Genomic DNA, 72,089 nt, shown 5'->3' with positions numbered 1-72,089 from the left:
TCGGCCAGTACCTCCGCGCTGTGTCTGCTGTCGCCCAAAGACATCATTTTTAAAACAGCCTGCTGCCGCTTACCACTAGCTGTTCGATAGTGGGACACCTCGTGTGCAACACTGACAGATGTGGATGGAGTGCTCATGCAACTGCGCTGTCGACGAGCTTTCGCTTCTGGAGGAGGGTCGAACGCCTACAGCCAACTGTTTTCTATACCGTGGGCTAGGCAGCACTGTTCCACCGCCTCTGTCCCCTGTGGAGCCTGCATCCACCACATTAACCCAGTGCACAGTGATGGACACGTAATGGCCCTGGCCATGCCTACTGGCCCATGCATCTGTTGTGAGGTGCACCTTTCCACTCACTGATTGTTTTAGTGCATGGACAATGCGGTCTTTCACATGCCAGTGGAGGGCAGGGATGGCTTTTCGAGAAAAGAAGTGCCGACTGGGTAGGTCATAGCGTGGGACAGCGTAGGTCATGAGCTCTTTGAAAGCTTCGCTTTCAACCAAATGGAAGGGCATCATCTCTAATGAGATCAATTTGGCAATGTAGGCATTCAAAGCCAGTGTACGCGGATGAGAGGATGAGTACTTTCTTGTCCTACTGAGAGTGTCTGGTAGGGTGAGCTGGACTTAAGAGCTGCATATGGGGGAACTAGCGTTGGACCGGACGGACTGAGAAGGGGTTAGTGATGATGAGGGTGTTGATGGCCTAGATTCAGTGTTTCCTCGCAAAAATATTGTGATTCCCTGACTGCTTTGGCCTAGCGACGACACCTCCACATTTCTTGATGGTGGTGGGCTTAGCAGTGGCCTTACAGTGGGGGAAGCGATGGAGCCTCATCAATAGGATTTTGTTCAAAAAAGTGCCACACTGCACTCTTCCTACTATGGTACAAATTTTCAGGGCTTGCACGCTGTGCTAATTTGACCGTCTGGCCAAGCTGTCTTGCAACTCTTTTAGTTTTCTTGTCAAGTTTTTTGACAGCTACGGGCCTGCCGGATAACCGCTGCTGTGATGATGATGCCTGCTGCGGATCCTTCTCCTGTTCTGACCTATTTTCACCGGCACCCTCTTCCCCCAATGGATGCCAATCCGGGTCAACTGGGTCATCCATGACCTCGTCTTCAATGTCATCTGCACCTTCCTCTGTACCTTCCTCTGTGTCACCGTGTAAGGTGGTATAGTATGCGGGAAGGGGCACCTGAGTTTCATCATGGTCTGATTCGGGCTCAGTAGACTGTGAGGGCAATGTAGTGCTGTGGGTGAATGTACCAGCAGAATCAGCTAGCAGTGGCTGTGCATCAGTGCACTCCATGTCAGATTCATCTTGGACTGGGGAATTCAGGATTTGACTTGATAACCCAGGCATGGTATGTGAAAAGAGCTCCATGGAGTAATCTGAAGTGTGTGCTGCGGCATCCTTCACTTTTGGTGTGGGTGAAGGACACAAGGAAAGGTGTTGTTCCTGACCAGAAGCCTGCACTGATGACTCTGTGCTTGCAGTTTTTGTAACTTCAGAAGAGGAGGCGATAGAGCTGGAGGCTGTTTCGGCAATGTAAGCCAAAACCTGTTCCTGATGCTCCGGCTTTAAAAGCGGTTTACCTACTCCCAGAAAAGGGAACCTTAAATGCCTTCTTGTGCTAGACGATGATGCAGGCTCAACACCTCCTGCCTTAATTGCTATTGTGCTTTTGCCAGAACCAGCCGATGCACCACCACCACCACCATTAGTACTAGCTGCGCCCCCCCGCCCATGTCCGTGGCCTCTTCCACCATACTTCCTCATGTTTGAGAAAATGTACCAAAAATACCAGCAGAGAAATGGTACTGTATGAGGAGCGTACAGCTGTGTAAGGTGTTTGTAAAAAGTGAAATCTCCATATATATTTTGTGAGTCACAGACGCTCACCCAGTATGTATTTCACCGTAATCCAACAAGCAGATATACGGTACTGTATCAGAAGTGGACAGCTGTATACGTTGTTGGGGAAACTGTCAATCTCCGTATATGTATTTACGGAGTGTCACACACACACGCTGACTCTGTGTAGATGTGACCGTAATAAGTACAGCAGATATATAATACTGTTTGAGAATCGGAAAGGTCAATACGGTGTATGGAGAAATGGAAATGTCCGTATATGTATTTACGGAGTGTCACACACACACGCTGACTCTGCGTAGATGTGACAATAATAAGAACACCAGATATCCGATACTGTTTGAGAATTGGACAGCTCAATATGGTGTATGGAGAAATGGAAATGTCCGTATATGTATTTACGGAGTGTCACACACACTCGCTGACTCTGCGTAGATGTGACAATAATAAGAACACCAGATATCCGATACTGTTTGAGAATCGGACAGCTCAATACGGTGTATGGAGAAATGGAAATGTCCGTATATGTATTTACGGAGTGTCACACACACTCGCTGACTCTGTGTAGATGTGACCGTAATAAGAATAGCAGATATACAATACTGTTTGAGAATCGGACAGCTCAATACGGTGTATGGAGAAATGGAAATGTCCATATATGTATTTACGGAGTGTCACACACACGCTGACTCTGTGTAGATGTGACTGTAATAAGAACACCAGATATCCGATACTGTTTGAGAATCGGACACCTCTATACGGTGTATGTATGGAAAACCGTTAATCTCCTTGTATTTTTTTACGGAGTCACACACATATAGCATGTATTTGTCCGTGATACCAGCCGGTACACGGTAGTGTGTGAGGAACGTACACCTCTATACGGTGTGTGAAAAAATTTACACTCAGTAACTAATGTGCAGAAAAAAAAGAATAAAAGGATTTTTGCTTTTAAAACAGCAGTTTGCACAGCAGTGTATAACAGCAATGCAGCTATCAGGGAGCCTTATAAGGCAGCCTAATCACCAACAGAGCTGCTGCACAAAAAAGTGTGAAAAAATGAACGATTGGTAACTGTGCAGAAAAAAGGAATAAAAATATTTTTGCTTTTAAAAAAGCACTCTGCTCAGCAGTGTGCAAACAGCAATGCAGCTATCAGGGAGCCTTATAAGGCAGCCTAATCACCAACAGAGCTGCTGCACACAAATATATCCTCCCCTGTCACTGCACACTATACTGTTGTGTTGCACAGTGAAAATCGCTATCAGCAGAAGCACTTTTTTTTCCTGCCTAAACACTCTCCCTATTGAGAACGAGCAGCAGCAACATCTCCCTATGCTAAGGTCGGCAGAAGTAAGATGGCGGTCGGCAGTCACGGCCTTTTATAGCCACTGTGACGCCACACAAAGCCAGACAATCACTTGAATGCCCTTCTCTAAGATGGTGAGGTCTGCTGCCTATGTAATCGCGTTGCCCACAGTGTGCGTCCTTGATGATTGGCTGAGAAAAGGCGCTGGAAGCATTGTGGGAAACGCGACTTTGGCGCTCAAGTCGGCGACCTCATGGCCGACCTCACGCTATGGTAGGGTTTCGATCGGCGAAACCCGACTTTAGCCAAAGTCGGCGAATTCTGAATTTGGCTGACTCGTTTTGCTCAACTCTAACTAAAATGTTTCTATACTAATGCACAAAGCATGGGCAACAAACAAGGAGAATTGGAACTACTAACACAGGAAAAGAAATATGATGTCATTGGAATCACTGAAACTTGGTGGGAAAATACACATGATTGGAATACAAGGCTAGAAGGATACAACTTATTTGCAAGAAACAGACTTGATAAACGAGGAGGAGGTGTTGCATTGTATGTTAGGCTAGTTTCACACTTGCTTTTTTTTGCAGCGCGTTTTTCCCGCAAAAAAACGCATTGAAAAAACGCATACAAAAGCATACAACTGCTGCGTTTTTTTCAAGCATTTTTATGAGCATGCATGAAAAAAACGCAGCGTTTTTAAGCGTTTGTATGCGTTTTTAGTGCGTTTTTACCGCGTTTGCGTTTTTTTCCAACATTGGATGTCCCCTCACACTAACCCAAACCATGACTTTACTAACCCTAACCATGACCCTAACCCTAACCCTGACCCTAACCCTAACCCTAACCCTGACCCTAACCCTTAACCAAATCATACTTAACCCTAACCCAAACCCTAAACCCTAACTAACCCTAACCCTGACCCTAACCCTAACCCTTAACCAAACCATACTTAACCCTAATCCTGACCCTAACCCTGACCCTAACCCTTAACAAAACCATACTTAACCCTAACCCTGACCCTAACCCTAACCCTAACCCTGACCCTAACCCTAACCCTGACCCTAACCCTAACCCTAACCCTGACCCTGACCCTGACCCTAACCCTAACCCTAACCCTGACCCTAACCCTTAACCAAACCATACTTAACCCTAACCCTGACCCTAACCCTAACCCTGACCCTAACCCTAACCCTAACCCTGACCCTAACCCTTAACCAAACCATACTTAACCCTAATCCTGACCCTAACCCTGACCCTAACCCTTAACAAAACCATACTTAACCCTAACCCTGACCCTAACCCTAACCCTAACCCTAACCCTGACCCTAACCCTAACCCTGACCCTAACCCTTAACCAAACCATACTTAACCCTAATCCTGACCCTAACCCTGACCCTAACCCTTAACCAAACCATACTTAACCCTAACCCTGACCCAAACCCCAACCCTAACCCTGACCCTGACCCTAACCCTAACCCTAAACCCCCTTAACTAACCCTAACTCTAACCCAAACCCCTAAATTCCATGGTTAAAAAAAAAAAACGCATATGCAAAAAAACGCATACATGAGCATGCCAGTGCGCACATATGCGCATCCATAGGCTATAATGGCCATTTTTAGCGCAAAACGTGCGCATATGTGCGCATGCGCTTTTTTGCAGGGCCAAAAAATGCAACATGCTGCGTCTGGAAAATACCAACGCACACCCCAAAAAAACGCAGCGCATGAAAATCGCATACATGCGCTTACAAGCGCGCAGGTATGCGCACCCATGTTAAATATAGGGGAAAAAACGCATGCGCACATATGCGTTTTTTTCCAGCGCTAAAAAACGCAAATGTGAAACCAGCCTTAGAAACGTTTATATCTGCACAGAGATTGAAGCTTCAGAGACTGGGAGTTCTGTGGAAACTGTTTGGGTAAGAACACAAGGACAGAACATTGAAAAGGACACCAATGTAGGCATATACTACAGGCCGCCTGTGCAAGCTGAAGATATGGATGAACTCTTTATGCATCAAATGGCCAAATTCTCCAAAAAATATGACATAGTTGTCATGGGAGATTTCAACTATCCAGACATTTGTTGGGAATCTCTCTCAGGCAAAACTAACAGGTCAAGGAAATTCTTATCCTCTCTTGCTGACAACTTTATCTTCCAAAAGGTAGGGGAGAAAACAAGGGGAACTGCTACCTTGGATCTAATCTTTACAAACAAGGAGGAAATGGTTGAGGAGGTAAAAGTGGCTAGGACCCTAGGAGGTAGCGACCATGCTATTTTAGAATTTTGGATAACTAGAGGAGGAAGACCTGTGAAGACTCAAACGTCATGGTTAGATTTCAGAAAGGCAGATTTTAAGGGACTCAGAAAGAGAACTGGAGGGATCCAATGGCTGGATATCCTTAAAGACAAAAAGGTACAGGAAGGATGGGAAATCTTGAAAAATGAAATTCTCAAAGTACAATTGTTAACAATTCCGAAAAGAGGGAAGAATAGGAAGCATTTAAGGAAACCAGGATGGATGAACACAGAACTTATGCACATGCTAAAAAGGAAGAAAGAAATGTTTATAAAATGGAAAGAGGGAGGCATATCTAAAGAAGAATATAATGCTGTCTGCAGAACCTGCAGGGCACAAATCAGATTAGCTAAAGCTGACAATGAATTGAGGCTTGCAAGAGACGTCAAAAGCAATAATAAAGGATTTTGGGGATATGTCAAAAGTAAAAGAAAAATTAAAGATACTATAGGATTTTTACAGGATGAAAATGATGAAATGGTAAGTCAGGATGTTGAGAAGGCCGAACTTTTAAATTCCTATTTTGCATCTGTTTTCTCTCAGAAAGGAAATGTAACATCAACTGTTCTTCACTGTCCTATTAAGGGAATAGAAGAATCCACGATATCTACAAACAGAAAGATAGTGAGGAAACACTTAGCTAACCTAAATGAATTCAAGTCTCCAGGTCCAGATGATTTACTCCCGAGAGTACTGAAGGAGATAGCAGAAGAAATTTTTGAACCACTCTCCATAATCTTTGAAAATTCTTGGAGAACAGGAGAAGTCCCAGAAGACTGGAGAAGAGCAAATGTTGTTGCTATCTTCAAAAAGCAGAAGGTGGACACAGGCAACTATAGACCGGTGAGTCTGACCTATACCAGGTAAGATCTTTGAACAAATTATTAAACAACATGTATGTAAGTACCTAGATAACAATGAAGTGATTAAACGGAGTCAGCATGGGTTTGAAACTAATAAGTCATGTCAGACTAACTTAATTTCCTTCTATGACAGAATCACTGATTGGGGGGATCAGGGAAATGCTGTAGATATAGTATATCTTGACTTCAGCAAAGCATTTGACAAAGTATCTCACACAATCCTTATTGAAAAAATGACTAAGTATGGAATGGACAAGGAAACTGTTAGGTGGATTCATAACTGGCTTAATGATTGGACCCAAAGAGTGGTCGTAAATGGCTGCACATCCAGTTGGAAGAATGTGTCAAGTGGGGTACAACAGGGCTCTGTCCTGGGCCCCGTATTGTTCAACAACTTAATCAATGATTTAGACGAAGGAATTGAGGGTAAACTTATTAAATTTGCTGATGACACAAAGCTAGGAGGGATAGCTAATACTAGAGACCTCATCTGGAATACTGTGCCCAGTTTTGGGCGCCACATTTTAAAAAAGACATCAACAAACTGGAGCAAGTTCAGAAAAGAGCGATCAGAATGGTGACCGGTCTGCAAACCCTGTCTTATGAGGAAAGGTTGCAGGATTTGGGAATCTTTAGCTTGCAAAAGAGAACACTGAGAGGAGACTTAATAGCTGTCTACAAATATCTCAAGGGCTGTCACATTGTAGAAGGATCATCTTTATTCTCATTTGCACAAGGAAAGACTAGAAGCAATGGGATGAAACTGAATGGGAGGAGACACAGATTAGATATTAGAAAAAACTTTTTGACAGTTAGTGTGATCAATGAGTGGAACAGACTGCCACGAGAGGTGGTGAGTTCTCCTTCAATAGAAGTCTTCAAACAGAGGCTGGACAGACATCTCTCTGGGATGATTTAGCGAATCCTGCTTTGAGCAGGGGGTTGGACCAGATGGCCCAGGAGGTCCCTTCCAACTCTACCATTCTATGATTCTATGAAAAAAATAAAAAAATACTAAAAGTTCAAATCACCCCCTTTCGCCCCAATCAAAACAAAACGTCTGTTATATTACCTAAAACGACATAAGCATTAAGAAAGGTGGCTGGATTACAGTTCTCATCCATACACTATATACTAGTTCTACCTCCATACACTATATACTGCATGATCTGGGAGACATTTCCTGTGATCTATAAAATGAAAAAAAGCGATAAAACTTTTTGCAGGCTTAAATTTCTGACCCACACAGTATTACATGCATTGTGGTACATTTCTGAGGCATATAACACTACAAAAAGTGTTGAAACATTTTTCTGGATTGAATTTGATTGTCATCCATACACTTCTGTTATGTTACGGTGGTATTACACTTCCAAAAACCACTTTGATCGCTGCAGGTGACCAATTTTTTTCTTTTGTTAAAAATAAACCATGGTTTTGACAGATACAAAATTTGTAAGTCGTGCAGTATGGGACTGGGAAGTGCTGATGATAGTGCACACAGATGTCTAGGATGTGGGGCAGACAAGCGACTATGTCTGTTGATGGAGAAGAGAACACGACCATTCACGACCCATAGGTTCCTGTCAGACTTTGTAGAGAGGCATGGTACACTACTTCTGATGCCAGAACAGTGAGAACAGGTGGATGGTTGGCTAGCAGATGTTTCCACCAGGCTTGGTGTAATAATACTATCGATATGACATAAGGTTCCCTGAGCATTATACTACAGATGAGACTTCTGCCTGTCACACAGCTGCGACCCCCCCCTTCCACACACACATCTCACACAAACTGCAGCTCTGTGCCTGCATCTGTAACAGGACACCAGACACTTCCTGTGCCAATATTCCCCTCTCCCCAGCTAAGGAATGTTAATTAGCTAAGTAGAAAGATTGTCATTTGTTCTCTACCATGCGGCAAATTCAAGTATGGGAGATATCAGCGAAGCCATAATTCAGACCTCGCTCGCAACAGAAAAATGAAACAGACACTTCTGCGACGTGCTCCAATCCAGCTTTACTACGGTGGTTCTTGCTAAGGTCTAGCCCCGACAGAATCCGAGAAATGGATTTCTCCTAAATGGTGTGACATAATTGCTGCATGTTTGGTTTTGAATTATGCCCTTCGACAGGCTAAGAAAATGATACCATGTGTGTGTTTATATGAGGTACAAACTGCGAGATATAGTTATAAGTTTTCAGAACCAGATTCTAACCCTTAGAGCAGAGGGAAAAACCATACCAGACGGCCCCTTTTGTGATGTCACTAGCCCAAAGCTATAAGGTATTCCCTCCCTAAAATTGTTCATTCCTGCTGGAGACTCGGTGCTGCTAGGATCCCAGATGCAGGGAAACATCTGGCCCCGCCTCCCCACATGGTTAGTCTAAGGCGATCTAAGCAAATGTAAGTGTTAATCTCTGTTTTGTTAATCCCGTTTATTTTATATTTGCATTGTACATATCTAATGTCTCAACTTTGTAAAGTCTTTTTTTCTTTGTAATCACTGCCTGCCTTTGGGAATAAATCATAACTTTATTAGTCTGTCTCCATGCTCTAAGAACGAATTTACGCGCCTTTAAGATAATTACGCTACTGAATTGGGTTGGCTTCGAACCCCTCTATTAAGTTTATAACTTAATCAGAGAAATCTGGAGCTGGTGGCAGCGAAGTGTGGTCTGGGTCCTGGGCACTGCTGAGAGTGACGGATTTTATAAGATAAACTGGGGTGGCTGTGACCAGAGCATTTTATAATTCCCTCACTGGAGCGTGCCGGGTGGCCAGTCCTCATTGAAGCAGCCGGCCGGCGACCCCGTATCCCAGGTGTAGTTCCATGACTGACCTAAGGGTAAGGGGGCCACCGGAGACCTGCGAGTTCCAAAGTGGAACTGAAAAGTTTCGTGAAGTACTGTGGGCAGTGGTGGGATAACCAAAATAAACCCCCCCTGCAGTAAATTGTCAGGGCAAGACTAGCTTGCTGTTTTTTTTATCATATGGTGCCAGCGGTGGGATAACTAAGATAAGCCCCCCCTGTGCCTGTGATAGCCGTGTGTTGGCAGTACGTCGCGTTCCTCCGTCCGTGACATACCGGTGTCAGCGGCGGGATCGTGACATATTGGTGGCAGAGTGGAGGGATAATCATAGAGCATTAATGATCTGGTTTGAGCAATCATTCCTCTCACTAAAAACCTGCATGGTTCCTGCAGGAATCCTGCGTCATAGGTTTTGGAGAACAGACTCAGTGTTTACTAGTCCTGAAACAACTGTGTGTACTTGCAAGTATCCCCTCCCTTCTCTTTGTTTTTCTATCCTATCCTTTATTTGGCAACCATGGCTACGATGGGAGCAGAGTGGTATAAGCAGCATAAGAAGGACGCTCTTATTGCCCTTTGCGTGATGTGGCGGACTGTAATAATAAGTATGATATTGCTTCACTGGAACATTCCAGAATCTTCCATTACACTACTGATGAGATTTTCCTGTCGCAGCTGCGACTCCCCTCCTCTTTCCCCCACAGCCCTTCCACATACACACCAGTGTCTCTTTGCTTGCAGCTCTGTGAAATCTGAGTCTCCAGTGAGGATTCTTCTCCCTTTCCCCCCAGCCAGGAAAAGGTCTCTTTTGTTTCATGCCATGCGGCTGGATATTGGAATAGGTCTTAGAGGCGCCATAGTGTGACGGTAGTCAGTACTACAAGTATGAATCTGGCATATGGTAACGTACTCCGAGCCGGCTTCACTAGGGTGGTCCTTGCTAAGTTTTAGCCCCAGTAGAAACTGAGAACTGGGTTACTCCTAAACGGTGTGACACAACCACTGCGTGTTGGTTTTTAATTATTGTATTCGACAAACTAAAAAGAATGATACCATGTAGGTGTTTATACAGGGTACCCTCTACGAGATAGAGTTATTATAAGTCTTGTAGTTAGATTATGATACCAAGAGTAGGGGGCTGACCCTCTCCAGACTGCTGCTTTTCTGATGCCACAAATCCAAACCAGTAAGGTACTCACCCCCTGAAATTAGTCATTCAAGCTAAGAGATCTGATGCCAAGAGATCCCCTGATGCAGGGGGACGTGTGGCCCCGCCTCCCCACATGGTAGCCTACAGATCATCTAAGCAACTGTAAGTTTAATTTCTGCTCTTAATCCCTTTTATTTTATGTTTGCATTGTACATACCTACTGTCTCAACTTTGTAACAACTTTTATCTGTGTAATCACTGACCTCCTTTTGGGGAATAAATTATAACTTTATTAGTCTGTCTTCATGCTATAAAAATGAACACGTGCCTTTAAGATAATTGCTACTAATTTGGGGGTTTGCTACGGACCCTATTAATTAACTCATTGATTAAGTGAATCGCAGCTGGTGGTAGTGAAATGTGATTTGGGCCCTGGGTATTGCTGGCTGTGACGGAAAGGGATTTTATAAGCTAATTGGGTGGCTGCGGCCAGACCATTTATAATTCACTCTCTGCAGCGTGCCGGGTGGCAAGACCTCATTGAAGCAGCCTGCCGATGACCAATTATCCCAGGTGTAGTTCCCTGACTGACCTGAGGGTAAAGGGGGCGCTGGAGAGCTGCAAGTTCTAAAGTGGAACTGAAAAGCTACGTGGAAGATTGTTAGCAGTGGTGGGACATCTAAAATAACCCCCCCTGCGATAAACTGGAAGGGCAAGACTAGCTTGCTGTTTTTTTGTCACATGGTACTGGCGGTGGGATAACTAAGCCCCCCTGCGCCTGTGATAGCCGTGTGTCGGCAGTGCATCACATCTCTCCGTCCGTGACATACCGGGCCGCTGACACGGATCGACACCACAAACAAAAACAAAGCCCAACTGATCGCGGCTCTGGTGCAACGGGAAAACGCCCAGAGCCCAGCGGACGCAGAAGCTGGCCGAAGTGACAATGGGGATGCAGCAGAGGCTCCACTCCTGAGCGCTGGCCCCACATACTATCTGGACAGATTGGACCCCTACCTGCAAGCGGCCTTGGACAAACTCCCCGCTGAAGTCAGTGATGGGAGGTTGAGGCTGATCCAACTATAATGGCAGGAGGCTCAAGCCAAGCTGGAGGCCCAGAGAGCAAAAAGAGAGGCTGAGAGAGCAGAGCACCAAGCCCAGCGAGAGGCCCAGCAGCGGGAGGCCCAAGCTTAGCGAGACTACGAACTTGAGGTGCCTCGGCAGGGGGGAGTACTCCCCACAACCCTGAACAGTGAGCCCCACAGTCCTAAACCCCGGCCAGAGCTTTTTCCCGTGATGGAAAAGGATGGGGACTTGGACATGTTTCTGCGGGCCTTTGAGAAAGCCTGCAGACAGTACCGGCTGCCTAGAGGACAATGGGCAAGGTACTTGACCCCAGGGCTAAAGGGCAAAGCCCTGGAGGCGTTTGCTTCTCTCCTGCAAGCGCACGATGATGACTATGATGCCATAAAACAGGCTCTGATTGCCAAATACTGGCTAACACCTGAGGTATACCGAAAGAAGTTCCGGAACCTCCAACGTGGCCCACACGATAGTTATAGCGATGTGGTGCAAGGACTCAGGATCCACTTTGGCTGAGTTCCATGGACTGTCAGTTGATACCTTTGACCTGCTGAAGGACCTGATAATCAAAGACCAGTTCCTGCATTTTTGCCCAGCTGAGGTCCGACAGTTCATCCTGGACCGAGAACCAACGAATGCGGACAAAGCCACGCAGATCACCGACAATTATGAGGCCAACCGGAAGCCAGAGACACGGAGGCCAGTCACCGCCAGCTGGAGTGGGGGTAAGCCTGCAACCAACCCCAGTGCCCCTGCCAGCCGTCCCTCCGGAGGCTCTGCCCCTGTTGCCAACACCAGGCCTACTACTGACAGTAGCCAGTGTTACAACTGCAGTCGGACTGGTCATATCAGGGCCACCTGTCCGGAAAGGAAGAACCCCCCCCCCAGCCAAGGCCTCTGGGCCCAACGCCTCTGTTCTTTTGGTGGGAGGTGTGGTTGGGAGGATTGATGACAACATTCAGCACGTCCCGGTGGGGGCCCATTTTGCTACAGGCCTCAAGGACACTGGGGCTGAACGAACCCTCATCCATCCTGGACTGACGGCCCCTGAAGAGTTCATTGAGGGGAAAACCCTGTCACCGGGATTGGAGGCACCCGCTGTCCCTTGCCTTTAGCCCAGGTTTTTCTTGATTGGGGTGCTGGGAGCGGGGTGAGGGAAGTGGAAGTGTCCGAAAACCTGCCCACTGATGTTTTATTGAGGACTGATTTGGGGAGGATGGTTGCCTACTACGTCCCTGACACCCCTCCCCAATCTGATAATAAGGGTAACTTTAACCCTGATGATGATGATGATGGGAAACTGAATGTGTTACCTGCTTATTCCTTGATGAGTAATGATGCAACTAATAACCATTCTTTCCCCACGAATGATGCTGATGGTGATGTAAATGTACCAAAGAAATCTGATAACCATTCTTGTCCTAGGAATGATGCTGATGATGATGATGTATCTCTGCCGACTGAACCTGTTAACCATTTCTCTGAAACAGTAGATGTGTCCACAGGTACCAAAGTCCTCAGCGCCGTTGCTCTGCAGAGTGAGACGGCTGAGGGACCCCTAACAGAGCAAGCATCGGTGCTTAAGGAAATGGGGAGGTGCATGGGAACCGTGAGGAAGGTGATGCCATGCAACTGACTAGTGCCACCGAGGAAGGTAACTGGTCCATAAGTAGCACTGCTCCTGAAGTGTTGGGGGTGGATGGGGAGGTAGAGCCCATAGCAGCGCCAGCTGGTGTATGTGTAGAAATAGCCGGGGAGACAGCATACGTAGCCGCTGTCACACGCAGTCAGAGTGCCCGGATCGCAGGTAGCGCCCTGCCTTCTGGACCCTCTTCTGCTACAAGAGAGACTGAACCAGAGGTGAATCCAGAGCAGGTTCCAGAGTGTCCCAGTGAGGAAGGGACCCTGACGTTACTTCTGGCTGCCTCCAGCCAGGAGTTCCAGGCCGCTCTGCACTCAGATGCGAGCCTGGAGAAATTGAGACACCTCGTCGAGACGCCCACCTCCGGGACTGATAAGGAGAGGGTGGTCTGGGAATGAGGAAGGTTGTACCGGGAGACAGTACCCAGAGAATCCCAAAAGGAGTGGTTGAGGGAAAGACAGCTGGTCGTCCCATATCAGTTCAGAACTGAGTTGTTGCGAATTGCCCATGAGATTCCACTCGCTGGACACTTGGGGGTCAGCAAAACTAAGGCACGGCTGTCTCAACACTTCTATTGGCCCAAGATTGGGACAGATGTAACAAACTACTGCCGCTCCTGTACCACCAGTCAAAGAGTGGGTAAGGCGGGGCCTGCTCTTATGGCTCCCCTTATCCCTTTGCCAGTGATAGAGGAGCCTTTCCAGAGAATCGCGGTGGACATTGTGGGCCCGCTGGCCGTCCCCAGCAGCTCTGGAAAGCAATACATCCTCACCGTGGTAGACTACGCTACCCAGTACCCAGAGGCAGTAGCTCTGTCTTCAACCAGGGCAGATAAGGTGGCTGATGCACTGGTGACCATCTTTTCAAGGGTAGGATTTCCCAGGGAGATGCTTAACGATCAAGGGACCCAATTCATGTCTCACCTAATGGAGGCTCTCTGTGAGAAAATGCAGGTGAGGCACCTGGTATCGAGTGCGTATCACCCACAGACCAATGGTTTGTGTGAATGCTTCAACAGTACCCTCAAACAGATGCTCCGCATGCTGGTTGAGACCCAAGGGCGCGATTGGGAGCGGTACCTCCCACACCTGCTAGTCGCTTACAGAGAAGTTCCGCAGGCCTCGACGGGGTTCTCCCCCTTCGAGCTCCTGTATGGCAGGCGAGTCCGGGGATCCATTGGGTTGATAAGAGAATCCTGAGATGAGCCAAACCCCTCTGAAGTGTCCATCGTGGATTATGTCATGCGCTTCCTTGACAAGATGCAGACCTTGACGCAGTTGGTGCATGACAACATGACTCAGGCTCAGGCTGACCAGAAGCACTGGTATGACCAGAACGCCCGGGAGCGGACCTACCAGGTGGGTGAAAAGGTGTGGGTGCTGGTCCCCGTACCAATGGATAAGCTTCAGGCAGCCTGGGAAGGTCCATACATCGTCCACCAACAGCTCAACCTGGTCACTTACGTGGTCATGCATGACCATGCTCAGGGTAGGTGCAAGGCCTTTCACGTCAATATGCTGAAGTCTCACCACAAACATGAAGCCTGCGTCCTACCGGTCTGCAATCTGCCCGAGGATGGGGAGGAAGATCCCCTGCTGGACAAGCTGGCCCAAGCCAAGGCCAATGGTTCCATTGAGGACATGGAGGTAAGTGCCTCACTATCCAAATCCCAGCGGTCACAGTTGTTGACCATCCTGGAACTCTTCCGGGCCGTGTTCTCCAACCGACAAGGAAGGACTGAGTTAGCGGTTCATGAGGTGGACACCGGGAATCACGCCCCACGACGGCGAACACCTTATCGGATCTCTGAGGAGGTGCAACAGGTCATGCGCCAAGAGATAAATGAGATGTTACAGCTGGGGGGGAGATTTGACGGTCAAAAAGCGTGTGGGCCACGCCTGTAGCTCTTGTGCATAAAAAGGATCGGACCACCCGGTTCTGCGTGGACTACAGGGGGCTCAATGCCATCACAACCTCTGATGCACACCCGATGCCGCACATGTAGGATCTGCTTGAGCGGTTGGCAAATGCAAAATGCATATCCATCATGGATTTGAGTCTGGGATACTGGCAGATTCCCCTGAGCCCTCAGGCACAGGAGAGGTCCACCTTTATCACCCCCTTTGGACTGTACGAGTCCACAGTCATGCCCTTCGGCATGAAAAATGCCCCTGCCACTTTCCAGCAGATGTAAACCACCTGCTCCGGGGACTGGAGGAGTACGCGGTGGCATACCTGGATGACATTGGCGTCTTCAGTTCCACCTGGGAGGAATACCTTCAGCATCTCCAGGAGGTGCTCAAACGTCTTCACCAGGCAGGCCTGACCATCAAGCCGGAAAAGTGCCAAATGGGCATGAGCAAGGTCCACTACCAGGTGATGTCCTTCGAGGACGAGCCCACTGATGTGCGCATGGATGCGTGCCGACAGGCCCGGCCTCCTTAGCGCATTCTAACAGGGGGAGGTGTAATGATACTGTCAATAGGACAAAAGGTTCCCTGAGCATTACACTACAGATGAGACTTCTGCCTGTCACATAGCTGCGACCCCCCCTTCCTCACACACAGCTCACACACACTGCAGCTCTGTGCCTGCATCTGTAACAGGACACCAAACTCTTCCTGTGCCAATATTCCCCTCTCCCCAGCTAAGGAATGTTAATTAGCTAAGTAGAAAGAATGATGTACTTTGTTCTCTACCATGCTGTGAATTCAAGTATGGGAGATATTAGCGAAGCCATAGCTCGGCCTCGTTCGCAACAGAAAAATGAAATGGACATTTCTGCGACGTGCTCCAATCTGGCTTCACTTCACTTCTGGTTTTTGGTAAGGTCTAGCCCCGACAGAATCCAAGAAATGGATTTCTCCTAAACGGTGTGACAAAATTACTGCATGTTTGGTTTTGACAGGCTAAAGAAAATGATACCATGTGCGTGTTTATACGAGGTATCCGCTGAGAAATATAGTAATTATTAGTTTTCTTAACCAGATTCTAACCCCTAGAGCAGGGGGAGGACCATACCAGACGGCCCCTTTTGTGATGTCACTAGCCCAAAGCTATAAGGTATTCCCTCCCTAAAATTGTTCATTCTTGCTGGAGACTCCGTGCTGCTAGGATCCCAGATGCAGGGAGATGTATGGCCTAGCCTCCTCACATGGTTAGCCTAAGTCCATCTATGCAAATGTAAGTGTTAATCTGTTTTGTTAATCCCATTTATATTTGCATTGTACATATCTAATGTCTCAACTTTGTAAAATCTTTTTCTTTGTAATCATTGCCCGCCTTTGGGAATAAATGATAACTTTATTAGTCTGTCTTCATGCTCTAAGAACGAATTTACGTGCCTTTAAGATATTTACGCTACTGAATTGGGTTTGCTTCGAACCCCTCTATTAAGTTTATAACTTAATCAGAGAAATCTGGAGCTGGTGGCGGCGAAGTGTGGTCTGGGTCCTGGGCACTGCTGAGAGTGACGGACGGGATTTTATAAGCTAAATTGGGGTGGCTGCGGCCAGAGCATTTTATAATTCCCTCACTGCAGCGTGCCGGCGACCACTTATCCCAGGTGTAGTTCCCTGACTGACCTGAGGGTAAGGGAGGCGCCAGAGAGCTGCAAGTTCCAAAGTGGAACTGAAAAGTTTCATGAAGTATTGTGGGCAGTGATGGGACAACCAAAATAAACCCCCCCTGTGGTAAATTGTCAGGGCAAGAATAGCTTGCTGTTTTTTGATCACATAGTGCCAGCGGTGGAATAACTAAGATAAGCCCCCTGTGATAGCCTTGTGTTGGCAGTACGTCGCGTCCCTTCGTCCGTGACATATCGGTGTCAGCGGCGGGATCGTGACACTTGGCAGCACCACCCAGTCTTCCACACAGTTCAGTCTCACCAGCCTACAGTCTGGATCACTCAATCCTCACCCTTATCCTGCTTCCTGGTAACATGTTGAGTCCCAAGATGATCCAACACTAGAACACTCTGCGGAGCTCTTTACAATCAACATTTTTTGATTGTGGCCTCTCAAACTGCCTGCTCCACTATAGAAAGGAAGACATGGTGTTTAATGATGTACAAAACTTAAAGCAGCCATGGCCACAAGAAGATGACAGTGGGGAATGGCAAATTTCGGCTAAGAAGAAAAATGATTGTGAGACATAGTTGCTGCTAAGTTTTGTTGTTAAGTCACAAAGTCAGGAGGACCAGAATACAGGGGTGGAAGACGAGGAGGTTGAGGACGAAGCAGCTTACAGAGCGAGGACAGCAGCATTAAAGGGGAGGGATCACTAAAACAGACAGTAAGAGGCAGTGGGGTGACCAGAGAGACAAGGTGAGCAACTGTTCCGCAGAGCACTGACACTTCTGAATATCTCAATCAAAGAGGTGTTCCCTAGTCTGAGACTTTTTTAAGGAGAGTTCTGAGACAAACAAAATGGCCATTTGCAACCAGTACCATGGCAAGATCCGCAGGGGACTGACCAGTAAGAACCTAATCATCACTGGTATGATCAGGCATATGTCATCTACAGTTGTGGCCAAAAGTATTGACACCCCTGCAATTCTGTCAGATAATACTCAGTTTCTTCCTGAAAATGATTGCAAACACAAATTCTTTGGTATTATTATCTTCATTTAATTTGTCCTAAATGAAAAAACACAAAAAGAATTGTCCTAAAGCCAAATTGGATATAATTCCACACCAAACATAAAAAAGAGGGTGGACAAAAGTATTGGCACTGTTCGAAAAATCATGTGATGCGTCTCTAATATGTGCAATTAACAGCACCTGTAACTTACCTGTGGCACCTAACAGGTGTTGGCAATAACTAAATCACACTTGCAGCCAGCTGACATGGATTAAAGTTGACTCAACCTCTGTCCTGTGTCCTTGTGTGTACCAAATTGAGCATGGAGAAAAGAAAGAAGACCAAACAACTGTCTGAGGACTTGAGAAACAAAATTGTGAGGAAGCATGAGCAATCTCAAGGCTACAAGTCCATCTCCAAAGACCTGAATGTTCCTGTGTCTACCATGCGCAGTGTCATCAAGAAGTTTAAAGCCCATGGCACTGTGGCTAACTTCCCTAGATGTGGACGGAAAAGAAAAATTGACAAGAGATTTCAACGAAAGATTGTGCGGATGTTGTTTAAAGAACCTCGACTAACATCCAAACAAGTTCAAGCTGCCCTGCAGTCCGAGGGTACAAGTGTCAACCCGTACTATCCGTCGGCATCTGAATGAAAAGGGACTGTATGGTAGGAGACCCAGGAAGACCCCACTTCTTCTGTTCTCTGGTCAGATGAGACAAAAGTAGAGCTTTTTGGGCAAAGGCATCAACATAGAGTTTACAGGAGAAAAAGAGGCATTCAAAGAAAAGAACACGGTCCCTACAGTCAAACATGGCGGATATTCCCTGATGTTTTGGGGTTGCTTTGCTGCCTCTGGCACTGGACTGCTTGACCGTGTGCATGGCATTATGAAGTCAGAAGACTACCAACAAATTTTGCAGCATAATGTAGGGCCCAGTGTGAGAAAGCTGGGTCTCCCTCAGAGGTCATGGGTCTTCCAGCAGGACAATGACCCAAAACACACTTCAAAAAGCACTAGAAAATGGTTTGAGAGAAAGCACTGGAGACTTCTAAGGTGGCCAGCAATGAGTCCAGACCTGAATCCCATAGAACACCTGTGGAGAGATCTAAAAATGGCAGTTTGGAGAAAGGCACCCTTCAAATATAAGGGACCTGGAGCAGTTTGCCAAAGAAGAATGGTCTAAAATTCCAGCAGAGCATTGTAAGAAACTCATTCATGGTTACCAGAAGCGGTTGGTCGCAGTTATTTTAGCTAAAGGTTGTGCAACCAAGTATTAGGCTGAGGGTGCCAATACTTTTTGTCTGGCCCATTTTTGGAGCTTTGTGTGAAATGATCAATGTTTTGCTTTTTGCTTCATTCCCTTTTGTGTTTTTACATTTAAGACAAATTAAATGAAGATAATAATACCAAAGAATTTGTGTTTGCAATCATTTTCAGGAAGAAACTGAGTATTATCTGACAGAATTGTAGGGGTGTCAATATTTTTTGCCACAACTGTAAGCACCCGACTCGGTGGGCCGAACGAATGAGTCCACGTTTGGTGCCATCGGGTGACACCACTGCCTCTTTCCCTGTGCTAAGTGCTTCCCAATCCCCTCTTGAAAACGCTGCCTCTCAGTCACCAAACGGCAAAACAACACAATGCCGATGGGAGAGGGAGACCCTGACAATAGGGAATCAGGGAAGGTCACCTCCTGAGCTCCAACCAGAGCCTTTCCCTGATCTTACCTAACACCCTATGCAGGTCCTTCCCCTTGCCGACGTCAGGATACCTCATTCCTATTTGTCACCTAGATATGCCCTGGCTAGTGAACTGGCCGGCAAGGAGCACTAGCCTCACCTCTGCAGATAACACACAAGGGGGATATGACAGACACCAAAGGAACTTGGTAACAAAATACAACTTAGGTTTTTCTCTGCTGCAAAGCACTGCACAGTAGGATTGACTCCAGATACCACGTTTAAAGCTGAACTACCACTGCACCCAGGAAGCTCCTGTCTCCAGCTTGGTCGATGCAGAATGAACTAACACCGACAGTCAGCTGATGCAGCAGGTGACCTTTTAAAGGATGTGGGAGTGGTCACCACCCACATCAGCTAAACCTGCAACAATGCAGTTACACCAGCGGGGGAAAAACTGACATTAACCCCCGATGGCCTGAAAGGAAAAAAGTTTTAAACTGAGAGGAATCAGAGCTGCCACAAATCCAAACCTGGATCGTGACAGTACCCCCATTTCAATGAGGGACCTCTGGATCCTCAACACCGGACCTCACCAGAAAGCGACATATGGTGAGGACGCCTCGATTCACCAGAATTCACCTCTGCAGTCACCTGACCCTCAAGTTTCCGACAAACGCAGCACGATGGAGATGACAATAATGTAGGCTACGGAGGCGCCACAAATCTCCAGAGCACCGACCTGTGGAATGGGTTGAGGACGGGCATTACTGGGGGAAACTCCAGTTGGTAAGTCCCTGGGCTAAGAATGGCCGACACCCGATACGGCCCGATTACTCTAGATCCCAGTACCATACTTCCACTTTATTTTTTTGGTGGACCTGAATGTTTATTTCCACACATGCATCTGCCACAAGACGGTGAACTCTTTACAGAACCAACAGAGGCGTCCCCCTGTGTCACCAAACTCACATCCCCACTATGTACAGAGGGAACCACCACCCTCCCCTGACCCCTCCTCCTAAGAGGACTCTGACACACAGGGTCAGCTTGTTGTGAGGGTAGAGGCTTGTCCCTACTCCCTGGCAGCACATCTGCTGCCCCACCGGAGAAGATGGAGATGGATGTAGAAAGATGGCAGAGACAGTAGCCCCCGGGCAGCAGCCCTCACACGATCCCAGCTGACTACTTCTCTGGACTGTCAATCAATGACCGGATTGTGTTTTTTCAACCAAGGGAGTCCTAAAACGATGGGAGTTGGCATTTCCCCAAAGACGAAGCATGACAGGGACTCCTCATGACGAGTCCCTACATGCAGGTGTATAACATCCATGACTAGCGTCACCATCCCCTGGCCGAGTGGGACAGAGTCAATGGCCTTTACGCTTAGGGGTTTTGCTAGCATCCTACACCTCAAGCCATGGGTCTGGACAACGTGAGCATCCACCAGATTGACACTTGCTCCACTGTCCACAAGCACAGGTATACCCTCAGTTAAGCCACCAACCACCACTTCAGCAGGCAAGGTACACTGAGGGGAAAAAAATGGAGGAAAAATACACTCCCTGGTGGCTTCCCTCCACACGACCAGGGGGACGTGGCTTCTAAGCTGGTACTGTAATTTTGGCGCAAGCACCATTTGACTTTTTCAAACTAAAATTGGCTGGAATTGAGGTCAGACGCCATGTCGTGTCTGACGAGCCCCTGATGTGCCTAAACAGTGGAAACCCCCCCACAAGTGACCCCATTTTGGAAACTAGACCCCCTAAGTAACTTATCTAGATGTGTGGTGGTCACTTTGAACCCCCAATTGCTTCACAAAAGTTTATAACGCCCGGGCGTGAAAATAAAAAATCCTATTTTTTCCACAAACATGATCATAGTCCCCAATTATTTATTTTCCGAAGGGTAACAGGAGAAATTGGACCCTAAAAGTTGTTGTCCAATTTGTCCTGAGTACAGATACCCCATATGTGGGAGGAAACCACTGTTTGGGCGCACGGAAGGGATTGGAAGGGAAGGAGCACCGTTTGACTTTTTAAAACTAAAATTGAGATTGAACGCCAAGTTGCATTTGGCGAGCCCGATGAGTCTAAACAGGGGGAACCCCCCACAAGTGACTTCATTTTGGAAACTAGACCCCCTAGGGAACGTATCTAGATGTGTGGTGAGCACTTTGAACCCCTAAGTGCTTCACAGAAGTTTATAACGTAGAGCCGTAAAAATTAAAAATCATATTTTTTTCACAAAAATGATCTTTTCACCTCCAATTTTTTATTTTCCCAAGGGTAACAGGAGAAATTGGACTCCAAAAGTTGTTGCCCAATTTGTCCTGAGTACGCTGGTACCCCACATGTGGGGGGGAGCCACTATTATGGCACACGGTAGGGCTCGGAAGGGAAGGAGCGCCGTTTGACTTTTTCAAACTAAAATTGGCTGGAATTGAGATTGGACGCCATGTCGCGTTTGGAGTGCCCCTGATGTGCCTAAACAGTGGAAACCCACCAAAAGTGACCCCATTTTGGAAACTAGACCCCCTAAGGAACTTATCTAGGTTTGGTGAGCACTTTGAACCCCCAAGTGTTTTGTTAAAGTTTATAATGCCTGGGCATGAAAAAATAATTCCACAAAAATGATTTTTTAGTCCCCAATTTTTTATTTTTCCAAGGGTAACAGGAGAAATTGGACCCCAAAAGTTGTTGTCCAGTTTGTCCTGAGTACGCTGGTACCCCATATGTGGGAGAAAACTACTGTTTGGGTGCATGGCAGGGCTCGGAAGGGAAGTGTTAGGGTTGGTGGAATGAACCAAATAAAATATAATAAGGTGCGTTCGAAACCCGGAGTCCACCGTGCAGAGATGGTATACTGCTGCTTGGTAATAGCGAACACTGGCGGGGTAACCGCTGACCCGGTGTGTACAGGAGCGTACTCTGTTACTGCACAGAGCTGCAGAACACAAGGGCCAGAGCCTGTTACCCTCACAGGGCTTGGCAAGGTGAACACTACTTAGGAGACACAGGACTCTGCCCGAAGGACACAGGGTTAGAGTCCCTCTAGTGTTCGACACTGCAACTGCGATGCCTGAACTAAATAATATACTCGCGCCACATGCACCGGTTCAGCGGATGCCACTAACCACCCACAGCGGGGAGGCAAGCGCTTGACTTGCGCATGGCGCCACTGTGAGGAACGCTGCTGCACATGCGGTCCAGCGGTGCCTTGTGCTAACTGGCGCTATCGCTCGTGTGGAGAGCAGGATGCTCTGTGGCACATAGAATCAGCGCCAGTAGTGGCATAACCTATCTCCCTAAACCCTACCTCATACACAACCGAGGGTAGGGGTTTCATAACACACACAGCTAGCCACCAGTCTATATTAGTGCATGGCTGACAGGCCACGCGAACCGTAACACCGTCCTTCCGGGACCTTTCTGATGGTCCAAAAAAATGGCTGTGACTCTAGCGGGTTAATTTAGATGAGTGCTGCCTCCACAGGAGTCAGGGGCCCTCATGTGGCCCCTTGGAAAGTTTTATCACCCATCCCAGCTGCCGCCAATTCACTAGCGGGTAAATAAACAGTATGGCCGCCTGCCGGAGTCCTCGACAGCCCATACTCTAGGCCACAGGCTCACACAGTAAGGAGCACGAACTCCGCGTCTTCATAGACAGCCAAACTACAACAGACTCGGAGACTGAATATAGCGCAGCGGGGAGAGGTCACATGGTACACTGGCGTGTAGCCCACGTGACCGTGACGTTTCCGGAAGGAGGGCCTGAGCTTACAAGAGGTTCACGTGACTAAGAGGCACACCGGAAGCGGCTGGTTGTCTCGGTATCTACCATGGCCTCCATCCTAGAGGAATACGAGAACTCTCTGTCCCGTGTAAACGTCCCGAGTCACAGCAGGGGCCCCGGCATCCCTCTGTCCGGTGGGTGTCTCTACCTATAGAACGTGGCTTCTGCCTTTCGCTGTGGTTTACAGGTGCCGTAGATGGATTTGTCTGTTACAGACGGTGCAGCCCCATCTGTGTGTGCTGCAGGTTATCGCCAGGGTGTGTGCTCACATGCACTGTTTGTACTGAGCTTCTGTGCAGCGTGTAGTGTCCTGTGAGGCCCCAGTGCAATAATTCACATTGCGGGGCACGCGCAAATCATGCTGTGGGACGGACGCGCGCAAGTCAGGCTGCGGGGCGCGCGTGGGACGGACGCGCGCAAGTCAGGCTGCGGGGCGCGCGTGGGACGGACGCGCGCAAGTCAGGCTGCGGGGCGCGCGTGGGACGGACGCGCGCAAGTCAGGCTGCGGGGCGCGCGTGGGACGGACGCGCGCAAGTCAGGCTGCGGGGCGCGCGTGGGACGGACGCGCGCAAGTCAGGCTGCGGGGCGCGCGTGGGACGGACGCGCGCAAGTCAGGCTGCGGGGCGCGCGTGGGACGGACGCGCGCAAGTCAGGCTGCGGGGCGCGCGTGGGACGGACGCGCGCAGACCACCGGAGCCCCCCGGCAGGCCGGCACAGACCACCGGAGCCTGCACAGCCCCCCGAAAGGCCCGTACAGACCCCAGAGAGGCTGTACAAGGGAAAAACAGGATTTTTCTTATTCCGATACCGGAAGTCCCATAGACTTGAATGGGACTTCCGATATCGGAATCGGCGATACCGATACTTTTTTTTAAGATCGACCGATCCATTCCGATCCGATACTTTGAAGTATCGGACGGTATCGCTCAACTCTAGTAGTGACATCTTTTTACTACATTGCCTTGTCTTGAGAATTATTTTGTAAAACTGTATTATAACATCTGCAAGGAGTTTGTATGTTTTCCCTGTGTTTCCTCCAGGTTCCCCGGTTTTCCTCCCAAACTACATAGACATACTGATAGGGAATCTAGATTGTGAGCCCTGTTGGGGACAATGATGACAACGTCTGTACAGCGCTGCAGAATATGATTGCTCTATATAAGCAAAGCATAATAAATAAGATGGTGTCAAGACGTCTATAATGTACCATATTTTATAGACTGTATTACGGCCTTCAGGGCTGTGGAGCCGATAAGCCAAACCTCTGACGGCAGCACAGACTCATCTCATCTACATCTCCACAGCACTGGTCACTACTGAGCATGTACATAAAGGGCAGCACAGATTCATCTCATCTACATTTCCACAGCACTGATCACTAGAGTTGAGCGACTTTGGTCGGATCGGGTTTCGTGAAACCCGACTGAAACAAGATTTGTTTCAGATGAAACTGGTCCGATTGGGGCAAAAAAAGTCGGAGTTTCGTCCGAAACCCGACCCCAATGCAAGTCAATGGGGAATAAAAGTTGGCATTGAGCGGATGACATTCATCCACTCAATGCCGACTTTTATTCCCCATTGACTTGCATTTGGGGTCGGGTTTCGGACGAAACTCCGACTTTTTTTTTGCCCTAGTCGGACCAGTTTCATCTGAAACAAATTTTGTTTCAGTCGGGTTTCACGAAACCCGATCCGACCAAAGTCGCTCAACTCTACTGATCACTACTGAGCATGTACATAAAGGGCAGCACAGATCCATCTCATCTACATCTCCACAGCACTGGTCACTACTGAGCATGTACATAAAGTGCAGCACAGATTCATCTCATCTACATCTCTACAGCACTGGTCACTACTGAGCATGTACATAAAGTGCAGCACAGATTCATCTCATCTACATCTCCACAGCTCTGGTCACTACTGAGCATGTACATAAAGGGCAGCACAGATCCATCTCATCTACATCTCCACAGCACTGGTCACTACTGAGCATGTACATAAAGTGCAGCACAGATTCATCTCATCTACATCTGCACAGCACTGGTCACTACTGAGCATGTACATAAAGGGCAGCACAGATTCATCTCATCTACATCTCCACAGCACTGGTCACTACTGAGCATGTACATAAAGGGCAGCACAGATTAATCTCATCTACATCTCCACAGCACTGGTCACTACTGAGCATGTACATAAAGTGCAGCACAGATTCATCTCATCTACATCTCCACAGCACTGGTCACTACTGAGCATGTACATAAAGGTCCGCACAGATTCATCTCATCTACATCTGCACAGCACTGGTCACTACTGAGCATGTACATAAAGGGCAGCACAGATTCATCTCATCTACATCTCCACAGCACTGGTCACTACTGAGCATGTACATAAAGGTCAGCACAGATTCATCTCATCTACATCTCCACAGCACTGGTCACTACTGAGCATGTACATAAAGTGCAGCACAGATTCATCTCATCTACATCTGCACAGCACTGGTGACTACTGAGCATGTACATAAAGGGCAGCACAGATTCATCTCATCTACATCTCCACAGCACTGGTCACTACTGAGCATGTACATAAAGGTCAGCACAGATTCATCTCATCTACATCTCCACAGCACTGGTCACTACTGAGCATGTACATAAAGGTCAGCACAGATTCATCTCATCTACATCTGCACAGCACTGGTCACTACTGAGCATGTACATAAAGTGCAGCACAGATTCATCTCATCTACATCTCCACAGCACTGGTCACTACTGAGCATGTACATAAAGGGCAGCACAGATTCATCTACATCTCCACAGCACTGGTCACTACTGAGCATGTACATAAAGGGCAGCACAGATTCATCTCATTTACATCTGCACAGCACTGGTCACTACTGAGCATGTACATAAAGGGCAGCACAGATTCATCTCATCTACATCTGCACAGCACTGGTCACTACTGAGCATGTACATAATGGGCAGCACAGATTCATCTCATTTACATCTGCACAGCACTGGTCACTACTGAGCATGTACATAAAGGGCAGCACAGATTCATCTCATCTACATCTGCACAGCACTGGTCATTAGAATGGAGCTCATGCTCCACCAGCCCCTCTATTAATTCCTTATGGAGTTGCAGAGCGATGTACTCAACTCTTTCAGGTAATCCCTTAGAGAATGAATGGAGAGCACCACCTCTCCTCTTTCTGCTGTTCTGGAGTCAGATGCAAGTCTCATCTATGGATGTCATCTATGTCCCTCGTGAGACAATTCCTTCTTCCCATCTTCAATGATGGGTATTGTTAGGCTTTTCTTGTAAATACTATTTATTTATTGCATTTTTATTTGTTGCCTACCACTTGTTGCCTAGGGGACTGACTACTGTCCAGCAGCAGCAACCGAACATGCACAGTGCTTACAAGCACTTTCCAATAGAGCTTGTAATCACAGCTCCAAAGCTGTCAAGGATTGCTGTCCGCTCACAACCCCTTCCAGCTTCAGCGTTACTGTCTCATATTGCAGCACCAGGAGTGCACAGTTGGGGCCAGCTGTGTTCCCATGATGAGCTTTTGGTAAGTTTTTGATGTTGCAGATTTTCTGCACTCATTATATAAAATAGGTTAGTGTTTTTTTTTTAAATGCACACTGTAAATTACTCACCCCAAAACTCATCATAGGAACGCATCCTAATAGCTTTGGGTCCAATCTCTCACTCCAGCAATTTCCCCCCTCTCCTCCCATCTGGACTAGTGCGATCCTGTAAAGGCTATGTCAGACTAACCTTTTAATGCTGCCATTTTAATGTACAATGAATTTGACAATAAGGGTCTTTAAACATCTGAATGGTCCATCTTATTTCTTGTTCTTTTTCAGGCTATGTTAACGCTCGCTTAGAGAAAGAGACACCAATATTCAATAAGCAGAGGATTGATTTTACTCCTCCAGAAAACATTAACAGCCTGGTGGTGTGCAGCAGTCAGCTCTGCATGAGCCTGGGGAAGGAGACCATCCTCCGGTATGTATGATGGATAGCGTCCTCCGATGGTGTGTGTGATAGAGGCTGTTCTCCGGTGGTCTGAGTGATGGAGGAGTGGATGGATTAGCGTTGATGCTTTCTACCAGTATCCAAAGTGCAGATAGAAGAGCTGCTCACTCCCCTCTGGAGTGTTTAGGAACAGGGATTTTTTTATGCAGTGTTATCTCTGAGACAATCCAAAAGCTGTCAGCTGGAATCAAGTATAAAGTGCAGTGCACGTAAAAGTGTGCATGGAATATGTTAAGAATAGTGATGAGCAAATATGTTCAGTTCCCTCCCTATTCGGCAAGCTATATCGCTTACTGAAGAAGTTGCAGTGTGAGCCCGGATACATGGAGCGCTCCCGATAATCATGTGTCGCATCTGTGTGACAGTAGCAACACACATGTCTCCATGCATGTGCTGTGACTGTCACACAGCCGCGACACGTGCAGCTGCTGCGCCGGACACCTGATTATCGGGAGCGCTCCGGGTTCCCACTGCAGCTTCAGTAAGTGCTATAGCTTGCCGAATAAGGAGGGAGCCGAAGATATTTGCTCATCTCTAGTTAAGAATACATCGAGAACACACGTCTAATGAAATCATATGGAGTGTTTCCTCGGAGCACAAACTATGTGATGAAGCTCATGTGTCAGGGACTGAAGGATTAAAGATCGGACATCATACACACTTGCTGATCAGCCACTGTCGGTGGAAGGGCCCAGTTTATGGAAACTCAACATAGCAGCAGCTTTTCTTCTGCTGCGCTTTGTTGACAGAACATCATTGCGGACATCATTCTGATTGACAGCTGGCTTCCCTCTGCCTAATTTCAGATAGCCAGGTGACAATTGGCATGATGTCAGCTGTCGCATCCCATCAACAAAGAGGCAGAGCTGCTCTGTTGATGTGAGGCGGCAGAATTGCTAGAAGAAGCAGTCTAATCGCTCCGTCCTGGAAGAGATCAGCGCAAGGCACAACAAACTAATAGTTTGCAACCTGTTGATGTTCAGATCATAGTAAAAAAATAATATTCCTGGATAACCCTTTTCAAGGGTATGTTCGCACAGGGCATTCTTGCAGCATTTTTTTTTTCCCCAAAGAAAACGCACATGTCAGCAAGAAAAATGCTCATGCATTTTTTTTGTTTTTTTTAAGTTGCATCTATTTAGGCTTTCATTTGAATGGGTGAAAAAAGTGCTGCAAAAAACACTGCAGCAAATGACATCCTGCATTTTGGCAAATCTTTTTCCATGAATCAAAAGTAAAACTTAAGAATTCTAAAGGAGTGCAAAATAATAAAATACAATGATCCTGTGCGCCCTGCTTCCACTCCATTTTATCAGCCTTGTGATAAGGTAGGTCTGATGTGTGACGGTCGCACAGTATGTACATAGTTCAGCAGATAGTTCCTTCGTTATTTCATTTTCTTCCCTTTTGTAATCCCTGTTCCTGAAGGATCGATTTGGTGAAGGCTGACCAGCCAAATCAAGTAGAACTTGGTCGGAAGGATGATTTCAAAGTTCACAAGATGTTCTTGGACCCTACAGGTAACAGCTAATATGTTTTAATATGGATTAATTCACACTCATGTTAAACCTGTTGTCAACCCTTTCTCTTTTGCCATGTCCCCTCTTATAAAATGACATCCTGTATTCTCCTCTGGTGCCGCTCCAGCAGTGACGGCGCTGACTTACCCACTCTTTATGTGACGTTATGTCACACTTGCTCTGTAGCCAATTCGTCTCTTTCTTCTGATGTAAGGTGAGCGCAGGCTGTTGATATTTGGCAAAGGCTTGTGCAAGTAGTGACCACCCCCTTTAAATCTTATAGAGACTTAACCTCTTAGTGACAGAGCCAATTTTGTACTTAGTGACCAAGCCAGTTTTTACAATTCTGACCACTGTCACTTTGAGTTTATAGCTCTGGAACGCTTCAACGTATCCCACTGATTCTGAGACTGTTTTTATGTGACTAGAGATGGGCGAACCCGAACAGTAAAGTTCGGCATCCGTACTGAACACCTACTGTTTGGGCAAGGAAACCGAACATGGACTTCTCCATTAAGTCCGCGTTACTGTTCGGGTTCGGCTGCCCGAACACCGGGTGTTTATCGAACTGTCATGTGCGTGACAGCATGGCAAACACCGCTTCTGATTGGTGGTAAAATCATCCGCACCAGTCAGAGAGCTGCGGTTCCCACGCTGTCGAAAGATGGTGTGAGCGCTCAGCTGTGATTGGAGGTATAAAGTTTACCTCCGGTCACTGGTGTCAACTCATGGGACAACTGCTCCCATCATCCGACACCTGCAGCTGCTAATACAGCGAGAGCAGGAGTGGCGGATGGGAGTATTCATTAGCCGACTCCTGCGCAATAAATAATTAAAAAATACAGCTTGGGGATCCCTCTATTCTTGATACTAGCCTTGCTAAAGCCAGGCAAAACTCACAGCTGGGGGCTTCAACCCTCAGCTGTCAGCTTTAGCAAGGCTAGTTATCAAGAATAGAGGGATCCCCACGCTGTATTTTTTAATTTTTTTTTTAAATAAATAATTACATCACATCTGAAGTCACTTTGAGGGGTCAGTATAACAGAAAATACCCAAAAGTGACACCATTCTAAAAACTGCACCCCTCAAGGTGCTCTAAACCACATTCAAGAAGTTTATTAACCCTTCAGCTACTTCATGAGATCTAAAGCAATGTGGAAGGAAAAATTAACATTTTGCTTTTTTCACAAAAAATCTACTTTACACTCAAACTTTTTTTTTTCACAAGGGTAACAAGAGAAAATGGACCTCAAAATTTGTTGTGCAATTACACCAATACCCCGTATGTGGGGGAAACCACTGGGTGCATGGCAGAGCGCAGAAGGGAGGGAGCACCATTTGACTTTTTTGAATTCAAATTTGACTGGAATCAATGGTGTGCGCCATGTCGCGTTTGGAGACCCCCTGATGTACCTAAACAGTGGAAACCCCCCAATTCTAACTCCAACAACAACAAAAAAAAAAAAAAATACATTCTATTATTTTTACCTAACTAAGGGGTGATAAAGGGGACTTTGATTTACAGTACTATTTTTTTTTTTTTTTTTTTTATTTTGATCACTGATGTGATAGGGTCTATCACAGTGATCAAAAGAACCAATAGGAAAAATCTCCTATTGTTGCCTTATGCCGGCCGGCCTATCTTGGCGGGCGCACTGCGCATGTGCCCATTTTCTTCCTGGAAGAAGACACGGGGACAGAGCCAGCGGGACCGGGGGGTTCGGGGGACCCCATTTCTCTCTCCTCTGGTATGCTAGATCATAGAGGAGAAATAAATGGGAAATTGGACTTTTCTTGAGGTCACCATTATTCGGAGAATAACAGCAATCGCAACACTGGGGACGTCAAAAACCGACCTGAAGATTTTTTCCCTTATTTCTCAATACTGTTAAAAAGCAGCGCTGAGGAATAAGTACCCTTGACTGCTGCCGTTAAAAGGCATATTGGTGGTCATTGAGGGGTTAATAGTTGACAAAAGACGTCTAGTTTTACTGCATTGGCAATGCTTGAACTTTCTATTCTGTGGCTCAAACTTGTCAAACTGAGTGTCGACCTACAGTAGGTGCACTCTTCCAAGAAAAGTGCGCAGCAGAAAGAGTGTGAGCTCTGCCGTCACCATTACAGTCTATGGCCCCAACGTCACATACATCCAGACCCTGTTTTGCAGCAATCACAGCAATTGAACCATTTAAATGCCACTGTCAATCACTGACAGCGGCATTTAAATTATGCCATTACACCCTTTGACCCCCAGTCACGCAATCGCATGGGTTATCATGGCAGCCGGGGGCCTGATGAAGGCTTCTGTATCTGCCATCTTGGTCCTCCTGTGAGGATTAGCCACAGGCTGGGTTTCATAGGTGAATTGCATTTTGTGCAATCCTGCAATAGTTATCACAGATCATATTGCCAAACGAGGACTAAAAGGTAAGGTAAAAAAAAAAGTTTTAAAAAATATAAAAAAAATATATAAAGATTAAATTATCCCCTTTCTTCAAAAATAAATTAAATAAATAGAATATCTGGTATCGTCATGTCCCCCAAAAAGTTGGAAAATGTATTGTAAATCCTGGAAGGAAGAAGAAAAATATCCAATGCTAGAGTTGCTATATTATGCACGTTACCAAAAAAAGCAACAAAAATCATTTAACATGTTGTACATTCCCCTAAAATGATATCCATAAAATTCAATCAGATCAAGGTGCACCTCTAAAATATCCCCCCCAAAAAATGGACAAGTTTGATACCACGTAGTCATACTGACCTGGAGAGTCATGATGCCATATCATTTTTAGCACACAATGATTGCTAATTGATTAATTAAAATTCACTTGGAATTTTTCAGTTGATGGAATAGTGTCAGTCACAACTACAAACAATCCCTCGTATGTTTGTCAATGAAAAATTAAAAAAGGTTATATGACTGTTGGAAAAAGGATGAGGGAAGAAAAATGAATTTCCTGATTGGTAAAGGATTAATGACCTATCCTTAGGATAGATCATCAATATGAGATTAGTGGGGGTCTGACACACAGCACGCTCACCAGTCAGCAACGGCTGAATGTAAATACATTGCAGTGCACTGATCCATGCAACGTGTAGTCCCTGCTACTATTCTCAGGGCTATGACCCGGTGCAGTGCAGCTCCATTCATTGGCCCTGATTGATCAAGACCGGCGATGTTACTACTGGTCTTATGGTGGGGTGTCTTGGAGTCATATACTCCTAATTTATTAAGAGGCTCAAACTTCTTAATGAATCGGAATTGTCTGACAAGTGACATGCGCTGCATTATATGTCTTACTCCAGTCCAAGACTGGAGTAAGGAACGTCATAGCCCGTCATGAATTAGACCGCCCATTTTGGCAGAACTGTGTGAAATTGGCATGGAAATTAAAAAAAAAAAAAAAAAAGTTGCAACATTTTTGGCCAAATTCTAATTTGTTAAAAAATGTTGCGTCTTTTCGCAGCGATTTACACCAGAATTCTGGTGAATCGGGGCCATTATGTTTACATCCCGCCTTCCAGAGCTTATAACAGCTGATTATTGAGATGCGAGTGTTGTGCCTCTACCGTTCTAATCTTATTCTCTTCCCGACCTGTGACACAGCGTATGTGTCATGAAAGTTGGTGCCAATCCGACCTATGACGCATATGCTGGTTAGTGACCAGGGTCAATGAAAGGTCACCCGACCCACAGATACTGGAGGCTTTGTACTTCACCCCGGCCATGGCTGGAGACAGCGATCAGACCCCCCCCCCCCACCACCACCACCACCGACTGACGTGGGGCAATCTGCCACCGACTGACGGCGGCTATCTGCCTCCGCCGTCCTTATTTGCTCCCTCCGGCTTCCAATTCCCCCCCCCCTCCACCCTCTCCGGTACCTCCTAAGTCCCGGTGTCACTCCCGGTGTCCGTCCTGAATCCTACATGGGCGCCGCCATCTTCCAAAGTGGCATGCGCAGTGCGCCCGCCGAATCTGCCGGCCAGCAGATTCATTCATTCCAGGTACATTTTGATCACTGTGATAAACCCTATCACAGTGAGCAAAATACAAAAAAGTAAATAAACCCCTCGTTTATCACCCCCATAAGTAGAGAAAAATAATGTAATAAAGATTTTTTTTTCCATTAGGGTTAGAGTTAAGGTTAGGGTTGGAATTAGTGTTAGGGTTAGAATTAGGATTAGGGTTAGAATTAGGATTAGGGTTGGAATTAGGGTTAGAGTTGGAATTAGGGTTAGGGGTGTGTTGGGGTTGGGATTAGGGTTAGGGGTGTGTTGGGGTTAGGGTTGAGTTAGAATTGAGGGGTTGCCACTATTTAGGCACATCAGTGGGTCTCCAAACGCGACATGGCTCCTCCATTGATTCCAGCCAATTTTGCATTTAAAAATTAAAACTGTGCTCCCTCCCTTCCGAGCCCTGACATGTGCCCAAACAGTGGTTCCCCCCCACATATGGGGTACCAGCATACTCAGGACAAGCTGTACAACAATTTTTGGAGTCCAATTTCTCCTGTTACCATTGTGAAAACAAAAAATTGCGGTCTAAAAAATATTTTTTTGAGGGGAAAAAAATGATTTTTTTTAATTTTCACGGCACTGTTATAAACTTCTGTGAAACACTTGTGTGGTGAGCACTTTGAACCCCCATCTAGATAAGTTCCTTGGGGGGTCTAGTTTCCAAAATGGGGTCACTTGTGGGGGAGCTCCAATGTTTAGGCACACGGGCTCTCCATAAGCGACATGGTGTCGGCTAACGATTGGAGCTAACTTTCCATTCAAAAAGTCAAGTGGCGCTTCTTCCCTTCCGAGTCCTGCCGTGCGCCCAAACAGTGGTTCCCCCCACATATGGGGTTTCAGCGGACTCAGGACAAATTGGACAACAACTTTTGGGGTCCACTTTCTCCTTTTACCCTTGCGAAAATAATAAAATTGTTGCTAAAAGATCATTTTTGTGACTAAAAAGTTAAATGTTCATTTTTTTCCTTCCATGTTGCTTCTGCTGCTGTGAAACACCTGAAGGGTTAATAAACTTCTTGAATGTGGTTTTGATCAACTTGAGGGGTGTAGTTTTTAGAATGGTGTCACTTTTGGGTATTTTCAGCCATATAGACCCACATGCTTTATGCATCTATTAGCCCTCTGCGTCTGTACTGTTACACACTTAACATTATGGCTGGTCCATACAATCAGGGCAATTGTTACCACTCACCTTTCGTGTCTACCTTTTTCCTTATAGATTGTAAGCTTGCGAGCAGGGCCCTCATTCCTCTTGGTATCTGTTATGATCTATGTGATTATTGTTATGCTGTAATGTCTATCGTCTGTACAAGTCCCCTCTGAAATGTAAAGTGCTGCGGAATATGTCGGCGCTATAGAAATAAAATTTATTATTATTATTATATAGACCCCTCAAACTGACTTCAAATGTGAGGTGGTCCCTAAAAAATGGTTTTGTAAATTTTGTTGTAAAAATGAGAAATTGCTGGTCAACTTTTAACCCTTATAACTTCCTAAGGCCTGTTTCACACTTGCTTTTTTTTGCAGCGCGTTTTTCCCGCAAAAAAACGCATTGAAAAACGCATACAAAAGCATACAACTGCTGCGTTTTTTTCAAGCATTTTTATGAGCATGCATGAAAAAAACGCAGCGTTTTTATGCGTTTTTAGTGCGTTTTTACCGTGTTTGCGTTTTTTTCCAACATTAGGTGGCCCCTCACACTAACCCAAACCATGACTTTACTAACCCTAACCCTGACCCTAACCCTAACCCTTAACCAAACCATACTTAACCCTGACCCTAACCCTTAACCAAACCATACTTAACCCTAACCCAAACCCTAACTAACCTTAACCCTAACCCTGTCCCTGACCCTAACCCTAACCCTTAACCAAACCATACTTAACCCTAACCCTGACCCTAACCCTTAACCAAACCATACTTAACCCTAACCCAAACCCTAACTAACCTTAATCCTAACCCTAACCCTGACCCTAACCCTTAACCAAACCATACTTAACCCTAACCCTGACCCTAACCCTTAACCAAACCATACTTAACCCTGACCCTAACCCTGACCCTAACCCTTAACCAAACCATACTTAACCCTAACCCTTAACCAAACCATACTTAACCCTAACCCTAACCCTAAACCCCCTTAACTAACCCTAACTTTACCCAAACCCCTAAATTCCATTGTCTAAACTAATGGTAAAAAAAAAAACGCATGTGCAAAAAAACGCATACATAAGCATGCCAATGCGCACATATGCTCACCATAGACTTATAATGGGTGTCTTGCTGTAAAAAAACGCATTGCGCGCGCATGCGTTTTTTTGAGGCAAATCGGACGCACAAAAAATGCAACAAGTTGCATTTTGTGCGCCCGAGCGCATACCGCAAAAAAACGCATGCGCGGTAAAACGCGTACAAACGCATGTGTATGCGCACATAAGCGCATCCCATGCAAAGTATAGAAAAAAAAAGCATGCGCTATTTAGCGCTAAATTACCGCGAAAAAAAAACGCAAATGTGAAACCAGCCTAACACAAAAAAAAAATTTGTTCCCAAAATTGTGCTGATGTAAAGTAGACATGTGGAAAATGTTATTTATTAACTAGTTTGTGTCACGTAACTGTCTAGTTTAACAGAATAAAAATTCAAAATTTGAATTTTCAAAATTTTCGCCAAATTTCCGTTTTTTTCACAAACGCAAAAATTATTGACCTAAATTTACCACTAACATGAAGCCCAATTTGTCACGAAAAAACATTCTCAGAATTGCTAGGATCCGTTGAAGCGTTCCTGAGTTATTACCTCATAAAGGGACATTGGTCAGTATTGCAAAAAATGGCCAGGTCATTAAAGTCAAAATAGGCAGGGTCATGAAGGGGTTAATGACCTTTCTTAATTTTTTGTGATCTGAAAACCCTATCTTTACTGGAATCTTTCCATGTCCGTTCCATTTCTCTCCATGCGTGTTCTATTCTCAACTGTGTTTGCAGATCAGACTTTGCTATCAAGTCTATGGAGATCCATCAAAAATAAATGAAGCATTTTGATCCACTGATAAGAAAAAAAAAAAAGTTCAGAAGCCTGAAGGCAGACACTTGGTAAACGAGTGTGTGAATGCAGCCAAAAAGCTGGCCTGAGAGCCATAATCAGAAAATTAAGGATTCCAATGTCCTTTATTTACAAAAATGTGATTCCAGCTCATCCACCTGGGGCTCAGACACCGACCTCGCCCTGACTTCCCATCAAGGACAATAGAAAAAATTGGAGTCCAGCTCAACAGGACTGGATTATTTTTTTTTTTTTTTTTTTTTTTTTTTCAAAAGTAAATATAGTGTGTACAAAAGAAAATTTTCATGGTCGACATGACCCAGTCGACGCTTAGTGCAGTGGAAACGCGTCGACTGGCTCATGTCGTCCATGAAAATTTTCTTTTGTACACACTATATTTTCTTGAAAAAGAAAAGAAAAATCCAGTCCTGTTGAGCCGGACTACAAGTTTTTTTCTATTGTCCTTTATTTACACAGATGAAACTTCACATAGTAGTGAATATACACTGCTCAAAAAAAATAAAGGAACACTAAGCATTCTTACTGAGCAGACACATGGATGTTAGTGACCTTTCTATCATTTCTACCTGTTTATTCCATTGGCACAACAGCAGGAGAAATTGATTCACAATCAGTGTTGATTTCACAGAAGTGTGACTGACTTGGAGGTACATTTTGTTGTTTAAGTGTTCCTTTTATTTTTTTGAGCAGTATATTTCATGTATTATTCGAAGGCTCTGTTCACACTTAAGTTGCGGGCTATACATTGCCTTATCCACAGATGCCATCATCGGATTCTGTTGTGGTTTCCGTAATCTTTGCAGAAAATATAATACCTACTGTTGAACAGAATATGTTAATACAAAAAAAAAAAAATGTATAGACAAATATTTTGTATAATATATTTATACCTTATTTTCTCCTTTGCCTCATTGGGGGACACAGGACCATGGGTGTTATGCTGCTGCAACTAGGAGGACACTAAGCTAATATATGAACAAATAAACTCCTCCGCGGTATACACCCTCTGCTGGCTCTATGTTGAACCAGTTCTTGCTTAGTGTCTGTAGGAGGCTCTTGGGTCTGGCTTCAGACCCTGACTTTATTATTTTTATTTTTTACTTTTTTCCTATGGATTGAAGGGGCGACGGGGCCTTTCAAGGTCCCGATCTCCCAAAATCATCAACAGGTGGGAACGCGGAGTGTCGTCTCCCTGTGCCCCCTCCTGCACCACCTCAATGCCATGCCTGGGCTCACCTTAGGGGTGACGGGTCCCTTTCATGGGTCCACTCTCCCCACACCGACAACAGACAGGAACATGGTGTGTCGCCCCCACGTACCCCCTTCTGGAGCCAGGCCTTCAGCTGGACAAAATGCCCTGCCCTCCCCCCAAAGGAATTACCTCAGGGAATACACAGAGGCTCCCAATGGCATCAGTGCAGCCCCAATGCATCACCACTGTCAGAAAGTGGATGATGTCAGCAGGCGAATGAGCCCTCTCCACCTCCTTATCAAAGGGATGGCAGATTGAGGGGATCTGGGCGGCCAACCTGGCTTTGCTACATCTGGCCTGTGAGTAAGCACAGCGCCACGATCGGCAGGAGGGCTCCTTCCTTGGCAGACCCCGCCGCCGCAAATTTCGGGGATGGTCCGGGTCCTCAGAGGGATGGGTGTCCTGTCTGATGCGCTCCCATCACACGTCGCCGCAAGTTTAGTCCCCGGCTTCTGGCCGCGATAGGCCTTGCTCCGCATCCCTGCTCTCTGGCCTCACTCCGCCCACAGTTCTGGCACTTCTCATTCCTCACGAGATGCACCTACTTATTCTCGGGCCATCACTTCCTGTCACCACATGTGTGACTACAGGCAGGGGATGCCATGTCTTCCTCCTTCACCGCACTGTCACCGCATGTGTGGCTACAGGCCGGGGATGCACCTTTTACACCGCAGCGCGGGCTACCTTCTCTGGGGACACGGACACAGGACCTGGGTAAGCTGGACACAGTGCTGAACCCCTTCCCTGCAGTAGCCTAAGCAGCATTCTCAGGACAATATGTCTCAGTCAAAGGCATCTAAGAAGGCTGATAAGACACACACAGTGGTTTATATCTCATGTACCTTATATAATGCTCCACTGCCACGGAGACACCATACTGCAATCTGTGCGGCCTGCGATCCCCCTCATGCGCACATGAGCCCCCCTGCTAATGCCGACCCTAGTGGACCTAGCCCACCCGAGTGGGCCACGTCTCTGGCACAGTCCATGGCTTCCCTGGCTAAAGCTGTAGAATCCTTCGGTGATTCCTCCTCAAGCCAGGGCATCAGTTTGCCTTGTGCAGAAGGCCCTTCAGCCATGCGAGAGTCTTCCTCAGACAGAGGCTGGAGAGCAGCAGAAGACGTGCAATCTTCTAGGAAACGTCCCCATAGCTCGTCCCCCAGGCACTCTGGTGCCTCGGCGTCCGCAAGCTCTACTTCCCGCTCCCCCTTACCAGGGGTTTGCAGCTAACACGACTCAGAATATGAGTCAGATGTGCCGTAGATCCGGACTCGCTAGAGTATCAGGAGTCTCTAGATTCTCTCATTGAAGCGGTCAATAAGGCTCTGAGAGTAGAAAAGCCTGGAACTAGTCCTGATCACAGTCTTTTTTAAAAGGAACAATCGTCCTCACAGGGTTTTCGCCAACCACCCTGAGTTTACGGACATAGTTCAGAGGCATAAGTCGCCCGGACAAGCGATTCACAGGACAAAAGCGGCTGGAAGCACATTACCCATTTGCCCCTAATCTATGAAAGGAGTGGACTGAATCCCCTGCAGTGGATCCACCCATATCACGTCTTGCTTCCAAAACTCTCTTGTCTTTGTCTGATGGCTTTGTATTAAAAACCCCACTGATCGACAGATTGATAATCTTGCTTGGTCAGTGTTTGAAGCTGCTAGCGCAGCACTCTTCCCTTCCTTCACCGCAGCCTGGCTGGCCAGAGCTATGGTGGCTTGGGCGAAGGCTCTAGCCAAGACCAGTCGAGACAATAACCTACCTTCTGAGGCGGTCAGTCTCGCTTACCAGATTGCTCGGGTCGGGGATTATGTGGTACATGCCTCCCTAGATGCGGCTGACTGTGCCGCGCTTGCAGCCGCAAATGCTATTACTATCAGGAGAGCCCTATGGCTCAGAGAGTGGCAAGCAGATTCCGTTTCTAAAAAATTAACTTCCCTGCCTTACCAGAGCGGGCGATTGTTCGGAGACAAACTTGACCAAATTATCTCTAATGCTACTGGAGGAAAAAGTAAATTCCTCCATCAGCAAAGACCCAGTCTGCCTTTTCGGAGCCAACACCAGGTTCGCTTCCGGCCATTTCGCAGCACCGCAAGCTGGTCATCCGCAACCGCTTTCTCTAGCTCGGCCCGTCCCCGCGCAGGGGTAGGGATCCACAACCCTCATACAAGCCCTCACTCCTGGAAAAGCAGACCCTCACGGTCTGGGCCCAAGGTTACCCCATCCCGCAAGTTCCCTGCTCAATTACTCATTGCAGTAGCCAGAGGACACAGACAGGGTAGGCGGCCGTCTACTCTTGTTTCGTCAAGTCTGGCTGGTGGTCATTCACGATTAATGGGTCAGAGATCTGGTGTCCTCCGGATACAAAATAGAATTTGCGTCCCCCCCCCCCCCTCCAACTCGTTTCTTCTCGTTGCGTCTTCCAAAGATGGATTCACATGCAGTCCCTTTTCATCAGGCCATATATGCACTCCGCAAGGACGGAGTCATCGTCCCGGTCCCACACACAGGTTCAAGGGGTTTTACACAAACCTGTTCGTGGTCCCAAAAAAGGACGGAACCATGCGTCCCATCCTGGACCTAAAACTGTTGAACAAGTTTGTCAAAGTTCGTCATTTCAGAATGGAGTCTCTCCGTTCAGTCATCACCTCTCTGGAGAGAGGGGAATACCTCGTGTCTGTCGACATCAAGAACGCATATTTTCATATTCCGATCTTCTCAGGTCACCAAAGATTTCTACGCTTCGCAACTGGAGATGACCATTTTCTTCTCACTGCCTTGCCCTTCAGTCTCGCCACTGCCCCCAGAGTGTTCACCAAGGTCATGGCAGCCATCATGTCTATTATGCACTCTTGGAGCATGGTGATTCTGCCCTACCTAGATGACCTCCTCATCAAGGGATAGTCCCTTCAGGCCTGTGCAGAGTGTGTCAGCATCACTGTAGACACTCACTCGTTTGGGTTGGCTGGTAAATCTAAACAAGTCCTCCCCATCCCAGCGAATCTCTTTTTTGGGGATGATCCTGGACACTTCCCGAGGGTTGGTGATTCTCCCTCCAGAAAAGATCTCGGCACTGATCCAGGGAAGCCCGGAAGCTTTCTCTTGCCCGCCCCCACTCCCTGCGGTTTGGCATGCAGGTCCTGGGGAAAATGGTGGTGACAATCGAGGCAGTACAGTTTGCTCAACTTCATCTTCGTCCTCTGCAGCAGGCATTACTGTCAGCTTGGGACATAAATCTGGCCTCTGGACCCCTGGTTTCGCCTGTCCCACCGGATCAGACGGTCTCTTAGGTGGTGGACGTTGACGTCCTCTTTGGAGCAGGGAAGGTCCTTTCTTCCAGTCCACTGGCTGGTGGTGACAACCGACGCCAGTCTACTAGGTTGGGGAGTGATCTTTCGTCACCACACGGCTCAGGGACTCTGACCCATTCAGGAATCGTGTCTCCCGATCAACATTCTCGAGATTCGGGCAGTCAGGCTAGCTCTTCAGCTATTCCATCAACTTCTGGCAGGTCGTCCCATTCGGATTCAGTCGGACAACACCACGGCGGTGGCGTAAATCAACCGACAGGGGGCACACAAAGCAGAAGGGCGATGCTCGAGGTAGCACACATTCAGTCATCTCTGCAGTTCATATCCTGGGAGTAGAGAATTGGGCAGCGGATTTTCTCAGCCATCAGGGTCTGGCCTCGGGAGAGTGGTCCCTTCATCCGGAAGTTTTTCACCAGATTTGCCAGCGCTGAGGAACACCAGATGTAGACCTCATGGCCTCCATACTAAATGCCAAAGTTCCGGCATTCGTAGCTCGGTCCCGCGACCCATTAGCCATCAGGTCGGATGCTCTGGTGCTCCCTTGGCATCAGTTTCGCCTCCTTTACATTTTTCCGCCGCTTCCGCTAATTCTAAGAGTCAACCGAAAGATCAAGGCGGAAGGAATCCCGGTGATTCTTGTCGCACCAGACTGGCCACGCTGAGCGAGGTACGCTGAACTAGTGCAACTAGTCGCCGACGTTCCCTGGCGGTTACCTGACCTCCCAGACTTTCTCTCTCAGTGGCCGATTTACCACCAGAACTCGAGAGTTCGGAGTTTAACGGCCTGGTCATTGAATCCTGGATTCTAGCCCAGGCCGGTTTCTCGCAACAAGTAGCTTCCACCATGATTAACGCTCGGAAACCTAAATCCATGCACATTTACCATTGCATCTGAAAGGCCTTTTTCTCTTGGTACAGAACCTGCGGATGTTCCCCACTTGTGTTTTCTATCCCTTCCATTTTGGAGTTTCTCCAAGCAGGATTAGACTCAGGCCTGGCACTGGCCTTATCCGTCCTGTTTCAGGGAAGGATAGCTTCCAAATCGCAGGATCCCTCCCTACAAGATGCCACTGGAGTCTTGGGACATAAATTTGGTCCTAGGCACATTGCAAAAAGCCCCCTTCGAACCTCTGCAGGACGCATCACTTACCCTTCTTTCTTGGAAGGTTACATTTCTTGTGGCAGTAACATCCATCAGGCAGTTCTCTGAATTGTCGGCCTTGTCTTGCAAGCCTCCATTTCTAGTTTTCCACCAGGACAAGGTGATCTTGAGGATGTCTCCGTCCTTACCTAAGGTCGTCTTTTCTTTTCATCTGAATGAGGACATAGTTTTGCCTTTGTTCTGCCCAACGCTGGCCCATTGTACTGAGAAAGCTCTCCACGCTTTGGATCTGGTGAGGGCACTCAGGAAATACATTTTCCGAATGGCGTCTTTCCGCAAATCAGATTCCCTCTTTGTGCTTCCGGAGGGACACCGAAAACGTTTACCTGCTTCTAAAGCTACAATAGCCAGATGGATCCGATCTGCGATCAAAGAGGCTTACCGTGTCAGAGGTCAGCCTATCCCAGCCGGGATTAAGGCACACTCCACTCGGTCAGTGGGGGCTTCCTGGGCCATTCAGCATTAGGCATCGGCACAGCAAGTTTGCAAGGCCGCGACTTGGTCCAGCCTACACACGTTTGTTAAGCATTACAACATTCATTCTCAAGCTTCTGCAGATGTGACCCTTGGTAGACGAATTCTGCAATCGGCAGTATCACATCTGTAGGCCAGATTTAATTCATTGGTACACGAGGTTTCAGCTGTCGTGCTGTTTCCCACCCAGGGACTGCTTTAGGACATCCCATGGTCCTGTGTCCCCCAATGAGGTGAAGGAGAAACAGCGATTTTTGTGTGTACTCACTGTAAAATCCTTTTCTCCAAGACACTTACTGGGGGACACCCCACCTACCCTGTTAGCCTGTTGATTGTGGTTGTTCTTTGGTTTTGTTTGCAAATTACGAACTCCTACTTCTTTGGCACCGAACTAGTTCAACATAGAGCCAGCAGAGGGTTTATACTATGCAGGAGTAGTTAATTTCTCTGTATATTTGCTTAGTGTCCTCCTAGTGGCAGCAGCATAGCACCCCATGGTCTTGTGTCCCCCAATGAGTGGCTGGGAGAAAAGGATTTTACAGCGAGTACCCACAAAAATCCCTGTTTTCAGACTATAAGACGCACTTAGGTTTTAGAGGAGGAAATTATGGGAAAAAAAATGGAAGCAAACAATGTGGTCAGTTCTGTACTCAATATCCCCTATCCTGGTAAATATGGTTCCCTTATCCCTATCCTGGTATGCATGGCTCCCTCATCCCTATCCTGGTAGGAATGGTCCCCCTCATCCTTATCCTGGCAGGAATGATTGCCCTCATCCCTATCCTGATATGCAGGGCCACATTCTTAACCTGCTATGATTGGCCCCCATCCCAGTCCTGGTGGTATGCATGCCCCGATCCTTATCCTTGTATGATTGGTCCCATCCTTATTCTGGTACGATTGGCCCCATCCCATTCCTGGTATGATTGGTCCCATCCTTATTCTGGTATGATTGGCCCCACCTCCATCCTGGTATGCATGGTCCCATCAGAAAAGTTAGAAAAAAATCAAACCATTACACTTACCTTCCTCCTGCTCCGTTGCCAGCAGCTGCTTAATGCTTGTAAGCAGTGCATGGCATGGACGTCATGCGCTGCTCACAAGCAGAACACAGCTGCCGGAATACTCACCGGCAGTGAGTATTCATTGCTCTTCAGTAGCGCGCAGTGTCAGCCACTGGCTTCCTGCTGCTACCGGCGGTCACGTGTGCCGATGCTTAAGAGAAATTTCTCATTTCTCTTAAGTATCGGCACACTTGTCTGGCTCCGGCTGACACTATGTGCTACTGAAGAGCAATGAATACTCACTGCTTTCTGCGATGAACAGTCTAGGTGAGTATTCCGGATGCTGTGCTCCGCTTGTGAGCAGCGCATGACGTTCCTGTTATGCGCTGCTTATAAGCATTAAGCAGCTGCTGGCAACGGAGCAGCACGCTGCAAGGGAGCGGAGGAAGGTAAGTGTAATGGTTTGGTTTTTTTAATCTTTTCTGATGGGGCCATGCTTACCAGGAATGGGATGGGGCCAATCATACCAGAAAAATAATAACAATGTCTGTAAAGCGCTGTGGAATTAATGGTGCTATATACATGCGTAAAATAAATAAATAAAAAATAAGGATGGGACCAATCATACCGGGAACGGGTTGAGGCCAATCATACCTGGATGCTAAAAAGAAATTAATATTCATTGCCCTCCACGCCCATGGGCATGGAATGCAGTGAATCTTCATTTCCCTTTAGCAGTGGTAACAGGAGATAGCTGCAGTCGCGACTCCTGTCTCTGTGACCCTCTGCTCTGCCGAAACCGCTCCCCCCACCACAGCCATAGCCGGTACATCCGGACTATAAGACACACCCACCATGTTCCTCCACAAAAAGTAGCACCAAGAGAATGTAAGGTGTGCAAAAAATCCTTCCAGGTATATACCAAACCTCATGCTATGATCCACAAGTGAAGGCAGCACTCCAAAATGAAAAATAGATGTGGTTTATTGGCCCATGTGCAACGTTTCGGTCCTAAGTGTGGACCTTCCTTGAGAAAGGTTCACACTTAGGACCGAAACGTCGCACATGGGCCAATAAACCACATATATTTTTCATTTTGGACTGCTGCCTTTATTTTTCTTGATCATATATATATTATACACAAGTAATAGACATACAGTCATATGTTAAAGTTTGGGCTCCCCTATTAATGTTAACCTTTTTTCTTTATAACAGTTTTGGTTTTTGCAACAGCTATTTCAGTTTCATATACAGTGGGGCAAAAAAGTATTTAGTCAGTCAGCAATAGTGCAAGTTCCACCACTTAAAAAGATGAGAGGCGTCTGTAATTTACATCATAGGTAGACCTCAACTATGGGAGACAAACTGAGAAAAAAAAATCCAGAAAATCACATTGTCTGTTTTTTTTTTTCATTTTATTTGCATGTTATGGTGGAAAATAAGTATTTGGTCAGAAACAAAATTTCATCTCAATACTTTGTGATATATCCTTTGTTGGCAATGACAGAGGTCAAACGTTTTCTGTAAGTCTTCACAAGGTTGCCACACACTGTTGTTGGTATGTTGGCCCATTCCTCCATGCAGATCTCCTCTAGAGCAGTGATGTTTTTGGCTTTTCGCTTGGCAACACGGACTTTCAACTCCCTCCAAAGGTTTTCTATAGGGTTGAGATCTGGAGACTGGCTAGGCCACTCCAGGACCTTGAAATGCTTCTTACGAAGCCACTCCTTCGTTGCCCTGGCGGTGTGTACATGATCATTGTCATGTTGAAAGACCCAGCCACGTTTCATCTTCAATGCCCTTGCTGATGGAAGGAGGTTTGCACTCAAAATCTCACGATACATGGCCCCATTCATTCTTTCATGTACCCGGATCAGTCGTCCTGGCCCCTTTGCAGAGAAACAGCCCCAAAGCATGATGTTTCCACCACCATGCTTTACAGTAGGTATGGTGTTTGATGGATGCAACTCAGTATTCTTTTTCCTCCAAACACGACAAGTTGTGTTTCTACCAAACAGTTCCAGTTTGGTTTCATCAGATCATAGGACATTCTCCCAAAACTCCTCTGGATCATCCAAATGCTCTCTAGCAAACTTCAGACGGGCCCGGACATGTACAGGCTTAAGCAGTGGGACACGTCTGGCACTGCAGGATCTGAGTCCATGGTGGCGTAGTGTGTTACTTATGGTAGGCCTTGTTACATTGGTCCCAGGTCTCTGCAGTTCATTCACTAGGTCCCCCCGCGTGGTTCTGGGATTTTTGCTCACCGTTCTTGTGATCATTCTGACCCCACGGGGTGGGATTTTGCGTGGAGCACCAGATCGAGGGAGATTATCAGTGGTCTTGTATGTCTTCCATTTTCTAATTATTGCTCCCACAGTTGATTTCTTCACTCCAAGCTGGTTGGCTATTGCAGATTCAGTCTTCCCAGCCTGGTGCAGGGCTACAATTTTGTTTCTGGTGTCCTTTGACAGCTCTTTGGTCTTCACCATAGTGGAGTTTGGAGTCAGACTGTTTGAGGGTGCGCACAGGTGTCTTTTTATACTGATAACAAGTTTAAACAGGTGCCATTACTACAGGTAATGAGTGGAGGAAAGAGGAGACTCTTAAAGAAGAAGTTACAGGTCTGTGAGAGCCAGAAATCTTGATTGCTTGTTTCTGACCAAATACTTATTTTCCACCATAATATGCAAATAAAATGAAAAAAAAACAGACAATGTGATTTTCTGGATTTTTTTTTCTCAGTTTGTCTCCCATAGTTGAGGTCTACCTATGATGTAAATTACAGACACCTCTCATCTCTTTAAGTGGTGGAACTTGCACTATTGCTGACTGACTAAATACTTTTTTGCCCCACTGTATCTAATAACTGATGGACTCAGTTATATTTCTGGATTCAAATGAGGTTTATTGTACTAACAGAAAATGTGCAATCTGCATTTTAACAAAATTTGACCGGTGCAAAAGTATGGGCACCCTTATCATTTTCTTGATTTGAACACTCCTAACTACTTTTTACTGACTTCCTGAAGCACTAAATTGGTTTTGTAACCTTATTGAGCTTTGAACTTCATAGCCAGGTGTATCAAATCATGAGAAAAGGTATTTAAGGTGGCCACTTGCAAGTAGTTCTCCTATTTGATTCTCCTATGAAGAGTGGCATCATGGGCTCCTCAAAACAAGTCTCAAATGATCTGAAAACAAAGATTATTCAACATAGCTTTTCAGGGGAAGGATACAAAAAGTTGTCTCAGAGATTTAACCTGTCAGTTTCCACTGTGAGGAACATAGTAAGGAAATGGAAGAACACAGGTACAGTTCTTGTTAAGCCCAGAAGTGGCAGGCCAAGAAAAATATCAGAAATGCAGAGAAGAAGAATGGTGAGAACAGTCAAGGACAATCCACAGACCACCTCCAAAGACCTGCAGCATCATCTTGCTGCAGATGGTGTCACTGTGCATCGGTCAACAATACCGCGCACTTTGCACAAGGAGAAGCTGTATGCGAGAGTGATGCGAAAGAAGCCGTTTCTGCAAGCACGCCACAAACAGTCGCCTGAGGTATGCAAAAGCACATTTGGACAAGCCAGTTTCATTTTGGAAGAAGGTCTTGTGGACTGATGAAACAAAGATTGAGTTGTTTGGTCATACAAAAAGGCGTTATGCATGGAGGCTAAAAAACACAGCATTCCAAGAAAAACACTTGCTACCCACAGTAAAATTTGGTGGAGGTTCCATCATGCTTTGGGGCTGTGTGGCCAATGCCGGCACCGGGAATCTTGTTAAAGTTGAGGGTCGCATGGATTCAACTCACTATCAGCAGATTCTTGACAATAATGTGCAAGAATCAGTGACGAAGTTGAAGTTACGCAGGGGATGGATATTTCAGCAAGACAATGATCCAAAACACCGCTCCAAATCTACTCAGGCATTCATGCAGAGGAACAATTACAATGTTCTGGAATGGCCATCCCAGTCCCCAGACCTGAATATCATTGAACATCAGTGGGATGATTTGAAGCGGGCTGTCCATGCTCGCGACCATCAAACTTAACTGAACTGGAATTGTTTGGTAAACAGGAATGGTCACAAATACCTTCATCCAGGAACTCAATAGCTACAGGAAGCGACTAGAGGCTGTTATTTTTGCAAAAGGAGGATCTACGAAATATTAATGTCACTTTTATGTTGAGGTGCCCATACTTTTGCACCGGTCAAATTTTGTTAAAATGCAGATTGCACATTTTCTGTTAGTACAATAAACCTCATTTGAATCCAGAAATATAACTGAGTCCATCAGTTATTAGATATATGAAACTGAAATAGCTGTTGCAAAAACCAAAATTGTTATAAAGAAAAAAGGTTAACATTAATAGGGGTGCCCAAACTTGTAACATATGACTGTATATTTGCAGTATATGCACCATTGTGACCAAGTCATCCAGACTGCGGTACCGGCTTGAGCAAGCTTCCAACTTGCAGACAGATCCTGGGTGTAGGTGATCCCTGTGCAGACATGCTCCTCCATAGACTGTGTGCAGAATTATTAGGCAAGTTGTATTTGAGAGGATTCTTTTTATTATTGAACAACAACTATGTTCTCAATCAACCCAAAAGACTCATAAATATCAAAGCTTAATATTTTTGGAAGCTGGAGTGTTTTTTTTTTATATTTTTGGCTATCTTAGGAGGATATCTGTTTTTTCAGGTAACTATTACTGTGCAGAATTATTAGGCAACTTAATAAAAACCAGATATATACCAATCTCACTTGTTTATTTTCACCATGTAAACCAATATAACAACACAAAATTTAGAAATAAACATTTCTGACATTCAAAAACAAAAAAAAATCAGTGACCAATATAGCCACCTTTCTTTACGATGACACTCAAAAGCCTACCATCCATAGATTCAGTTGCTTGATCTGTTTACAATCAACATTGCGTGCAGCAGTCACCACAGCCTCCCTGACACTGTTCGGAGAGGTGTACTGTTTTCACTCCCTGTAGATCTCACATCTTATGAGGGACCACAGGTTCTCTATGGGGTTCAGATCAGGTGAACAAGGGGGCCATGTCATTATTTTTTCTTCTTTTAGACCTTTACTGGCCAGCCACGCTGTGGAGTATATGGATGCATGTGATGGAGCATTGTCCTGCATGAAAATCATGTTTTTCTTGAACGATACCGACTTCTTCCTGTACCACTGCTTGAAGAAGGTGTCTTCTAGAAACTGGCAATAGGTCTGGGAGTTGAGCTTCACTCCATCCTCAACCCGAAAAGGTCCCACAAGTTCATCTTTGATCATACCAGCCCATACCAGTACCCCACCTCCACCTTACTGGTGTCTGAGTCAGAGTGGAGCTCTCTGCCCTTTACTGATCCAGCCTCGGGCCCATCCATCTGGCCCATCAAAAGTCACTCTCATTTCATCAGTCCATAAAACCTTAGAAAAATCAGTCTTAAGATATTTCTTGGCCCAGTCTTGACGTTTTATCTTATGTTTCTGGTTCAAAGGTGGTCATTTTTCAGCCTTCCTTAGGCTGGTTTCACACTTGCGTTTTTTTGCGCTGTGTTTTTGCGCAAAAAAGCTGCTTTTTTTTTCCTATACTTAACATGGGTGTGCATAGACATGCGTTTGTATGCACATGCGGTTTTTTGTAGTGTGCGCCCGGGCGCACAAAATGCATCCTGTTGCATTTTTTGTGCGTCCGACCTGTGTCAAAAAACGCATGCTCACGCAATGCGCACAAAATTCACCCAAACACCCATTAAAGTCTATGGCTGCGCTGATGTGCCCATGGTCACGCAGCGCAAAGAAACGCAAGTGTGTAATTAGCCTTAGCTTGGCCATGTCCCTGAGTATGGCACACATTGTGCTTTTTGCTACTCCAGTAACGTTGCAGCTCTGAAATATGGCAAAACTGGTAGCAAATTGCATCTTGGCAGCTTGACGCTTGATTTTCCTCAATTCATGGGCATTTTTTTGCGCCTTTTTTTATCAACACGCTTCTTGCGACCCTGTTAGATATTTGCCATGAAACGATTGATTGTTCAGTGATCACGCTTCAAAAGTTTGGCAAGTTCAAGACTGCTGCATCCCTCTGCAAGACATCTCACAATTTTTGACTTTTCAGAGTCCGTCAAATCTTTCTTCCTACCCATTTTGCCAACGGGAAGGAAGTTGCCTAATAAGCACACCTTATATAGGGTGTTGATGTCATTAGACCACTCCCCTCCTCATTACAGAGATGCAAATCACCTGATTTACATAATTGGCAGTTGGCATTCAAGTCTATACAGCTTGGAGTAGGACAACATGTATAAAAAGGATGATGTGATCAAAATACTCATTTGCCTAATAATTCTGCACACAGTGTATATTGAACAGGAGAGCAGAGACCCTGACCAATGATGAGGGAAACACACCTGCTGCAATGTTTCGGGGATCTTGAGGCTTGAAAAAGAGGGAAGTCCCCCGAAACGTCACCTCAGTTGTGTTTCTCTCAAGACCGTACCACAATCTGGATGATTTGTCCGCAGTGGTAAATATATTGTAAATTTATTTCTAAAACTTGTATTTGTATACTGGATGAAATATTTTTGTATAGATTGTGCAGAAAGACAACGGTTTTCTGTTTTGTATGGACTGCAGACAGTTGGTGGGAGAAACTGCTATGCGTCTATTATAGGTTTGGGACCTTAGTATTAAATAAGCCACTTTTTCAAATTTTTAGATAGAATCTGTCACCAGGGTTTTGTTACCCCATCGGAAAACATCATGTTGTAGGGACAGAGATTCTGATTTCAGCTATGTGGGCTGCTTGCTGCAGTTTTAATAAAATCACTGTTTTTCTGCTACAGACAGTGCTGTATAACCCTGCCCATCCCACTGGTAGGCAACTTTCTGTGTACACTTTGTGTAGGCAGAAAATCTGCTGTAACTGCTGATGGAGCTTGTCAGTCCATGCTTAACGTAAAAACTATGTTGTTCCAGCTTTAAAGTAGCAATACATTATCGTTTTTATACATTATTTGAAACTTCTGTCTGATCCGATTCGTATTCGTTTTAGGCTCTCACCTCGTGATCGCTCTGAGCACTAGCGAATGTCTGTATCTCAATCGTAATGTCCAGAAAGTCCGACCACTTTACCGATGGAAAGGCCACATGATCGAAAGCATCGGCTGGAACAAGTTTCAGAAGAACGATACAACCACTGGACCTATACTCGTTGGCACTGCCCAAGGTCAAATCTTTGAGGCAGAGATCTCAACCACTGAGGGTGGACTCTTTGGCACAAACCCTGATCAGTATTTTCGCTTTCTTCACACACTGGAAGAAGAGACTGGACCTGCTCCAGTTTGCTGTCTAGAAATCAATTGTGGGTATGAAAATCGTTACTGTGTAATTGCAACAACTCGTAAAAGACTTTTCCAGTTCACTGCCAAGATAACTGAAGGTGCCGAACAGCAAGGCTTCACTCCACTTTTTAATCTGACCATGGATGATCTTCCAAGCATCCAGGAATTTCCTGGCAACCTTGGTTATAGTGAAATTGCCTTTTACACCCAGAAACTTCGGACCTACCCAATGTCGTTTGCTTGGATGATGGGAAATGGAGTGCTGTACGGCAATTTGGATTTTACCAGGCCCGACTCCGTGTTGACTGATGTGCAAGTGTGGGAGTACCCGTCTCTTGTCGAGAAGCCAATATCCATTGTCATTACACAGTTCCATTTCTTGCTTTTGCTGCCTGACCGAATAAAGGCCATCTGCACTTTAAATGGTCAGGTAGTGTTTGAAGACATATTCACGGAAAAATTTGGCCCACTAAGAAAGATGGTAAAGGATCCAGTTATCGGTCAGATCTGGATCCATACCGAGAGAGCTGTCTTCAGGTACCACGTCGAACGAGAACCTAGAGACGTTTGGAAGATGTACATGAACATGGGCAAATTTGACTTGGCCAAAGAGTTTTGTAAGGATCGCCCAGAATGCATGGACACAGTTTTGGCCAAGGAAGCAGAACATTGCTTCCAGAAAAAGAAATATAAAGAAAGTGCCAAATGTTATGCCCTCACTCAAAACTACTTTGAGGAGATAGCGCTTAAATTCATTGAAGCCAAACAGGAGGAAGCACTTATGGAGTTTCTCTTAAAAAAGTTGTCCAACCTTAAGTCTTCGGAGAAAATCCAAGTCACATTACTTACAACTTGGTTAACGGAGTTGTATCTGAATCGCCTTGGATTGTTGGAAAGTGATTCCTCAAAAAGAAGCTCATATCTGAAGACACGGGAGGAATTCAGGACTTTCCTAAGTAGTAAAATAAATAGGGAATGCCTTAGTAATAACCGAGCGTCCATATACGATCTTTTGGCCAGTCATGGAGACACCGAGCATATGGTTTATTTTGCTGTTCTTATGGAAGACTATGAACGGGTAGTATCTCATCATTGCCAAAATGACGACTATGATGAAGCCCTCAACGTACTGTCTAAGCACCAAGACAAAAGCCTCTTTTATAAATTTTCTCCCGTCCTGATGCAGCACATTCCCAAAAAAGTTGTGGATGCTTGGGTCGGAATGGGCAAAAAACTGGACCCAAAAAACCTAATTCCTGCCCTTGTTAATTACAATCAAAGTGCGTGCACTCAGATAAATGAAGCCATCAGGTACATGGAGTTCTGTGTGTACGAGCTTCGGGAAACCGAGCAGGCCATTCACAACTACTTGCTGTCACTGTATGCACAGTTTCTACCTGATTCTCTCCTTTTATACCTGGAAAAAGCTGGCACTAACCCCAACAGAATTTATTACGACCTGAAATATGCCCTGCGCCTATGTGCCGAGCACGAGCATCATTGCGCTTGTGTTCATGTCTACAAAGTTATGGAGCTCTATGAAGAGGCGGTGGATCTTGCTTTAAAGGTATATATTAAGTGAGAGGTACTCATATTAACAAAAAAAAATAGCTCACATTTCTACAGAAATATTTACTATAGATATGTTCCTTTAATATATAAGATATGTGGTTTTTTTCATTTTATTTTGAACATGCACTGTTTTAAGAGTGCTTTCACATTGCATTTAGTGACATTGTCGGTGGTCCTGTCTGGGCATATTTTCAAACCACTCGAAAAATGGGATTTGGACGTATGCGCTGACGTGGCCATAGACTGTAGTTTTGCTTGCATGGGCAATATGTGCTCTGACATGCATCATTTTCGAGAGTAGACTACGTCTGAGTGTCCGAACTCCTGTAGGCGTACTTGCACATCATAGGGCATGTTCGGTCTTCCGGCACCTTTACAGTCTATGGCCCCATTGGCGTATACTTCCGAATCCTGTTTTGCAGGGGGTTCAGACGTATGTCCCAAAGGGACCACCAAGCATGTCCCTAAATGCCATTTGAAAATACCCTAACTTATTAAAGTGGACCTGGCACTTGCTCAGAAATATATTGCGTTTAATACTTCCCAATTCCCAAGCTCCCTTGATTTTGCCGCTTTTTTCTTTTTTGCTCTTGCATGCTAGATTGCAGAGATATTCACATTTGTTGCTTTTGGAGTGCAGAATGTGAAATCTGCTTTGCAGGCCAGCTGTGTGTTTTGTTTTTGGTCTTCACTGGGGTGTTCGCCTTCACCCCTCCCTCCCAGATGCTGCCAGTCACACACCTCAGAACCTGATCTAGCAGTCTCAGATGGCGCCGAGCTGTGATTAACAGTATCTGGGAGGGAGGGGTAAAAGTGAATGCCAGCAGAGAAGACTTAAAAAAAAACCAAAAAAAAAAAACCAAAAACAGCCAGTTGGACTACAAGCAGAAATTTCTCATACTGCACTCCAAAAGCAATAAATGTGAATGTCTGCAATGGAGTGATGCAACGCAAAACACAGTAGAGTGACAGAATCATGGGAGCGCTTGGAGATTTTTCCTAGGTATTTAACATAAATAAGCAAGTGACAGGCCCTCTTTAGGACCATGAAGCTTTTTTGCTCTTTTGTTTTCACCTCCCCTTTTTGCAAGGGCATCAACTTTTTTTTTTTCCATTGACCTAGCCATATGAGAACTTGTTTTTCGCGGGACAAGTTGTAGTTTTGAATATCACCTGTCATTTTACCGTATAATGTACTTAAAAAAAAAAAAAAAAAACTATTATGGCATTCATTGCACTGTAAAAATAACAATCAACATGATTCTTCAGATCAGTACAATTGCGACGATAAGAAAGTTACATGTTTTTTTTCCCATTTAAGTGGTGGAGAAAAAAGCACAAATCAGAAGTTTGTAAAACAAAACAAAACAAAAAAGTCATTTTTAAAGACCTGTAACACTTATTACTTATTTTATTTTTGGAGTTGTCGATCCTGATGTTTTTATTGATACTAGTTTACTATTTTGTGTTGCATACATTTTCATGGCTTTTTATTGTGTTCTTTAGGGCAGTAGTGTGGCTGAAAAAACGAAGTTCTTGCATTTCAAATTTGTTTTTCTCTTTTACGCATTTTTTTTATGACCGTCTAAATTAAATTTAATGTTTTGATAGACTGGACTATTAGGCACACGGTAATACCAAATGTTTTTTTTTTTTTTTTTTTCTTCCCCCCCCCCTTATGATTTTTGCCACATGGAGGGCATTGACGTTGATTCGTCAATACTAAGGACACCATAATGGTGCATTAACATCTTTCAGTACTGCAAAAATAGATTTCTGTGCTAATTTCTGACATAATCTATAGTAAATCAGTCGGTCTGTGCTTGGCCTTTATCCCCTCGTAGTAAGGCAATGTCTCCTTTACAGATAAGTGGCGAGACTGAAACACCAAATGTTGCACAGAAAAATATTTGGAATTGAGTCCTCAGTGGTTGCACATACAGTTTTTCAACTTTTTCGCATTGTAAATTGCATGATTATTTCCCCATTGATTTAGAAATTTTAGTACATATTTTTTATGACCTTTGTGACGTAAATGGGTTTTACTGACTCTTGGTTGGGGTTTTTTTAAAGCGGACCTTTCAGCAGACTTTTCATGTTGAATTGGACACACAATATAATAAGAGCTGCAGAGCTGAATAAAATGTGTTTTTTTTTTTTCACTTTTATATCATACAGGACAAGTACATGCCCCCAGTGAAAACTCTCTGGCACTGGCAACACCTACTTAGACTTAACAAATGTTAACTCATTAGGTGCCAAATACTTTGATTCCCAATATCGTAACTAAGGGGAAAAAAAAGTTTTATTCCGCCCTGCAACTTCAATTACAGCCTGTGTCTAGTTTTACATGAAAAATTTGGTGAATAATCCTCCTTTTTTAAGAAAATTCCAGCTATAAAAGATCACATGTAAAATAGCTATTTTACCTTTCTTCTCCAATTTTAATAGGTTGATGTGGATCTTGCCAAGTCCTGCGCAGATTTACCTGCCAATGATGAAGAGCTTAAGAAGAAGCTGTGGTTAAAGATAGCTCGTCATGTGGTTCAAGAAGAGAAGGATGTGAAGAAGGCTATGGTTTGTCTGTCCAGCTGTAACCTCCTTAAAATTGAGGACATTCTTCCATTCTTTCCAGACTTTGTGACCATTGACCACTTTAAGGAAGCAATTTGCAGCTCCCTGCAAGCTTACAACCAGCATATTGAGGAGCTGAAGCAAGAAATGGAAGATGCTACCCTGAGTGCAAAGCGCATACGGGAAGACATGCAAGAAATGAGAAATAAGTATGGGTCTGTGGATCCCCAAGACAAGTGTTCTGGCTGTGACTTTCCCCTTTTGAATCGTCCTTTTTATCTCTTTCTTTGTAATCACATGTTCCACTATGACTGCCTGATGCAGACTGTTGTCCCAAACCTCCCACAATATAAGCAACTGAAGCTAGAAGATCTGCAGAAAAAACTGGTAGCTGCACCCCAGACTTCCAAAAGTCGCTCCCATGCAAAGGACGAGGACAGTATAAGTCTAGGGAAAGGACAGAAAAGTCGTGAACAAATTAAAGCGGACATTGATGACCTCGTTGCAGCGGAGTGCCCTTTCTGTGGCGAACTGATGATTCGGTCTATTGACAAACCTTTCATTGAGCCGCAGCGATATAAAGAAGAGATGCTCAGCTGGCTATAATATCTACATGAAATCAAAAACCGTCAGCGGTTCCATTGATAAGAGCTTCTTATCTCTTTAAGGGTATTTGCATGCTGAGTCTTTTTGCAGAGTTTTCAAAACAAAAAATGAGCAGAACCTTCAAGTTTTTGAGGCCTATTATTTTGATCCAGAAACGCAGTGTGCACATACCCTTACAATGACATGAACTACTTCCAGCAGTAAATCTATGGCTGCTGTAATGTGTGATCATCCACTCATTTAGAACTGTCAGGAGGCTCTTCTCGGATTTTTTGCATTGATATAATTTTTTTTACTCTTATGAGTAGGGCATTGTTTTCATTTCCTTTAAAGGACTGTCTAATGCTTACATAATAAAACTACAATGCAATATAATGGCTGCTTTGCTGATGGAAATCCTAACTTGTAACAGTCAAGTATCTGTTAATTGATTTACTTGGTTAAAGCCTAAGGCCGAGTTTACAGCCTCTTGTTTGTCTGTGGTCAGTCCAGGCATTGTGGTCTTTATACAGGCCTTGAAATATGCATGTCTGAACCTGGCCCAACTAATATAAAATACTGGATAACGCTCAGGTTTAGAGACTCACTTTTGTAAAGGGGTTGTCCCATCAGCAAAGTACATTTTAATTATCAGATTTTGGAATAAGTTCCATAATTGGATGTGTTAAAACAAAATGTGCTTGTGCTGAGAATCTTATAAGGGTATGTTCCCACGGTCAGTAAACATACATCCGCAGCATCCAATCCGCAGCGGCCAGGTGTTGCAGCATAGTGGATGGGATTTCATGAAGTCTCATCTCCACTATGCGTGAGGGGCTGCATCCGGTTTCCCTGCGTATACGCACATGAGGCGTGTCTTTACTAACCGCAGCATGTCTATCTTGCGGAGATAGTCACCTGTACAATGTAATGGGATGCGGTGATTCCGCATGGTTCAATAAACACTTGCAGAATCACCTGCGTTCAAAATCCGCAGCGCTTTGGACAGATATGCTGTATATGCTGTAACTGCTCTACTTCGTGGTCATCACATACCACCCCTGACCACTTATAGGTGAGTATACAGATGGAAAAGGAGGGTCTTTCAGCTGCTGCTTTCGGAAGTAACATATTTCCCTGCCTGTTTTATCATAGGAGTAAGTGTTTTGTTTTTTCTTTAGCCCTCTAAGCTCATTATAAATGGGGTATTCCCATCTCCAAGATCCTATCCTCATATGTGGAAGGTCTAGTAATCATAATGTTAGCAAATACATCCCGTTAGAAATGTAGTATAGTTCTTCTGATGTTCTATGTCAATCACCTCATGTGCAGCGCATTGCAGTAGCTTAGATAGCCATGGTTACAACCAGTAAAAGCTAGCAAACTGTCACTATACAAGTGGTCATAACCATGGCTACCTAAGCTGCTTCAATGCCCTGCATGGTGTAAGCGACATAGGGAATTGGAAGAAGTATGCTATATATTCGGATAGGGTCTTGGAGATGGGAATACCCCATTAAGTCAGTGACGTAGGTGCTGCAGCACCCGCTAAGCTGATATGTCACTGACTTGATTTATCATAAGCTCACAGGACTGGTGACGTAGCAGAAACACTCCTGTGATAAAACCGGTAGCGAAGTGTGTTAGATGAGAAAGCAGCAGCTGCAAGCCCCTGCTGTGTTATATGTATACTCATATGCGACCTTTGCTTGACTCCCTGCCTCTCCAGTCCAGGAGCTCTGGTATGCATCCACCATGGATTGGAGCAGTTGTTCATGGTTGGGCACAACAAATACGAGACATCAACATGTGCCCACATTTATAAGATTCTCAGCACAGGAACATTTTATTTTAATCCTATTCTAGAACTTAAGATTTCAAGATCTATTAATTAAAATGTACTTTGTTTTTAGGGCAAATCCTTTGAAGTCCATTTACGCAGGCTAACGATTAGTCGAATGATCAGTGCAATGTGTTAGCAATTTCTGCCAGTCTGTTAGATTGCATTGTATATGCAGATATGGTTGATGCTTGTAGGACATCCCCTTGTGTAACCCCGGGATGTGCTACCGTCCATAATGAATTGCATATGGATGAACAGTCGTTTGTCCACATGTGACCGATAATAGCTCCATACAGTTAGAAGAAAAGGAGCGTCTCATTCGACTTTCTGTATTATCCGCATGTGTATATGATATATAGATGTTTCTTCCAGTAGTATTTTTCTTTTTTTCTATTCTGTTAATGACCCTGAGCTGAAGTGGCCTAAAAATAAAATACTGTATGTCAAATGTTAACCTGTGATCTAACACTTGACTATCTTACCTTCATCTTTGCTATTGCTTCACAATTAAACTGTGAAAGATCCTAATTTATCACATATTATGTTCTAAACTCATTTGGTTTTAGAGGTTGTCCACTAGCCCGACTCAGTTATTGGTTTTGCCATAAATGCTTAAAGGAGTAATCCCATGTCCAAGATACTATCCCAATATGTAGTAGGTGTAATGATAATAGCAAATACCTCCAATTAGAAATGTAGTATAGTTTTGATTCGCTATGTCTCTTCCCGCATGTGCAAGCATTGCAGGACCTTACGTATCCATGCTTACACCCACTGATTAAGTGACAACTAGGTGCTAGTGGTCATAACCATGGATACCTAGGGTCGTGCAATGCCTGCACATGAGCAAAGAGATGTAGCGAATCAGAAGAACTATACTACATTTCTAATTGAAGGCCTTTGCTAATATTATTACTACACCTACCACATATTGGGATAGGATCTTGGAGATGGGAATACCCCTTTACCACCTTGGGTCATGAAGGAGTTAAAGCATTTAATTTTAGTGACCAGTGTCACGCAGCTGCTACCATTGCTAATAAAATAATGGGATGCATTAAAAAAAATCATAGATGCAGATGACAAGAGCATAGTTTTGCCTTTATACAAGTCACTAGTATGGCCACACTTAGATTACTGTGTACAGTTTTGGAATCCAGAGTATGAGATGGTCATAGCTGAACTAGAGTAGGTGGAAAGAAGAGCGACCAAGGTCATTAATGGAGTGGGGGGTCTATAATACCAAGACAGGTTATTAAACTTAGGGTTACTCAGTTTGGAAAAATGAAGGTTTAGGGGCGATCTTATAACAATGTACAAATATATGAAGAGGCAGTAGAGACCTGTATAATGAGCTTTCTCCTTCGCCTCATTGGGGGACACAGATACTGTGGTATTGCAGGCGGAAATCAGTTTTTTGCTTAGTGTCTTTGGAGGCACACGTGTCTGGTTTTCTCCAGACTTCTTTTTTTTTTTTTTTTCTTCCCTCCTTTTTTTCCATGAAGATAAGACAGGGGCGACGGATCCTATTGAAAGGGTCTGATCTCCCCAAACCAACAACGGGCGAGCACGTGCGAGTGTCCCTCCACGTATCCTCTCCCGCGACGTGGGACACGATGCCGGACTTAGCACAGTCCACCCCTAGGTATTGAAACCATGGGCTTGCACAGAGGCACAAGACTAGTCTGTGCGGCCCCCACTGCGCCACCAACGCTAGACGGCGGTGCTGCAAGGCGGCGGACGGTCCCTCTCCTCACCCCCTGAAGGGGTTAGATGGAGCTAGGTTGCCTGCACCGTCCAGAAACTAACCCCATTCCCCTCTACCTGGTGGCAACAGGTTAGAGCCGGAGTCAGGTATGAAGGGCTGGGGAGGGCCTGCGGCAGCGTTCCGGGAAGCTCCAGGCATCTTAGGAAGTGTAGAGGAATCCTTCCCTCTCCTTCCGCCAGGCGTGGGTGCCGGGTTTCGGCGGCAGGGACAGAAGCCTTCGGGCCGCCGGTCTGCTCCCCCCCTCCTGCGGCAGGCGGGCGGGCGTGCAGGCAAAATTTAGTCCGCGGCTTCGGCCGTGGCTGGGCCGCGGGCGGAAGTCCCGCCTCCGGCGTGGCGTCATTCCCGGCGCCGCCCCCTGGCTACGGCGGACGCCGAACAAATTGAGCCCCCGGCTTCATGGCAGGTAGGCCGCAGCCGGGAGAGGAACGGCCCGCCCTACAGGGAGGACAGGAGCGCGGGGCAGAGGCAGTGGCAGGAGCACGTGGGTCACAGGACGTGTTAAGTGTGACTCCGATCTCGGAGGCTCGCTGCAATTAAAGGTGGCATTTTGTTTTTTTCCCCCTCCTCCCTTCCCTTCAACCCTCATATGAATTAGACCTGGCTGCAATATGATTGGGAAAGGTAAATTGCGTTCCCTTATGCCGCATGCATATCAGGAGGGGTTAATTTTTTTGCCACACGCCAGAGCCAAAAATTATGCGAAGCCTGTGAGCCGATTGCGCCCAGGACCCCTCCCCTGCGAGGCGACCAATGTGCAAGCCCCCCGGGGTGGGCCCTATCACTGTCACAGTACGTGGGCAATCGAGTTCCGTCAGGGCCCAGATAGGGGCAGGGACAGTGGCTGGTCGTCCTTAGAGGGACCTCCACCTCACTAGAGCCTTCGGCCTGCAGGGGCCACTCTTCAGGCAGACCTGGTGGAAGGAATCCTCGCGGTGTCGCCCAGTCCATCTGGTGCTGTGGCATCCGTAAGTCCTGCTTCTCGCTCCTCGTCACCATGGTTGATTGCGAGCACACCACAGGTCGATTCAGACAGACACCTTGACCTGGATGCTTCGGGTTCATGTGAAATAGTGGACAGGCTCATAGAAGCCGTCGGTCAGACATTGAGGATGGTTCCACTGCAGCTTTTAGGCCATAAGGTGGCGTTTAAGCGAGTGAAGCGGCCGCGCGGAATTGGTTCCTCATCCTGAGTTTGAGGACATAGTGCAGTGACTCAGGGAACGACCAGGCGGGGGTTTCTCTGGTCAAAACGCACTCGAAGTAAGATATCCATTCACCGGACATCGATAAGAAATGGATGAAATCTCCGATGGTGGTTCCACCGGTGTCGCGTCTTGCCACTGAAACCCTGTTTCGTTTCTAGTGGTTCCTCTATTAAGGATTCCACGGATCGCCTCATAAAGAGCTTCTTGCTCAGTAAGTGAGGTGTCAGGATCAGCGCTCTTTCCCTCGTTCGCAGCGACTTGGGCAGCCAAGGCCATGAATTCATGGTCAGAATCGTTAAACAGGGTCGCGCAGAAGCAGAGCTACCTGCCAAGATATCAGAGATCGCGAGGCAGAATGGCGATGGACCTGGGACTATGTAATCCATGCATCTTTGCATGCGGCTAATTGTTCAGTACTTGCTGCCGCTAACGTAAATTTCTACCAGAAGAGCTCTATGGATGGCAGGCCGATTCTGCTTTCAAGAAGTCCTTGACTTCTCTGCCTTATGATCAGTGCGGCGGTTTATTGGAGAGAGGTTGGATAAACTTATCTCTGACTCCACAGGAGGAAAGAGCATTTTTTCTCCCTCAACAAAGGATCAAACCGCCTTTTTCGCGCACGTTTTCTATCTTTTTCGCAACCCCGGGTGGACCACAGAGGCCAATTCCGCCGCTTCAGGCCGCCCCAACCAGGATAGGAAGCGGCAGATCTCATATAGATCCAACCCATTGGGGAGAATGCGAACTCAGCAGCCCAGCTCAAGGGGATCCAGATCCCAAAGATAGTCAATAAAATGACTCGAGGCGTTTGCCAGACGACACTGGCAGGGTGGGCGGCCGTCTACTCCGATTCTGCCATGTCTGATTCAGTGTTGCACACGACACGTGGGTAAGGGAGTTGGTGGCCTCAGGTTTACAAAATAGATTGTCAGATGCCCTCCAAGACGGTTTTTCCTTTTCTCGCTTCCCAGGGTGGATACCTAGGCAAGGGCTCTATTAGGGGCCATTGAATCGCTCCTGTACAACGGAATCGTTGTTTCCGTGCCAGAACACGAAAGAGCTCAGGGTTGCGATTCCAGGATGTTTGTGGTTCACAAAAAAATAACGCGTCTGTCAGACCTGTCTTGGACCTGAGGCTTCTGAACAGGTTCGTCAGCATCAGACATTTTCGGATGGAGTCTCTCCGGTCGGTTATATCGGCCATGGAGCGGGGAGAATACTTGGCCTCAATAGATATCCAGAACGCATATCTGCACATGGCCACCGGCCATGCTAGGTTGAGCATGAGTGCATTCATCAGGTGGTGAACCCATTTTTTCCTGCTCATTAAAGGTTTCTGCGCTTCGACATCAATGGTCGACATTTTTCAGTTCATATCACTACCCTTCGGGCTAGCCAAGGCTCCCAGAGTGTTTACAAAGGTTATGACAGTTGTCATGGTCATGCTACATTCTTGAGGCATAGTCATTTTTGCCTTACTTGGACGACCTCTTAGTCAAGGGCCCTTCAGCACGGGCATGCGAGGAGAATGTCGACATCACGCTGGATACTCTTGGCCGCTTAGGGTGGTTGGTCAGCGCGAGGTAGTCATCTCTTGTGCCAGCTCAGAGGTTTTTCCTTCTTAGGAAGGATCCTCGACGCTTGCCGAGGGCTGGTAATTCTCAGGAAGAGGTGCTTACTCTTCGGAGGGAGTCTGGGCACTTCGCCATCCAGTACCTCATTCCAGCTGGTTCGGGATGAGGATTCTAAGAAATGGTGGCGGCAATAGAAGCGTTACCGTTCGCCAGTTCCTTCTTCGCCCCCTGCAGCGCGCCCTCTTGTCATCCTGGGACAAGAATTCCGTTCACTTCGTTCAGTGGGGCCCGCGATCCTGTCAAGTCGGAGTTGCTCGAATGGTGGCTAACCAGTCCCTCTCTGTCCCAGGGGAAGCCCTTTTTGCCAGACCATTGGTTGGTGATGACAACCAAAGCCAGTCTCCTCGACTGGGGAGCAGGGTTTTCGCCACCACATGACCCAAGGGCGATGGTCCCCACAGGAGGCTCTCCTCCTGACCGAGCTAGTGGAGATATGGGCAATTTGGCTGGCTCTGCAACAGTTTCATCACTTTCTGCAGGCCGCCTTGTCCAAATTCAGTCGGACAAAGCTACGGCGGTGGTCTATATAGATCATCAAGGGTGCACCCGCAGCAGAGCAACAATGCGCTGGGTGGGGCACGTTCCTCAGTAGGTCAAACAAACCACTCGGTGATCTCGGCAGCTCTCATCCCGGACGTGGAAAATTGGGCGGCTGACTTTCTCAGGGGGAGAGTGATGTCTACATCCCGAAGTCTTCCAGCAGATTTTTTAGCCGCGGGGAACACCAGATGTGGATTTGTTGGCTTCCAGAGTGAATGCCAAGGTGCCCACATGCGTTGCACGGGCCTGGGATCCGCAGGCAATCGGTAGACGCGTTGGTTCTGTTATGGAACCCGTGTCAAAAAGTATAATCTATAGGAGGAAAGAGCGCAATAGGGTCTTATCTGGGTAAATTTGAAAGAAGATATGATTATACTCACCCTTTCCAGGAGAGATTTGAGCACGTAAGGTTAATAGTCAGCTTGCTGCATGTCCAAGGGTCCACTCCGTGGCCGCCAAACCATTAGTTTTATAGGAAATAAATTTATGAACTTTCGTGCGCTGCTTGACAAACCAAGTTATGACACATCCAAGTTATGTTACAGGATTAACCATTTATTACCCAATGCGTTTCAAAGTGTGCAGCACTTCTTCAGGGGATGACACATAACTTGGATGTGGTGGTTTGTCAAGCAGCGCACGAAAGTCCATAAATTTATTTCCTATAAAACTAATGGAACCTGTGTCGCCGCCCATATCTATTTCCCCCGCTGTCGCTACTGCTGAGAGTCATCAAAAGGATCAAGAGGGAAGGGGCGCCGGCGATTCGTCTGGCCCCAGACTGGTCCTATTGAGAGTGGTAAGCAGTTCTAATGCTCCTGCTCGCCGACGTTCCTTGGCGACTACCAGAACGCCCAGAGCTTCTTTTTCAAGGGCCGATTTGCCACTCGAGCTCAGTGGCCCTGTGTTTGATGGCATGGCCAGTTAATCTTGGATTCTAACCCAGGCAGGGTTTGGGAGCAAGGTGGTCGCTACAATAGTAAGCACTCGGAAGTCGACCTCAGCACGAATTTACCACCACACCTGGAGGATGTTCGCTTGGCGTCGAGGACGCAGTGTTTTTCCGCTGAGATTCTCGATCCCCAACATCTTGTTTTTTCTCCAGTCGGGCCTAGACTTGGGCCTGGCCCAAGTTTCCGCAGGAGACAAATATGAGCTTTATCCATCCTGGTCCAGTGCGGAATGGCTACCAGGTTACAGGTAAAGACTTTTATCCAGGGTCTCTCCCACTTGGTACCTCCCTATAAGGCCCCTATGGATGCCTGGGACCTTGACCTGGTCCTGAGGGTTCTGCAGGAAGCTCCTTTTTGGGACCGCTTCAGAAGGTTTCTTTGAAGTTCCTTTCCTGGAAAGTGGCATTCCTAGTGGCCATCACTTTTGTCAGGTGGGTTTTTCAGAGCTGATTGTACTATCCGGCCGACCTCCATTCCTCGCTTTCCATAAGGATAAGGGGTGCTCAGACCAACCCCTCCTTTTCTGCCGAAGGTCGTGTCCTCTTTTCACATTAATGAAGATGCTGTCTTGCCTTCATTTTTGTCCAGCACCGGTGCACCGTGTCGAAGAGGCTCGTCTCACGGTAGACCTGGTAAGAGCCCTCCAGCGGTTCGGGTCGAAGACTGCTCCCTTTTGTCAGACGAACACACTGTTCGTGCTCCCCGAAGAGCGCAGGAAGGGGACTCGCTGCCTCAAATTCGACCATAGCCAGATGGTTTTTTGTTTGACTTTTTAGGAGTCCTACCGGATTAGAGGCACGCCAATTCCAGCAGGGATCAGAGTGCACTCTACTTGGGCAGTGGGCGCCTCTTGGGCACTTCCGCTTCAGGTGTCGGCAGAACAGGCTTGCAAGCAGCAACCTGGTCCAGCCTGCACACATTTGCCAGACATTGTAATAGTCATACTCAGGTTTCGGCGGATGCGAGCCTGGGTAGAAGGATTCTCCAGGCAGCGGTGGCGCACCTTTAAAGAAAAGAGGCATGTAGCTTGGACCGGTGAGTCAATCTCCCACCCAGGGACTGCTTTAGGACGTCCCACAGTATCTGTGTCTCCCAATGAGGCGAAGGAGAAACATGGATTTTTGTGAGTACTCACCGTAAAATCCTTTTCTCTGAAAGGCTCATTGGGGGGACACAGCACCCACCCTAATAGCCAGTTGGCTCTTGTTTTGTTAAGATTTAGGTACATTTACTAGTTTGAGATAAGGGTGGTGCTTTTTGACATGTACCTGTATTAAGGCTGATTTGTTGTCCTCCTACTGCTTTGGCACCAAACTGATTTACGCCCGCAATAGGGGCGAGTGTGTATACTACGGAGGAGGAGCTAACCTCTTTTTTTTCATGCGGCAGAAGCATACACCCACAGTATCTCTGTCCCCCAATGAGCGTCTCGGAGAAAAGGATTTTACGGTGAGTACTCACAAAAATCCATGTTTTTATACCTAGACCTGCAATGACAAGGGGGCATCTTTGTGATTCTTTACTGTAAGAGCAGTGAGACTATGGAACTCTGATCACATGATGTGATAATTGATTCATTACAAATGTACAAGGAGGTCCTGAATGCCTTTCTTGAAAAATATTATATTACAGGTTATGGGCATTAGACTCTGTGATGGGACGTTGATATAGAGAACTAGTCTGATCACCATATGTGGAGTCAGGAAGGAATTTTCCCCCAATATAGGACAATTTTCTGCCTCCTGGGATTTTTGCCTTCCTCTGGATCAATATGTTCGGTTATTGGTTGAAGTCAATGAACGTATGTCTACGTTCAACCTTAAAAACTGTGAAATGGACTACCAATACTGAGCATTATATGGAGTATCTACAACAACATTGTCTGCTCCAGTCAGACAATGACTATTTCAGGGAAGACCTTACAACACAATATTAAACCAAACACTGCATCCATAACCAAATCATGGCTTTGCAGAAGAAGTGTTCGAGTGAGGAACAGACCTTTCACTAATAGAAAATATTTTGCACATTATGAAATGAAGAATCCAGCGAAGAAGACCCTGGACTGTGGAGCAGCATAGTAACATAGTTAGTAAGGCTGAAAAAAGACATTAGTCCATCCAGTTCAGCCTATAAAATTCTGTCAGAATAAATCCCCAGATCTATGTCCTTCTAAAGAACCTAATAACTGTAAGATACAATATTGTTACGCAAGAAGCTAACATCCGACATCAGTCAAGAATGGGAAAACAATCCTATCTCAAAACTCCAGAAATTGTCTCCTTACTTCCAAGAAATTTACAGACTGTTGTAAAAAGAGAGAACCCTACACAATGGTAGATATGGACATGTCTCAAAATTTTTGAGATGTGTTGATGCATCAATTTCTAAATGACATAATTCTTTCAAATCAAACAGAAAAATACACAACATTCCCAGTCTTATCTGTGTGTATGGCTATAAGAGATTTCCAAATCATTGCAATCTTGTTTCCTTATTCTGCGTTCAGTCTTTTTTTTGAATTGGAGTTTTTATTTACATGATCCAAAATACTAAGTTGAACATAGTGGTATCTTCTGAAGCTTTTACTGAAGCTTTGTATTTCAGTAATGAATAGTAAGCTTCAGTAACAGTATTCTTGGGATACTAGTCTAGTCGTCAGTAATTATTCACACTTTTTACAGGTTTCATGCTGAAGAGAATGGAAGGTGCCATACATAAGTATTTGTTTGAGAGGATATCACATACTGTGCTGTAAAGCTGTTTGCACCGATGGCAGTAAAGTAGTTCATCGCTGATGGAGATTAATGATACCACCACTTCTTCATTGTTGGGGACCCATACTGTGATCCTGATGGAAATAACATCAGTTGACTGTTTGGAACATTACATGGGGTGGATGGAAATTATCTCAATCTGCTCACGATTTTCAAAGCTGGAAACTTTCCTTTTATGAAGATCACATGAGAATGCTATGTGCGAAGGCAGCGAGACTGCTTATCAGTAAGGAACATAAAGAAACCTGAGGTCCATCCATCCATTACACTCATTTACACTACAAACTTAGTGCTGTACCCCTCCTAGATATTTTTTTGCCAATGACGAGCAGAGATCTCATTCTGTGCATACGCCACCTCCAGCACCATTTTCCTGAAGACCACCGGAGCTCCATCTGTGCAGGTGCCATTTTCATGAAGATAGTCAACAGTGAAAGTGCCGCCCACAGCTAAGATTTCGCCAACCCAAAATTTAAATGAATTCATGATGGTGAGTGCAACAGAGGCAGCGGAGAGGCCATGGATGAACCCTCTGAGATGAAGACTCTACCCAAAGGGGTATTGGGCATAGGCTACACAGAAGATAAGACTGCCTCCGGTGTTCATTATTCATGATTTCTCCTCTTTTCAGACGTTCCTTTGATGTCGTGTGCGTGGCCAGAAATCTCGCACCTAAGCATTCTACTTGCTGTTTCTCCTCTGCATCATTCCACCCTGCTGTGGGCACTGTCTACAATTTTGATGTGTGCAGGAACCGGAGAGTCACTGTAAATTCAGGTCCCAGTGATCTTCGATGCACAGTAAATGTGAATTCCCCACAGTGACAAGGAACATTCCAATGTGAGTCATCACTCCATGGTGAAACTCAGCACATTTCAGAAAGAAACCTACCCAGCTGCAATTGTGCAGCTATGCTCCGATTCATGCTGCCCAGAACACGGGAAAAGACTGGTTAATTTTAAGGGGTTCAAGAAGTAACATCTTTCCTAGTCGAGAGAGAGATCCTGACTTGACAGTGTAAGGAGACTTATAGGCCTTGCAATGTTCCTCTGGGAAATTAAACTTTAGCGCCACCTATTGGAAGTAGCGATCCTAAAAGTCAATTCCAATCCTTTATTGGGCCTTGCCACATGACTTAGAGTAAAAGCCAAGCCAGAATATAAATTTGTAGACGTGTTTGTCATAACTCTAGCTTTTCACTCGGAATATTTTTGATTTTCCTACATTAAATAATTTTAATATCCTAAAATTCTATAGTCTATCCCTGAGAGAGTTTCAAAGTTTATTTGAAATTGAAATTTCCGTTTCCATTTTCAGTTTGCTAATTTCCATTCTCAGCTCGCTTGGTGGCAGTATTGCTTCATATATGAATAGTCAACATTTTTCCACATAAGTGAAAACATCTAAAGACATTTTTTGGCAAAAAAAAAGAAAACTTGTTGTGAGCAAATGGTGTCATTTTTTTCTTTATTTGTACCACAATGCACACAGATTTGGAAGTTCTGTTTCCCTGCTCGCATTCCTGGCTTTAATGTCCAAAGCAAATTTAACAATTTTGCTCTGTCTTTATTTGACAGGTTGAAAAGCCCTGAACAGGAGCAGAAGAGCACACAAAATAGGGCAATATTGTCTGGTAAAAGATAGGTAAAGGCTCATTCACACATCAGTATTTGGTCAGTATTTTGCATCAGTGTTTGTATGCCAAAGCCAGGAATGGAACTTACCGAGAAAAAAATATAATTGAAAGACTGACTCCTGTTTCTTATTTTGGAGACACTCCTGGTTTTGGCATACAAATACTGATGAAATACTGATCAAAAATACTGATGTGTGAAAGAGGCCTAAGGCTGTGTGCACATGTTGCGTTTTTTTGCGTTTTTCCGCTGCGGAATCACCGCGAAAATGCAAAGAAAGCACATCCCATGCAATCCTATGGGATTCCGTAATGCTGTGCTAATGCTGCAGATTTTTCCGCTGCGGAATAGCATAGTGGAAAAATACGCAGCATGCTCATTCTTTTTGCGGAATCGCGGCTATTCCGCACGCATAGGAATGCATTAATCAGCTTACTTTCTGCATGTGGCTATACCCACCATGCGCAAAGTAAGCGGATCATGTGCGGATGGTACCCAGGGTCTGGAGGAGAGGAGACTGTCCTCCAGGCCCTGGGTACTATAATCCTGTAAAAAAAAAAGAATTAAAATAAAAAATGGAGATATTATCACCTTCTGGCGGCCCCCGAAGTCCTTCCCGCCTCTCACCATGCTCCTGGCATCTTCCGGTCCTAGTAATGCTTTGCGCGAATGACCGCTGATGACGTCGCGCTCTCGCGAGCATGACGTCATCTCATGTCCTTCGCGCAAAGCATTAGTGGGACCGGAAGATGTCGGGAGCGCCGCAGAGCAAATCGGGGGCCGTCGGAAGGTGAGAATAACAATATTTTTTACTTTTTTTATTATTTTTAACATCCTATCACATTTCCAAGCGATGGTTGAAATCGCTTGGAATGCGCAAGCATTCCGCAAAGCGAAAAACGCTTGCAAATCGCTTGTTTTTCCCTGGAAAAACGTATGTGAATTCGCATGCGTTTTACCCATGGCTGGAGTTGTGGAAATTTCCACAGCATTTTTGCACGTGTGCACATAGCCTTAGGTGTTTCCATCGCTTTAAGGCTATGTTCAGTATTTAGTCAGTATTTCACATCAGTATTTATAAGCCAAAACCAGGAGTGGAACAATCAGAGGAAAGGTATAATAGAAACACGTCATCACTTCTGTATTTTTCACCCACTCCTGGTTTTAGCTTAAAAATACTTACACAAAACACTGACCAAATGTTAAGGATGGAGGCAACACTACGCTCACTGTATCGCTCTGCTAGTAAAGCCAGAATAGAGCCCTTCTTTTCCTCACTCCAGACTTTTCTTTTCAACTCCTTTGGCATGGCTAAAAGTTATTTCTTCATTCCTATTACTTTTGGGATATTACTAGCACTTGTTTTGCCATCCAGCTTGTCCTATTGCAAGAGAATTGTGAACACCACAGCAGGGTTTTTTATACTTTCCTTGGCTAAATAAGATTTGGTTCAGGCGATCACCTAATCAGAAGAACATTAAGTAGAATGAGGTGAACTCTGGTTGGAATTTAACTGACACTGGAATGGAGTGTCTGTCAGACATGTAGAGAAGCTGATTTTTATAAAACTGTGCAGTGGTCTCTTAATTCAGAGCTGTATATATATATATATATATATATATATATAGTATATACAGGGCCAGTTTTAGGCAAAGTTTAAAATGGGGCCCAAATTCTAACATATTGCACATCACACAGAAGCATTTCGGTTGTATTCACATGCGCTGAGTTTCGGCCGCTAAATGAGTGTGATCGACAATATTTGTCGTTCAACACTTGTTTCCCGGCCTCTTTCCACCGTCTGAGAAAGAATGATGGGGACAGAACAATCACTAATGCATCAGTCTGTACCCATATAGTAACATGTTATCAGCAGCATATCTGCAGTTCACACCCCATAGTCCTCCATATAATAAAATACAATCAGTCCTCCATATAATATAATACACTCCTCATAGTCCTCCATATATTCATATACACTGCTCAGTCCTCCATACAGTATAATACACTCCTCATAGTGCTCTATATAGTATAATACACCGCCAGTCATCCATGTAGTACAATTCACTTCCCATAGTATAATGCACCCTATAGTTCTTCATATAATGTATTCCCCATAGTCCTCGATACAGTATAATGCAGCCACCCCATATAATATAATGCAACCCCTCATAGAATATAATGCAGCCCTCCTCTTATAGTATAATGCAGCCACCCCTTAGAGTAGGGTTCCCCAACTCCAGTCCTCAAGGCCCACCAACAGGTCATGTTTTCAGGACTTCCCTTGCATTGTACAGGTGATTCAATTATCACCTGGGCAATACTAAGGAAATCATGAAAACCTGACCTGTTTGTGGGCCTTGAGGACTGGAGTTGGGGAACCCTGCCTTAGAGCATAATGCAGCCACCGCACAGAATATAATGCAGCCCCTCCATAGAATATATGGCAGCCCCCTCAGAGTATAATGCAGACCCCCATAGAATACAATGCAGCCCTAATAGAATATATTGTAGCCCCCTCAAAGTAAAATGAAGCCCCCCCATACAATATAATCTAGCCCCCCATAGAATGCAATGTAGCCTCCTCATATAGTATAATGTAGCCCCCTCATAGAATATGATGCAATAACCCCCCATACATAATAGATATAATACAGCCCCCCATTGAATATAATGTAGCCCTGAACAGAATATAATACAGCCCACCTCCCCATAGAATATAATGTAGCCCCCCATATTATGTAACGGCCTCCTCTATAGAAAATAATGTACCTCCATGGTATATAACACAACCCACATGGTATATAGCACAGCACCACATGGTAGATAGCACAGTACAATGGTATATAGCCCAGCACCACATGGTATACAGCACAGCACGATGGTATATAGCACAACCCCCCCTCCCCCAGCACAGCACCATGGTATACAGCACAGTCCCCCTCCCCCAGCACAGCACCATGGTATACAGCACAGCCCCCCAGTACCATGGTATACAGCACAGCCTCATCACAGCACCATGGTATAGAGACCCCCTCCCCCAGCACAGCACCATGGTATACAGCCCCCCCTCCAGCACAGCACCATGGTATACAGCCCCCTCCCCCATCACAGCAACATGGTATACAGCCCCCTCCTCCAGCACAGCACCATGGTATACAGCCCCCTCCTCCAGCACAGCACCATGGTTTGCAGCCCCCCTCCAGCACAGCACCATGGTTTACAGCCCCCCTCCAGCACAGCACCATGGCATACAGCCCCCCCTCCAGCACAGCACCATGGTTTACAGCCCCCCTCCAGCACAGCACCATGATTTACAGCCCCGCTCCAGCACAGCACCATTGTATACAGCCCACAGCACCATAGTATACAGCCCTCCCAGCACAGCACCATGGTATATAGCCCTCCTCCAGCACAGCAGCATGGTATACAGCCCCCCCTATCCCAGCACAGCATTAAGGCATACAGCCCCCACAGCACCATGGTATACAGCCCCCCCACAGCACAGCACCATGGTATACAGCCCCCCTCCAGCACAGCACCATGGTTTACAGCCCCCCTCCAGCACAGCACCATTGTATACAGCCCCCTTCCAGCACAACACCATGGTATACAGCCCCCCCAGCACAGCACCTTGGTATACAGCCTCCCCTCCCCCCAGCACAGCACTATGGCATACAGCCCCTCCAGCACAGCACCATGGTTTACAGCCCCCCTCCAGCACAGCTCCATGGTATACAACCCCCCTCCAGCACAGCACCATGGTATACAACCCCCCTCCAGCACAGCACCATGGTTTGCAGCCCTTCCTCCAGCACAGCACCATGGTTTACAGCCCCCCTCCAGCACAGCACCATGTTATACAGCCCTCTTAGCACAACACCATGGTATACAGCCCCCCAGCACAGCACCATGGTATACAGCCCCCTCCCCCCAGCACAGTACCGCACTGCACAGCACTATGGTATACAGCCCCCCTCCTCCCTAGCATGGCACAGCACCATGGTATACAGCCCCCAGCACAACACCATGGTATGCAGCTCCCCCTTCCCCCCTGCACAGCACCATAGTATACAGCCCTCCCCAGCATAGCACCATGGTATACAGCTCCCCCCAGCACAGCACCATGGTGTACAGCTCCCTCCAGCACAGCACCATGATATACAGCCCCCCAGCACCACACAGCACAATTGTATACAGCCCCCCTCCCCCAGCACCACACAGCACCATGGTATACAGCCCCTTCCCCCCAGCACAGCACTGCACTGCACAGCACCATGGTATACAGCCCCCCTCCACACTAGCATGGCACAGCACCATGGTATACAGCCCCCCTCTCCCCCAGCACAGCACCATGGTATACAGCTCCCCCTCCCCCCAGCACAGCACCATGGTATACAGCTCCCCCTCCCCCCAGCACAGCACCATGGTATAAAGCTCCCCCAGCACAGCACCATGGTATACAGCCCCCCGGCATAGCACCATGGTATACAGCCCCCCAGCACAGCACAGTGGTATACAGCCCCCTCCACTACAGAGCCATGGTACAGTACTCACTGTTGCATTAAAAAAATAAAACACTCCTCACCTTCTCCTTATGCCCACGCTGCTCCCGGCTCCTGTCTCCTGCTCTGCCTGGTACACAGTGAGTGCACGATGACATCATCGTGCACCCACAATGT

General features: G+C 46.0%; 1 protein-coding gene across 1 annotated transcript; it reads left to right on the top strand.

Annotated features, from left to right (window-relative positions):
* The first annotated feature begins 22,928 nt into the window (after nucleotides 1–22,928).
* VPS18 (VPS18 core subunit of CORVET and HOPS complexes) lies at nucleotides 22,929–57,350 on the top strand. The gene is made up of 5 exons (XM_073566677.1): nucleotides 22,929–23,242; nucleotides 26,981–27,122; nucleotides 28,581–28,672; nucleotides 50,034–51,889; nucleotides 54,346–57,350. The coding sequence occupies exons 1-5, from the start codon at nucleotides 23,155–23,157 to the stop codon at nucleotides 55,072–55,074; spliced, it is 2,907 nt and encodes a 968-aa protein (XP_073422778.1). The 5' UTR covers nucleotides 22,929–23,154; the 3' UTR covers nucleotides 55,075–57,350.
* Nucleotides 57,351–72,089: the final 14,739 nt, after the last annotated feature.

The sequence above is a fragment of the Dendrobates tinctorius genome, unplaced genomic scaffold, assembly GCF_039654945.1.
Source record: "Dendrobates tinctorius isolate UK_male_01 unplaced genomic scaffold, ASM3965494v1 ptg000019l, whole genome shotgun sequence".
In the NCBI taxonomy this organism is placed as follows: domain Eukaryota; kingdom Metazoa; phylum Chordata; class Amphibia; order Anura; family Dendrobatidae; genus Dendrobates; species Dendrobates tinctorius.
This window is presented reverse-complemented; position numbering and strand designations above follow the sequence as displayed.

Excerpts from the sequence above, each read along its gene's own strand:
- VPS18 (XM_073566677.1), top strand. The coding sequence starts at position 23,155 with ATGGCCTCCATCCTAGAGGAATACGAGAACTCTCTGTCCCGTGTAAAC. Across the intron at positions 28,673-50,033 it reads GATGTTCTTGGACCCTACAG|GCTCTCACCTCGTGATCGCT; the intron begins GTAACAGCTAAT and ends TATTCGTTTTAG. Across the intron at positions 51,890-54,345 it reads CGGTGGATCTTGCTTTAAAG|GTTGATGTGGATCTTGCCAA; the intron begins GTATATATTAAG and ends CAATTTTAATAG.